General features: G+C 37.7%; 2 protein-coding genes across 3 annotated transcripts in view; both read left to right on the forward strand.

The window, feature by feature from the left end:
* Window positions 1–5,748: 5,748 nt before the first annotated feature.
* Window positions 5,749–37,542, forward strand: retreg2 (reticulophagy regulator family member 2). Its single transcript, XM_039756455.1, has 9 exons — window positions 5,749–6,099; window positions 22,669–22,775; window positions 23,585–23,615; window positions 24,550–24,679; window positions 27,272–27,356; window positions 30,303–30,440; window positions 31,316–31,404; window positions 33,918–34,053; window positions 36,776–37,542. The coding sequence occupies exons 1-9, from the start codon at window positions 5,837–5,839 to the stop codon at window positions 37,462–37,464; spliced, it is 1,668 nt and encodes a 555-aa protein (XP_039612389.1). The 5' UTR covers window positions 5,749–5,836; the 3' UTR covers window positions 37,465–37,542.
* Window positions 37,543–55,065: 17,523 nt separating this feature from the next.
* Window positions 55,066–72,089, forward strand: part of abcb6a (ATP-binding cassette, sub-family B (MDR/TAP), member 6a) — a 48,491-nt gene continuing 31,467 nt past the window's right edge. The window contains exons 1-5 of one of the 2 annotated variants that reach the window (XM_039756457.1): window positions 55,066–55,320; window positions 57,596–58,127; window positions 65,777–65,908; window positions 67,451–67,640; window positions 67,962–68,054. In XM_039756457.1, coding sequence (XP_039612391.1) covers window positions 57,612–58,127; window positions 65,777–65,908; window positions 67,451–67,640; window positions 67,962–68,054 — 931 coding nt within the window. In that variant the 5' untranslated portion in view covers window positions 55,066–55,320; window positions 57,596–57,611. Of the gene's footprint in view, window positions 55,321–55,520; window positions 55,736–57,595; window positions 58,128–65,776; window positions 65,909–67,450; window positions 67,641–67,961; window positions 68,055–72,089 lie in introns of those variants that run through there. The other variant, XM_039756456.1, reaches the window with a different exon arrangement.

A 72,089-nucleotide genomic window follows, 5' to 3' on the forward strand; every position in this document is an offset into this window, starting at 1 on the left:
ACTTACCTTCCCTGCCACGTCCATCCGGCTGAAGACTCCAGCGTCGCACCGATCCGCCCCATTGTCACAGCGTCATCACAGATGCAACCGCCTTCACCTTCAGCTCCTTAAATCCTTTACGGAGGACGCGTATCACCTGTAATAGCGACTCCTCCAGCTCAGGCAGAGCCGCCGGCAAGCACAAAGGTTCAGGCGACGATTGCCTTACCTGGCAGTCAGGCACATCCGTCAGAAGCCCTCTGAGGGGCCTTTCCTCCAGCCCAATCGGGTCCTTCCTTGGCACGAGATGGACATTCCTTGGTCCCGCATCCATCCAATCATCGCCGGGCACACAAGACACACCATCCAATCCCGTGCCTGTCACGGGGAGAGACTTCCGGTCCACGGCCATTTTGGCTCTTTTCCTCCTGGTGCGGTGGCATGCTGGCTCTTTCAGTTGAAGCGTCTCCTCCTCGGTAGTTCCCGCCTCTGTGCCGACGAACGCCCGCGGATCAGCATGCCGTTTCCACTGACGCGGATCCGGGTAGCCCCTGCCTGCAAGACAAAACGTAAGTCCGACCACGCAGGGCCGACCGTCATTGGGCAGGGCACTCACCTGCCGGGTCCTGTCTCTCTGAGACACCTGCCTCGGCGCGGCCTTCCTTGCTGAGATGCCGTCCCGGACGTCCTCAGCGACAGCGAGCCTGCTGGAGCCCGCTGCAGCCCGGCAATGTCCATTATTATTTCCCCGCACCAGGGGGATATGGCCCTTTTGTGGACCGGTAGCGATCCGTGAGGTGAATCGCTCTTGCGGGGTTGTGCGTGTGCCACTACCGCATCGCTTGTGTGGGCTTACCTGCTGTTCCGGACTACCCACAAAATTATTTTTTTGGGGTCCCTGCCTTGAACCAGGCAGAGAGTCCCATCTGGGATGCCATTGTCGGGTACAGCCCGGACACAGACAGGTAGACATGATTTTTCACCACACACACGTTTATTGAACACTATAATATTTACAGTAAGTGCGCACAATCCCAGTGCCGCAGCACCAATCACCCCTTTAAGTCCAGGCCTTGACACTATGCCTCTTAGTCTCTGGTCTGCCTCCACTCTTCTCTTCCGATCTCTGTCCTCTTCCACCCAACTCCAGCCATCGAAGGGAGGGAGGCGGCCCCTTATATCCACACCAGGACAAGCTCCAGGTGCTCCCTGACACTCCTCCGCCGACACTCCCCTGTGTGGCAGAAGTGCTGGCTGCGCGCAAGGCAGCACTCCGGGTGTCCCCGTTCCTCTTCCCCCAGCACTTCCGGGTGTGGCGGAAGTGCTGAGGTCCAGGGTCTCCAAGGCACTGGGGCACCCCCCGGTGGTGACCACGGGCCCCTACAGGGTTGAGCTTCAAAGCTCTGTACCCGTGGTCCCCATAGCAACCAGGGTGGTCGCCCCAACGTGGTCCAAGGTGGGCGTACGCCCTCTTCCGGTCCTCCAAGGCATCCTGGCCGGGTCGTCGCCCCAGGCATCTGCCACAACTTCCTTATATGCAATCATGATTCTTGTCAATAAAAAATGGTTTAAAAATAAAGGAGTTTAAAAGCCTTGCTGCCACATTCTGAAGTAAAGACACTGATAATTGGGAGACTGACAAACAGCTCACTACTGGCAATCCTGCATGCATTATACCCAACAGAAATGGAAAACCAAGAGCTTTGTCCTCAGGCAAAGCAGACAACTTGCCAATTAATTAATGTCCGACTTCACTGACTGTATAATTTAACAGCACTGAGTAGAAACTGAAAGAATGTGATCATAGGTATCAGCAGCTAAAATTAGTTTTAGCCATAGTATTGTGAAGCTAACCTTCCTGAACAAGGTTAGATTTCATAAGAGCCACAGAGCAGCAACACTCACATACTGCATCCCAAGGATAAGCTAGTTGTTAGATTCATCTTTTGATTTTGGCTTTGACTTTTCTGTTTGTTTCCTGATTACAAGTTTAAATTACTCTTGTGTCTGTGTTGTTTGCCCGTTTAGTGTAAACACCTCCTGACTACTCTCCTCATTTGCCCTTTAAAAATATCCACCTCTTAAATTTTCATACATTGTTTGCTCTCGTATTTTTAAGAGAAAACAGTCCTTACAGCCTCTCAAGAAAAGTTTAATTCTCAACAAAACTCATTGTGCTTAACTATATGATCCTTTACACTAACACTAACATTACAATACATATAATGAAATTCTGTTATTAACATCACATACTTGTAATGTCAGTCAGTCATGTTCCAACCCGCTATACCCTAACACAGGGTCACGGAAGTCTGCTGGAGTCAGTCCCAGCCAACACAGGGCACAAAGCAGGAACAAACCCTGGGCAGGGTGCCAGCCCACCGCAGACTTGTAATGTCACTGTTGAATGAGGGTTGTTGAGTGAGAGATTTTTATGATTCTAACTACAGTGCATCGGGAAAGTATGCACAGCGCATCACTTTTTCCACATTTTGTTATGCCACAGCCTTATTCTAAAATGGATTAAATTTATTTTTTTCCTCAAAATTCTACACACAACACCCCATAATGACAACATGAAAAAAGTTTACTTGAGATTTTTACAAATGTATTAAAAATAAAAAAATTTAGAAAGCACATGTACATAAGTATTCACAGCCTTTACCATGAAGCTCAAAATTGAGCTTAGGTGCATCCTGTTTCCCCGATCATCCTTGAGATGTTTCTGCAGCTTAATTGGAGTCCACCTGTGGTAAATTCAGTTGATTGGATATGATTTGGAAAGGCACATACCTGTCTATATAAGGTCCCACAGTTGACAGTTCATGTCAGAGCACAAACCAAGCATGAAGTCAAAGGAATTGTCTGTAGACCTCTGAGACAGGATTGTCTCGAGGCACAAATCTGGGGAAGGTTACAGAAAAATTTCTGCTGCTTTGAAGGTCCCAATGAGCACAGTGGCCTCCATCATCTATAAGTGGAAGAAGTTCGAAACCACCAGGACTCTTCCAAGAGCTGGCCGGCCATCTAAACTGAGTGATCAGGGGAGAAGGGCCTTAGTCAGAGAGGTGACCAAGAACCCGATGGTCACTCTGTCAGAGCTCGAGAGGTCCTCTGTGGAGAGAGGAGAACCTTCCAGAAGGACAACCATCTCTGCAGCAATCCACCAATCAGGCCTGTATGATAGAGTGGCCAGACGGAGGCCACTCCTTAGTAAAAGGCACATGGCAGCCTGCCTGGAGTTTGCCAGAAAGCACCTGAAGGACTATCAGACCATGAGAAAAAAAATTCTCTGGTTTGATGAGACAAAGATTGAACTCTTTGGTGTGAATGCCAGGCGTCACGTTTGCAGGAAACCAGGCACCTCTCATCACCAGGCCAATACCATCCCTACAGTGAAGCATGGTGGTGGCAGCATCATGCTGTGGTGATGTTTTTCAGAGGCGGGAACTGGGAGACTAGTCAGGATAAGGGGAAAGATGACTGCAGCAATGTACAGAGACATCCTGGATGAAAACCTGCTCCATAGCGCTCTTGACCTCAGACTGGGGCGACAGTTCATTTTTCAGCAGGACAACGACCCTAAGCACACAGCCAAGATATCAAAGGAGTGGCTTCAGGACAACTCTGTGAATGTCCTTGAGTGGCCCAGCCAGAGCCCAGACTTGAATCCGATTAAACATCTCTGGAGAGATCTTAACACAGACGCTTCCCATCCAACATGTTTGACCTTGAGAGGTGCTGCAAAGAGGAATAGGCGAAACTGGCCAAGGATAGGTGTGCCAAGCTTGTGGCATCATACTCAAAATGACTTGTGACTGTAATTGCTGCCCAAGGTGCATCGACTAAGTATTAAGCAAAGGCTGTGAATATTTATGTACATGTGATTTCTCAGTTTTTTTTTTTTTAATAAATTTGCAAAAACCTCAAGTAAACTTTTTTCACGTCATTATGGGGTGTTGTGTGTAGAATTCTGAAGAAAAAAATTCATCTAATCCATTCTGGAATAAGGCTGTAACATAACAAAATGTGGAAAAAATGATGCGCTGTGAATACTTTCCGGATGCACTGTATATACCCATGCTTTGTTAGAAGTAATGCTTCAGTTTATTTTTAAGTCTTAAAAGACTTTTTAGACTTACAGTAATGATTTATATAAGCTTTGTTGTTCTGAGTGGATACAAAAATGTCTTGATGGTCAACAGAGTTATTATTAGACTTAGACAAACATGTGTAAGGGCCAGTAAGCAGTAACAAGCATATAGTGTACAGACAAAGCAATAAATAAAGTCAAAAAGGTAAATCAATAACAGTACAGGATATACTGAAAACAATTGTTCTTAGGTATAAATAAGTACTTCAGAAGTACTGATGATCAGAACAGAGAAGTGGTTTAGGTCAACAATACATTGCAACAGAAACTAATAACATGTATTGATTATGGAATGCAAATCGATAGCTACTTTGCATAATGCTACCTTATAATGGGCATTGAAGATACTGAAACAAATAGGCAGCAAGTGACCACTGACATGGAAGGGCCTCAGGACTGAGCTCAAAACAAGGTTGTGTGCGCTGATGGACTTGATACCAAAACAAAGTAAACAGATTACACCCTGTGGATCTTCATCAATGCCATATTATTGATAAAAGCTAAAATGGGCCACTAAAGGACATTACAGTTAAAAAAATAATTGATGGACATTTACATATAAACTAACCAATCAGGTTATTGATTAATATGTCGACATACAGTACTTAAAAAATGATGAATGTCATTAAAACTGGTACATTTTAACATGACTTGAGAAAATTTTATGAGATAGGGGATGACGCCCATTTACAGAGATATGCTGCAGCTACACAGACAAAGGCAGCTTTGAAAAGATAACAGCCATTAGCCTCCCAACAAGCTAACTTAGGAAGGAGAGGAAAGTGAGAAAGGGTTCAATGCATGTAAATGTTTATTTAACCCTTGAACTTTAAAAAGCTGTGAATATATTTAAGTGATCTTCTTGAGAAGTGTAATGTTTTATTAATGTTTATGAGGATGTGATGGCTACAATAGATTATCTCAATAAGAAACTTTATTAGTTTGGATAGATAGATAGATAGATAGATAGATAGATAGATAGATAGATAGATAGATAGATAGATAGATAGATAGATATTTGTCACTGTGATAATCTGCCTTTTTACAGAAGCTCCATAAATAAATAATTATTTTATAACAAACAACAAATAACCAAAATATACGTCATATTTTTATAACACGTGACATAAATTACATAGAACTGCTGAATAACAAAAACTCTTTTATGTTGTGGAGTTTTTACATTAAATGCCAGTGTGTTGGACGGTAAATTCTTAAAAGTGGTCCAACTCTTGCACGGACCTCTAAAACAGCTGTCGCAGATGCAAATGTTTTCCGTTTGTTCCTTATTTTTATGACAGTTGTATAACGTGATATTTCTCGATTTGACTTGCTTGATGTTTTTTGTATTTTTTGATCAGACGCTTGCCAATACTACGAATATATGAAGATATTTTTTCCAGACCTACACCTGTTGTAGCCTCAAGTACAAAACGTTATACTGTGCAACTCGCTATTTACTGCAAATGTATGTTCGTGTTTTTTTTTTTATTTCTTTCAGTGATTTCCCTACCTAAGCAAGTCCGAAAGCCCTCTTCCTCGTCAACGTTGCTGTGGCACAGAATGGCACGACGCACGGCTCGGCTCCTTTAAGCCCAGCACAAGCATATCACATGCCAGGGGTGGCCGGTCACACGGTGGGGGTGCCGCATCTTCCTTCCTGGCAGCGGAGCTCTCGCACAATAACAAGCGTGCCGTGGCAAGATGGCGAGTGAGGAGGAAGCAGGAGCTCCAGCCGAGGTCATCCCGCTTTCTTTCTCCTCCTCCGCTTCTCCCGGTGGTGTCAGTGGCTTGGATGCCTTGTTCCCAGCCGGTGAAGAGAGCCCGGAGTTGCAGCAGCTGCGCGAGAGTCTGCAGGCGCTGCTGGGCCGCTATGAGCCGCTGGTGCTATGGTTGCAGCGACTGCTGGTGTGGGAGAGGCCGCTGCACAGCATCCTCCTGGCTTGCGCTCTCAACGGCGTCTTCTGGTAAAGAACCGTCGATGTCTGATTTGAGTGCCGGGGCCGCAGCTTGGTACGAGTGTGAGTTTTGAAATGAGAGCGTGTGACAGCTGTGTCGTGGCACTGCAATAATAACAAGTAATCGTACCTCGAAGAACGGAAAACAAAAGCTTTGCGGGTGTCGTAATAAGATATAAATGCTGCGAAGTGCTTATTGTGGTTATGCCCATCTTAGCCACTTGTTGCTTTGGCTTGATCACCCATGGAGCGCGAGTCCGCCGTTGCCAGAAATAGCCCCCAGTTAAGTGTTCGGGCTTGGGGGTCCATCCGAAGTCGACTAGAAAAGTGATTTTTCAGGTTGTGCTTCTAGCACTCCTCACACTTAAGGCCAAGGTTGGCCAGATCCCCCTCTACCTGAGGTTTAAAGTGTCCTTGTGGAAAGACAAGCAGATGACAGTTTTTCTGAAGCACATAGTGTAGTGGTAGTAAATGATTTCAATAGTAATTCAGTTAGCAGTGAGGCCCATAAGCATGTTTGCCAAACTCATATACCTTTCACTTTCCATTGTTAAAAGAATTGATGTGACATATCATTGTCTGAGTTTATACCTTGTTTGGTATTATCAATCCATCTATCAGTGTACAGTATCTCCTTGATTCCCAGGCTGCTGTTCCAAAGTACATTAATAGCACACTTTCTGTGATCTCCTTCCTTGATCACAAAACCTAAGCAAGAATTTCTTCATATTCTTCATTTCATTTTGTGTTGCACACCATTAGGAAAACAACTGATGCAAATTGCTTCATTTTATTTTTCAAATTGGATTTGAAACACAATCATTGAGCAGATGCATGGAGTAGCAGAAAGTATAGGCAGCTTGCTATTTTGGTTCAGATGTAAAAGAAGATGCAATCCTTAATTTAAAAAAGAAGCCACTATTTGCATGTCTTCTTTGAATATGTCAACAATTGTAAATATCCATTCCGTGATAAGTATTTAATTCAGGGTTGCAAGAACTGTGATCTGTTACAACAAGAGCCAATTCTAGAAAGTGTGCCAGTATTTTGCAGGGCACACATCATCAGGTCATTTAAGAGTCAAGAGGCTCCAGCAGTGAGTACATCACTGGGTTTATAAGTACACCAGGGAGGCTGATTTGTATTTTCTGTTAAATAACATGATGTTCTTTATTTTTAATATATGTTTAGTATGTTACTGTTACATATTGATTAGACATACTTGAAATAATCAATGTAACACATACGCATCATTTTTAATGTGTGAGGAAAATGAAATGTGGACATAGGCAGAACATGCACATTCTACAAAGAAATCAGCATTCTAATTTAGTCTCCTGGTGCTGTAACGTCGTAGCACTAACCACTGTAAAGTATGCCTACTAATGCATTTCTTTTGGCTATGCCACTGTTACACCTTAAAATGAATTAGTGAAAGTTATTTCACAAAATGCCTTTTACTTCTTTATTTAGTATTTATAAGAGTAAACTAGGGTGTTGTACCGTGTTAGCCATTATGAATGTATAGAAAAGCCAAGCAAAATGACACCTTTTATTGGCTAACTAAAAAGATTACAATAGGCAAGCTTTCAAGGCAACTCATGTCCCTTCTTCAGGCAAGATGTAATACAGAAACTGAAGTTCCATGTATTTATATACACACACTAAGACAAGAAACAACATTGGTAAATCTTTAAATGAAAAATCTTAAATGTAAAAAATTAATAGGTTCATTCAGGCTAAGATTAATTTAACAAGTGGTAGAAGAACAATATACGGTCAAGATCTTTGGATAAGAATAAACTATAAAGTAGCAAGCAGCTTTGAGGGTGGACTAGACTTAACCAATACAAAATTATTGGGAAGCTTGTAAACAATTAATATAAAAACAATAATGCACAAAAGCAAATGTTTTAGAGTATATTTTTGTAACATTATACATGAAAACTTACATTGCCAAAAATCTACTGCGATTAATAGTAATACTTCTATGCACATTACAGAAATATCTGGCCTTTTCTGTTCAGATTGTGCAGTAATATGTGTTCATCTGAATTAGGCTACAGCAATCCTTGACAATCCTCAAATATTTTTTTGGGTTAAAAAACCAAGTAGGTTACAACCAGAGGGTTACAGAAATGACAAGTGATATTTTCTGTCTCCTTATTCACTTTATGGCAGTGTTACAGTGGTTAGTTAATTATTTTGCAGATCCAGCTTTCTGTCTTTCTGACTATGTGGAGGGTGTACATTTACTGAGTGCCTGTGTTGGATCTTCCATGTATACTTTGAATATCCTCTCACTTCCAAAAGACATATAGTGCATGCTACATTAACTGTCAATTCTAAATTGGCTCCATATGCATTAATGACTGAGTTGGACCAGTGAGTGTTGGTTTGGTCTTGTGCCCATTGCTGCTGGGACAGGCTCCAGCTCTTTGTGAGACAGAATTGGATCAGGTAGGATTGAAAATGTAATTTTATTTATAATGTCTAGTTAAATAATTGTAACTAAATAAGTTATTTGAAAGATCACTATAATTTCCACTTGTAGTATATTTTTTAAGTTTAAAGTTTTTTTTTAAGTTTAAAGAAAGTTGTTGCCTGCTGCCTGAACCTCTTTGTTTTGAAATCAGAAACACCTTTTCTTCTATGTAGGTATATTTAAGGATATAGTTCTTCAGTTTATAGATAATCATAACAGTAGCTTGCAGCTCTTGAATCATCTGATCCTTAATCCAGTTAATGTAGTTAAGGAGTATGGGGTCTAATTCTTGATGACTTTCCGTGAACCAAGGTAATGTGAACATTGTTATTATTAAAATGTTACAAACGTTAAAATAATACATTTTGTGAAATGCACTTTACACGCATTCAGAACCTCAAGTAAAGATTACAATGTCCACATGCATCTCTTACATCACAGGACAATCGTTAGGACAGAATTAAAATTAATTGAGTAATATACAAGACAATGATTATAATTTCTTGTGCATATGTGATTGATATTTGCTGGGAGGAGCTGGTCATGTTGTGTTTCACTTCAGAAAAGCATGAATAGGCCTAACAGGACAAGTATGTTGATGATGTTGAACTGAGAGAGAGTGTGTGTGTGCAAACAGGATCTTTGTATTAAATATAATGCACTCAGTCAACTCCTCTACACCAATGAGCTGTGGTGATCTGTCAAACTACCATTACATGTCCTAAAAATAGTAATTACTATACTGTTGGCTTTGAACTGTTACATAATTCAATAAAGTTTATCTTCAGTTGCCATGGTTCATAGCACTGTAATTAAACTATAAGTCAGTGAACCTCAAAAAAAATTACAGGGTCATTCTCATGCACTCTAAAAGCCTTTCTTTTATTTTTATTTATTTATTATTTTTATTGTTGTCCTCCACTTTTAGACGTTATTTATATTTTTTTTAGATAAGTGGATTTCAAATTGTAAGTGTTGGGGATATAGTCCTATTTACACCTATGGACTGATTTTTTTTTTTTTTTAGTATTTAGTTGTTTGGTATTTTATGTTTTTAGTATCTTTGTTTTACACACCTGTGTAAACTTAATTCATTTTCAAAATACCCTAGCAGGTAAATTTATCTGAATTGGTAGCAAAGTATTCTGACTGGATGGGAAAGAGTGGTTGTTTTAGACTGTTATATTATTGATTATGTATTACCAGTAATGGCACACTGCATGATAACATGCAGTGAATACACTTGACTTCAGCATTCATAGCTTTCATACTCTTTCTCTGTATGTTTAGCATTTGTTTGCTCAGAGGTTGATGAGCTAGCTGCTTCCTGAGCAGCTCTTCTTTTCTCCACCCTAGCAGCAGACTTCTTCTCTACTTTCATCGGCATCTTTTCACGTTAAAACTTACTAAGTCAGTGTTTGTGTTTCAATTACTTAGTACATTTTCTTTAATCTTTCACTTAAAATGGCATTTAAGTCTTCAATCTGCTTCAAGAATAATTTTAGATATGATGAGGTAGAGAAAGTGAATGGCGAAGGTGGTAGGGATGAGAATGGCACCCGTACACATGTGCCGCACGGCCGCCCTGATAGCCTCTGCCGCGAGTTGATTTTGCAATAAAATAAGATAAAAATAAAAAGAGGAATAACCTTGGAGGTCAATCATCATCCTGAAAGCGGATAGTAAACGTCAGGTAGTATATGTGTACCAAATTTCAGGTCAATAGGTCAAAAGGTTTGCGAGCTACAGGTGATTTAAAAGCCTGGGCAGACAAACAAACAGCCATGGTAGCATATTATATAAGAAGATACTGATTGGAATTTCTGTGGCTTTACATAACTAGGAATAATAATCAGTTTAAAAATCAGAAATAAATGAATCAATAAACACCCACACTTTTAGCAAACTTGCTGTTTGTTTCAGGACTAGAATATATGAAATAATAAAATCAGTCTCTGTATTTCTAGTATTTAATCTGCTTCCCTGTGAGCACTAAATGGAGTTTATTAGAATTATTTATTATTACTTCCAGAGAACTTAAAAAAAAATGCTAGTACTTACTGGTAGGGTAGTATTTCAGCAAGAGCTTGTCTGCTGGAATGAAATGCTAGTTAGTCTTCATCCATCTGCTTTTTACTTTAATTTTGTGTTGGGGAAAAATTCTGCATCTATGCAATTTTCACATATTCCATGAATGTCTGTCAGATTTCTTAGTCAATTCTGCCCAAATCATACCCACTTAAAGTGATATGATTTAATTCAGAATTAAAATGTCTGGCATCTCTTGTTCAAGTGGCTCCTTTTAATCTATTATATTATCAGATGCACACTGTTGATGTTCATTCCTGTTTAAGCTGATGTCTAAACTTGTCTTTCATTCAGACAAAAATTCACATCAAAGCTGCTTGAGGAAATAGTTTGTTACATTTTCGTATATTTTTCATTTACACACCGCATTTATTTTACAGGTTTAAATTGCTTCTATATTTTTAAATGGCATCACCCTTGAGCACAGTTTCCTATCTTTCTAGCCTCTTCTGTAAATACTAGCTCTAAGTGGCCCATTACTGTGTAGTTTCTGTGTTGTGTTTCAGAACATTTCTGAGCATCATCTGCTTGTTTTCCTACAGATAAGATTTTGTTTTGCGAAAATATTAATTATAAAACTTGTGTGAATAATATCAAAAGACACCTGATCATGGATTTGATTCTGAGCTTGAAATATAGAAACTCATGGATTGTTATGATTATTATTCACATATACTTAGCAAAAAAAGAAACGTCCCTTTTTCAGGACTGTGTATTTCAACAATAATGTTTTAAAAATCCAAATAACTTTACAGATCTTCATTGTAAAGGGTTTAAACAATGTTTTCCATGTATGTTCAATTAACCATAATCAATTAATTAACATGCACCTGTGGAATGGTCGTTAAGACCTTAACAGCTTACAGAAAGTAGGCATTTAAGGTCACAGTTCTAAAAACGCAGGACACTAAAGAGACTTGTCTACCGACTGTGAAAAACACCCAAAGAAAGATGCCCAGGGTCCCTGCTCATCTGTGTGAACGTGCATTAGGCATGCTGCAGGGAGGCATGAGGACTGCTGATGTGGCTAGGACAATAAATTGCCATGTCCGCACTGTGAGACGCCTAAGACAGCGCTACAGGGAGACAGGAAGGACAGCTGATCATCCTCGCAGTGGAAGAGCCCGGATCTCAATCCCATTGAGCACGTCTGGGACCTATTGGATCTCAGGGTGAGGGCTAGGGCCATTCCCCCCAGAAATGTCCAGGGACTTGCAGGTGCCTTGGTGGAAGAGTGGGGTAACATCTCACAGCAAGAACTGACAAATCTGGTCCAGTCCATGAGGAGGAGATGCACTGCAGTACTTCTAGCAGCTGGTGGCCACACCAGATACTGACTGGTACTTTTGATTTTGAGCCTCCCTTCATTCATGGACACATTGTGAAACATTTTTAGTTTATGTCTTATGGTGCTGACTCTTTTAGTGTTCATACAAATATTTACACATTAAGTTTACTGAAAGTAAAAACAGTTGAAAGTCAGAGGGCGTTTCTTTTTTTGCCGAGTATATATGTTTATGAAACAATCTTTAATGTCACATTTTAAATTCATAACATGTACAGTAAAATGCAATGGCAATGCATAACCCTTTATATCTGGGTGGCAGTACATGCAAAGCATGAATCAACCTTGGATTGGGGACTTGGATATTGCAGAATGTACACACTCACAACAGGCCAGCTTATAGCTATACAGTGTCCTAACCTGTATGATTTTGTGATATGGGAGGAAATCAGATCTTGCAGAAACCTACAGAGACATTCATTGAATATGCAAATACTATTCTCACCCACACCAGAACCCTTAATATAGGGTTAAATTGTAGTTTATATATCAGATTTATTCCTGTATGATGGGTGATAAAAAGTGTTCAGTCTGAACCTAAAAGGAATATTCTACAGTGCTAATTTTGAAACTACTCAAGGATTATCTTGTGTCAGAACCAAGTCAACAAAAACAAAAACCCACAAAAAATTAATTTTGTAACATTAGAAAATATGTAGTCTCTGAAGCCAGAAGTATAACATATACATTAGTGAATTTAGCTTAAAACTGGGTGGGAATATTTAGACAAATTATAGACAGTCACATTTCTAAACCAATCCAACCCTTCATGAAGTCGGTGCTCAAAGTAGAGGCAGAGATTTTAAACTGTAAGCAGCAATGATACTGACATTAACCTGGTCTGACAGAAAGCAAGCTTCTGATTATGATGAACTGCCTACAGTTGAAAAGTCTTCAAAAAAAAAAATAGAACTATTAAACTAATAAATGTGCAGAGCGCACATTGCACATTTTAAAAATAAACAAAACCTGTTGCCAGCGAAAAATCTTTCTGTATCATTATATTATTCATAGCATTTAAAGACATCAAAGCACGATTGTTAAACATGAATGATACATTTTAGCATGTGCTGTGCATGTTGTCTTATTCAGCATTATTGCAAGGAGTTGATGTAAGCTTGAAAGAATTAGCAGCTATGATCATAAAAATATGAACTGCAAAATATGCATTTGAAATAAATAGTGTGTCACACCCCATCAAAAGGACTACTGTTAAGACAGCAGACAACAAAGTGCCATGGGAGATGCAGATTTCAGTACTCAATAAACCTAATTCAATAAATCTGCCTAATGACAATAGTAGAAGCATGATAAGGCTACACAGCATTCCCCTTCTGACTGCACGTCTAAATGAGGAACTAAAGGAAGTTAACATTACTGCTTAATTGGAAATGCAGACGCGTCCTGCTAGAATATAGCCTAAGCATTTGTATTATCATGGAAATTTGGCTTAATATATTTGCTTTATGTAGCCTCATGTGTACAGTCTTAGCTGCACGTGGACAGCTGCTTTAAGCAAAGAGACTTACTAGCTTAGCATAAGCAGACCAAGCGGCTAAGCTACACCTGTGCCAATCACCAAAGCAGGTGCCCATTCACTGCGCTGCTACTATTGCAAAACATCTTTTCCTCAGCTGCTAACCCGTGTAGGAATATGGCAATCATATATACCAGATGCTTCTATCACTATACCGTAAATATATTATTATAAAGATTCCTGTGCTCGTTATTTTGGTTTGTTTATGCTACAGTTACTATTAACTATATTCTTTATATGAGTGTTAGGTATCTGTTTTATAGTGCCACATGTGTACAGCCTCACCTGTATGTGGACAGCTGCCTCAAGCAAAAAGTCTCACTAGCTCAGCACACACAGACCAAACATTTCTCTTCAGATCAGAGTTACACCTGTGCCAATCACCAGGTGCCCAAGCACCAGACAGCTTTGTATGGAAGACATCTCTTCTTTGCTGCTAACCCAAGTGGGATAATGGCAATCACCCACAGCAGGTGCTCTTACCAATATACCTTGACCCAGTCAAACAATTTTAAATTAATATTAATATTATAAAGCAACATTAATAAAACACAGTAAAACCAATGGTAGCAAAAGTAGGACATATATTTGAAAAGAGACAAAGGTTAAGCAATGTATTTGAAAAAGTCTTATTAAAAATATGATACAGAAAGTTAAGGTGATGGAAGATGAGTCTTTTAAAGACAAGATGCATAGTTGCTTCAGATTGGTGTTCAGCCCACAGTGGTCCGTGCCAGTTTCTTTGAGCTGTTCTCCTTCTCAGCTGTCCTTGCTTTTCTGTCCCCTGCTCTACCTGCCTTCCTTTCCTTCCTGTGCAGCATGCACCCAAACTTAAAGATATAACTTCACATCAAATTAACATTGATTAAAAGAATAATCATTCAGTGTTTGCTTTTCTCGGACTGTTTGTCCATTCCAATCTTAATTACTACAGGTCTGATAAATTAAATATCTGTTTAAGGTTCAAAAAGAATGATCTAAAAGATACAGAGTTCAGGTGAGTACAGATACATAATTTAAGATCAATCTATAGCAGTTGTTATAAACACTGTGTTTACATTTTTAAACATGGGATAAAAGAGTCCAGAGTTAAAAAGTCCAAGCGACTGCCCCTGCCAATCTTCAAATAAGGTGCCGGTTTTCTAATTGGTAGCTGTGTACTCAGGTTTATTTATGCTGGTAGGCTAATCTGTATTAGTTCCCACAGTTCACATTCTGTGTTTTTTTTTTTTTTTAGTCCTTTATGTATTGACTAAAGGACAGTTCAGTATTGTGAGTTTTGTAAATTTGAATGGCTTATTTGTATACCAATACAGCATTTTAACACATAGTATATCCATAGACTATAAACTCTTATTTGTTATGATGAAGTAGTCATAATGACTGAAACATGCTTTTGTTTGCTGTTATTTTTCTGAGGCATGGACCTAAGTAACTTTGGTGGTTCCCATGTGTGTGTTTGTGCGTGTATGTATGTGTCTGTCCTTCTTCTCTGTCGCTTCGCTCATTACAACGTACAAGTTAATTACTAAGCTTCAGTTACCTTGTGCGACTGAGCTTCTGAATAGGTAACAGTAGTTTTAGCTTTTTATTTTCTCTCAGCATTGAGTCTTCAGCTCATTTTTTTTTTTTTGCTGTCACCTTGAAACTCTAGCAGTTTAAAATGCATGTAGGACAGGAGTGTTTGGGGGCATGTTTGTAGGAAGAAGCCCCATGGATGTAGCCTTTGCAGCAGTAGATTTCGCCTCTGTTTACTGTCAACTTTTTAAAGGGTTGTCCCCAGACATGTATTCTCACTTGAGAGTCACGTCTGGCCCCGCAAGACTAGAGAATATTATGCCTTTGGAGATTAATTATCACCCAATCAACATATACTAGGATCAGTCCCCTTCACATGCAGCACTCAAGCTATGGTGTGCAGAATTCCATTGTGGCAGGATGTTTCTCAAGAATGATTGAAGGTCTGGTAAAAAAAATAGCACTGCATAAAGCATTTTAATGGAGAATTGAATTGTGACTACACCTGAGATAGTAGGCATTTTCATAATTAGTAATGGTTTATTTAATCTCGTTTTATATGAATAGCTGAAAGTTAATAGTCTCTGCAAATTGGGTGCCAAGAATGTTGACTTCTGACAGCACCTACTTTCAGTCTTTCTAGGAAAAAGTGTATAAACATTCCATAATCAGGGATGAGTCTTGGATACACCACTGTCTAAACAGCAGTCAGAACAATGAAAATATTATAATTTTTCTCACACCATAGAAGTTTCAGGTCGAAGCTAGTGTTGCCAAGATCATGTGCAAAATGTTTAATGATGTTCTGGGTGTTGCCTTAAAAGTCCTACGTAACCAGTTAGTACACTGCCAATTTCTGTTGTTATTTGTGGTAGTTAGGGTAAAACATCAAGGAAACAGTCAGTTCCCTCCCTTCTGATTTTAGATATTGCACCTGTTCACTTTACAGGTGGCAAAAGATGTTCTCAGACACTGTGTGTTCAAAGAGATGCCCCACCACCCTGTGTTCCAGATCAGGCTCCATATCATTATAATTTATTCCTGAAACTAAAGTACTACCTCCATGGGACATGCTGTGCCAATTATAAAGATGCCAATTCAACTACAGAAGAGAGGTTGTATAAGCACAGCAAAACATTTGTTCTGAGTGACATATAAAAGATTTGTGAATCTTATATGAAGTTTGGTAGTTTTCATTAGGAAGAACACAATTTGATGTTTTTTACCCATGTTTCAGAGAGCTGTACAAATGTGCAGATTTATATTTATGCAGTGAGAGCAATATGCAAACTGTTATGAAGTATATATAGTAATTGTAGCTGTACATCTTTGCATATCTAGAAATGTTTTAAGCTACTGCTGTTTCTGTTTCTTTACAATTCTAAAGTATTAATTAATTAACCTCTCTCTCTCCCTCTCCCTCTCTCTCTCTCTCATATATACTGTATATTGAAAGTGCTTTTCTTTTTCTCAACTATGGTGTCTTATCTTTTTCAGTTTCTGTTTGGATGTATTTACTTGCATTCGAAGTTAATTTATACCCAAAGTTAGACTGCCATCATGCCCAAGTTGGTTCCCTAGCTTGAACCAGTTTGGAAGATGGATGTGTTTTAAACCTACTTTAAGCCAACCATGAAAATGGAAGATTGTTGTGTTTTTAAATTTAGCATAAAAATGCAGTAGGAGTGCATGGTATGTGCAGTTTTTCATATCTCAACTGCTTTATACTAGATGTTATATTTGCCCCAATCTAATTTCACCATAAACTGTTAGCAGTTCAAATGCTTGTTTGCAGAGACGAATCTTACTAATGTAATGTATTTATCACTTGTGCCAAATAATAAGAGAATGCCATGCAGTGTGTTTATTGTCAAGCCTATAAGAAAAGTGAGGTTGTGTATGTAATTGGATCCAGCTGATATTCTTTGAGCTACAGTGCATCTGGAAAGTATTCACAGTGCATCACTTTTTCCACATTTTGTTATGTTACAGCCTTATTCCAAAATTGATTCAATTCATTTTTTTCCTCAGAATTCTACACATGACAATGTGAAAAAAGGTTACTTGAAGTTTTTTGCAAATTTATTAAAAATAAAAAAAACTGAGAAATCACATGTGCATAAGTATTCACAGCCTTTGCTCAATACTTTGTCGATGCACTTTTGGCAGCAATTACAGCCTCAAGTCTTTTTGAATATGATGCCACAAGCTTGGCACACCTATTCTTGGCCAGTTTCGCCCATTTCTCTTTGCAGTACCTCTCAAGCTCCATCAAGTTGAATAGGAAGCGTCGGTGCACAGCCATTTTAAGATCTCTCCAGAGATGTTCAATCGGATTCAAGTCTGGGCTCTGGCTGGGCCACTCAAGGACATTCACAGAGTTGTCCTGAAGCCACTCCTTTGATATCTTGGCTATGTGCTTAGGGTCGTTGTCCTGCTGAAAGATGAACCGTTGCCCCAGTCTGAGGTCAAGAGCGCTCTGGAGCAGGTTTTCATCCGGGATGTCTCTGTACATTGCTGCATTCATCTTTCCCTTTATCCTGACTAGTCTCCCAGTTCCTGCCGCTGAAAAACATCCCCACAACATGATGCTGCCACCACCATGCTTCACTGTAGGGTTGGTATTGGCATGGTGATGAGCGGTGCCTGGTTTTCTCCAAACGTGATGCCTGGCATTCACACCAAAGAGTTCAATCTTTGTCTCATCAGACCAGAAAAAAACATTTTTTCTCATGGTCTGTGAGTCTTTCAGGTGCCTTTTGGCAAACTCCAGGCGAGCTGCCATGTGCTTTTTACTAAGGAGAGGCTTCCGTCTGGCCACTCTACCATACAGGCCTGATTGGTAGATTGCTGCAGAGATGGTTGTCCTTCTGGAAGGTTCTCCTCTTTCTACAGAGGACCTCTCGAGCTCTCACAGAGTGATCATCGGTTTCTTGGTCACCTCCCTGACTACTGAATCAACTGAATTTACCACAGGTGGACTCCAATTAAGCTGCAGAAACATCTCAAGGATGATCAGGGGAAACAGGATGCACCTGAGCTCAATTTCGAGGTTCATGGCAAAGGCTGTAAATACTTATGTACATGTGCTTTCTCAATTTTTTTTATTTTTAATAAATTTGCAGAATTATTTGTAGAATTCTGAGGAAAAAAATGAACTTAATCCATTTTGTAATAAGGCTGTAACATAACAAAATGTGGAAAAAGTGATGTGCTGTGAATACTTTCTGGATGCACTGTACAGGTATTATGTTTTAGATTTAAATGTTTCTTTATTAGACATTGTTGTTCAATCTGTTCTGTTAGACAGGCTTGAAAACTATGTTGGGCTTTCCAACTCTGTCCTTGGGTTGTTTACATAATTATTCTTCTATTGCTGTTAGTTGTGCAGTGTGTATTATAAAAAAGTGTTTCTCAACCTTTTTGATGTAACAACCCACTTTTCCTATTTAAGTGTGTTTGTGACCCACTCTTTGTTGTAAATCATTAGAGTGGGAAGGGGACCAAGCACAATTGTCCAAGCTACAACCCACTACCAGTATAAACAGTAGCAACTACCACCAGCCACCAGTGGCCTAGTGGTTGAGAAACACTGTGTAAAACACAATACCATTATTTAACTAATAGAATTTTGACATATGCTGGTATTTTTAAATATGCTGAAAGTACAATGGTGAGGTGTTTATCTATGCCACATGAAAATAAGTTGCATTTTTTAGTCTGTGGTAAATTGCACAATATAGTTTTTATATAAAAAAACAAAATAAAAAGATTGGCATTTCAATGATTCCTACTGTATATGGGGGCTTTACTTAATCATTTTTATCATACACAAGCATTGCTAAAAGGCAGCATTGTTGTGAAGTGGTTAGTGATAGCTTTAAGAGACCGTGTTCAAATGGTGATGCTTGGTTTTTTTGTTTATGTTCCTTCCCATACCCTTAAACCATACATTTTAGGTAGTTTGTTGACCCTCAATTGACCTTGTGTGAATATTACAGACCCAGGATTAATGCTTGTTTGATGTTTGTTGGATATATTCAAACCCTCTGAATTTTAAAATGGAATGGACAAAGAAATGGAAATATAAAAATGAAATGATTTTTTTATTTACAATCTATACTAATAAAAGGCAAAGCCCTCACTCACTCACTCACTGACTCATCACTAATTCTCCAACTTCCCGTGTGGGTGGAAGGCTGAAATTTGGCAGGTTCATTCCTTACAGCTTCCTTACAAAAGTTGGGCAGGTTTTATATCGAAATTCTACGCGTAATGGTCATAACTGGAAGCAGTTTTTCTCCATTTACTGTAATGGAGATGAGCTTCAACGCCGTGGGGGCGGAGTTTCGTGTGACATCATCACGCCTCCCACGTAATCACGCAGTACATAGAAAACCAGGAAGACCTCAAAAAAGCGCTTAAGAAAACATGCATTATATAATTGAGAAGGCAGCGAAACAATAAGAAGCGAGCGAGTGACATATACAACCATATTCATGAGTTCTGCTACTTCGGAAACAAAGCACGATGTAAACCTACACTTTAAATTAAGTTCATAGACAGGCTGCCGCTGGCGTTTGTAATTTAGTGCTCACCCATATAAGGCCGTCCGTCAGCGGCAATCCAATAGCAAACTGCCACGGGTAAATATTCACGGGTGAAGGACTGTGCTTATGGAGAGGAAGATGAGATGGTCAGGGTGGTGTTTGACACAAACTCAGCGAAACTGCGAGAGAAAGTTTTAAGTGCCAGGACTAAGGTAACATTAAATACAGCCATGGACATAGCACGAGATGGCACCAGCACAGCTGGGAACCTTCGATGCATGTACACCGAGTGGCTCACGTGAACTGGCGCAGTGCACAGATAAAAGCAACAGTTCCAAAGGCTGAACAAAACCGAATTACACAATTGAAAAGGCAGCAAAAAATATGAAGCGTCTGCTAAGCATATTCATAAATCCAGCTACTGCGGAAACAAAGCACACGGTGGAAAAAGTCAATGTCCCGCTAAAGGAAGACAGTGTAAAAAACCCGTGCATGCAGTGTGTCAGGTCTCAGATAAAGAAGAAGACAAGCTGTTTATTGATGCAGTAAGAAGCGAATCGATGAATGAAACCTGTCATCTTTACAGCGATTGACAAACACGGAATGTAACTTGAACACAACACATCCTACAAATACGAACCTGATTGAAAGAAATAATGATAATCAAATCCTTGATGACAGCAACACTCAGTAACACTCACAAAACAAATACTGTATATTGACAGTCATGTTACGTTATTTTTAAAATGTTCCCTTTTTTTTCTACCTTTTTTAACACACTACTTCTCCGCTGTGATACGCGGGTATATATATATGTATATATATATATATATACCGATCTACATACTCGAATAATGGATACTTTATTAGCCATCAATGATTGTTTTGGTAAAGCCATACTCAGTGTATTCATTAGATGAGCGGTAAAAAGTAAGAGCGAGGGAGGATGACTCATTGAGGCATGCAGGCTGTAGTCTTGGCGTCAACTCTATCTGAATTGCGCGATCACATTTAAAAAAATATATCTTTTCAAGTTCTATTTAGTCCATATGTGTCAAACTCAAGGGCGCGGGCCACATCCGCCCGGTGTAATTATATCCGGCCCGAGATCATTTTATATACTGTATTATTGTTATTAATGGCCGGGTATATGAAGCGCTGGTAACACAATAAACTACAGATCCCATAATGCAGCGCTTCAGCTGCCTTGCCGAACACTTACGCGTTAATCAAGTCTACCTTATGATGCTGCAAGTTATTGCGAAGCTAGAGTTATTAGCGCACTGAGTTTGCACGGCGCTTTGGTGACTTTGAAGAACAAAAAAAGTCCATCTACATGCGGCTCGAACCTTGTGCATGTTTGGTAGCACATATCTGTGTGAGAAGCTCTTCTCAGTGATAAAGACTAACAAAACAGCACACAGTAGTCGCCTCACTGATGAGCACCTGCAATCCATCCTGAGAATCTCCACAACACAGAACCTCACACCAAACAGAAACGAACTTGTGGCCAAAAAAGATGCCAGGCGTCCAGCTCTAAAATGACATATGAGCAAAGACAACTGAATGATTTGATTTGTTATTGCGTAAGGCGGAGTCAACCGTTTTAACAAACAGCGTATTGCACTGATACTGAAATAGCTGTGTGTGTATATATGTAGATATGTATGTATATATATATATATATATATATATATGCATGTGTGTGTATGTATGTATGTGTGTGTATATATGTGTGTGTATATATGTAGATATATATATGTATGTATATATGTGTATATGTATAGATATGTATGTATATATATGTTTATGTGTGTGTGTGTGTAAATATATATGACAACAACACTCATCACTCACAACAGTAAATTGTATATATACAATTTAAAGAGATTGTTATTTTCGTGGGAATTGTTACATACTCATAAATATACACCTGACCAAATTATGGTTTCTTCAAAATTAAACTTGTTGTAGCTTTAATTGTTGCGTGAGCACAGATCTTCATAGCGTATGGTCCATTATTGTGTAAATCTATGTTTTGAGCATTGAATGATGCAATCGCGAAAAGTTTATTATAGACTGTGACATTTTGCCTATAGTGTTTGTGGATTTCACTTTCACCAAACAACAAATCTTTTAATTCTCGTGGATACACCTCTTCATTGGGAGGCAACACTACTTTTCCCTGATGGTAACATGAATTAGACGACCTACAAGTCTCCGACTTAAACTTTAAAGCTTTACAATATCTACTGTACATACTTCTGATATATGACCTATGTCCATATATTCAATCTCTTTTTGCTGTTCCATTATTTCACCAAGTAATATTTTCTGTTTGTTTGTGCTAATGTGATCTTTATTTTCTTTTTTTTGAAACTTTAGAATTTTACTACTTTCATAATCTCTAACCTGCTCTGTATGTGTATCGTGCCAACATTTTTGAACGTCTTTATGAAGTCTTTTATTTCTGACCCCGATTGACGTGCCACCTAGAACGTATAACATTTTTAAGAACTGGGAGCACATGAAGTGTGTCTGCCAAAAACATTCCAACAACTGAGAGGCTAAATGTCCGTGATCTTGTTTTAAATTGTTTGTAAGTAGGGCGTGACATGCAAAAGTCACCATCTCACGGGTCTTGCTTCCAAAGGTTGTAAAGTCTAGTCTTGCGGGGAGTCAAAGTGTCTTTCCGAGAAGATCACATCTCAACCCAAGATTTTTTTTATTGTAATAGTTCCATTTCTCTAGAGACTAATGCAGATACAAGTCTGAAATTGCATACTAGTTATTAGATACAATAACATTATTTTCAGCAAGTATGACGGAAATCAGAGATGGTCAGATGAAAATGTTTTGTAAAATCTGTTGATATGACATGGATAGATTCCTGTCTTAAACAGATAATGAGCATAGGCCTCAGATACATGTTGTTTTTATATTTCCTGCTTCTATAAATATTTTTTTTAATAAGATGATAAATATTTTGTTTATAGGCCTCTGTCATTTTATTTCAGACAGATGTAAATTGATCCCTCTATTTTTTTCATCTTAGGCTCCTCTCTTCCACTCCTCTCAGGCCTTTTTTCTTACTGAGTTTGTCCATGTTGGGAATAGTATTAATGGAGAGGTGGAAACACAATCTTCTCCCCATCATCATAGGTAAATAGAAATTAAAATGTTACATGAATTAGATATACATTAAAGGATGTCTAGTGGTATTATTTTCTCCTTTTTTTGTACCTTGAACATAGTATTCTAATGCCAGAGCAAGCCTTATAAGACAGCATGTCCATATTTTACCTTGGGGGAAAATAAACTCTGGTGAGGTCACCTGCATAAATATTGGAAAAAAATGTATCAGATTATAATTTTATTTTTGAAGCTGTGTCCTCTGTTCACAGTATGGTAATCATAGTATTGTTTTAAATTTCATCTACTTTTACAGAATGGATGAGCTTGTAAGGCTGAGTGGCCTGTTCCTGTCACAATTGTTTTAATGTTATAATAAGGACCCACCTAAAAAGGACATAAATTCTTGATTTTTAAAATATTACTGTCACTGTATTGTTTGACAGTTGAAATTTAAGGTTTGCCATACCAGGCAGATATTTTCTTGTTAATGTGCTATTTTCAATCCAAGATGTTGTTAGTTTTGATAATTGTTCATCAATTTTCATTGTCCACAATTAAGATTCAAAATCTCATAATGTTTCCCATACAGTCATCCTAAAAGTATTTTATTTCTACAAAAAATATTTGGTTTATTTAAATAGTTAGTTTATGAGCCATTATGTGTTTATTTTAAAAGTGTAACGGGTAAGGCATGGTAGTTTTTGCATAATTAAACTAATTGGTTCTTCTTTTAAACTAGTAATGCACATGAAGCAGCAATGATACCATGTAAATAATTAAAATATTGTGTGTTTCTTCTTATTTGTTTCAACATTGTTTTTCGTATTTCCCTTTAGCTCAACCTCAAGAAGATTCTGTTCAAGAAAGGTACATAGTTTATTTAAAAAGGGATTGTAATTTTGAGGCAATTAATATTAGTAAAGACCCTTTGTTATCTAAAATAGGTTTTGTTCCTTTTCATTTTCATTGAAAACCTCTAATTTCTATTAATGAAGGGTTGTTTTTAACCTGTGGAAATGAAACTCCAGATTTATGTAGGAGTTTTCTTGCTTTATTATGTGGCTTGTTAATGGTTTTGTAGGCATTGAAAAAGGTTTCAATTTATATAACGGGGATACACAGGATTCCCTTTTTATTGTTTACATTAGGATTTGCGTGTTTAAGCACATTCGGTTGGTTGTTATTATGTTACATTATGTTTTCATTTCTTTAGTGTCTAAAGGTTAATAATCAAAAGTGTGACAGAATATCATAGATAAAAATATATTAGGAACAGTATTAAATGTATAAGGCTTCCACATAAACTTTTATATTATAATTTACTAATGTAACAATAATTAACAGTTGTTTATTGCACAAGAAGACTGGATTCCATGCATCTTAGTGTCAGATTATTTTGATCAGCTTTGAAGTTGAACCTGAAACATTACAATTAAGTAAAGTAAAGTATTTTTGTAAACACTTCTAACAATTGTCTCTATGCAAGTGCGTAAAGAGACTATAATGTTCCAATTTGTCCTGATATACTTAACTGTATTTAGGCTAATGTGATGTTAATTGCACTGCTATATTATATTTGATGCAGATACTCATTAAAGAGTACAATTAGTATTTGTAATATTTCTTTACATTGAGCACTGCTGACTTTGGTGCACCTAATAATCAATTTTAGTACTAAGCGCTACAGGTTAATTTTGTTCTGGCTAGTTTGCAGATTTTCCCATGGATAAAAGTGTTTTGTGCTTTACCTGTATATGCTAAATGCTACATGTTTTTTTTTTTTTTTTTTACATGTTTCTAGGGAAAGTGTGGTTGACCATCCTCAGCTCCTTAGTGTACCTGAATTGTGCCACCATCTGGCTGAGAGTTATTTGACTTTTAATCTTTATGCTCAAGAGATGATCCAGTACAAGAGGCAGAACCCTGGAAAGGTAAGTGTTGTTATTCAAGCTTTATTGTATGTGAAAACCTCTTGTTTAAAGAGTGTAGAGGGTATATTTGAATAAAACTTGGTGTGGAGCAGTGGCACAGAGCTACGTAGATAGTTTGCATCTCAATGAGACCCTTCATTAGAATTAACAGATCTGGCAGTGCCATGCTAACAGTGTGTGTGCCCAAAAAAAGAAGTCTGACTACCATTGCTCGCGTACTGAAGTGTCAGCATGGCACTGCCAGATTTAAACACTAGCGTGGACAGTTGCTCACATACTGAAGTGTCTATAACTGCAGGTGGAAGCTGCCATCGCACTTTTCATAACTAAATAAGGAGTAGCGTTACACATGTACTTGGTCAGCATGCCTATGGAGATCAATCACAGCACAGGAAGCTCTGCAGTCTACTTGTGTTTTTACACTGTGGGAAGATAAGGTAATAAATATAGGTAAAAACATTCTATCTGGCTTTTACATATGTAACATATAATTTTTTTTTTTATACAAAGACCATCACAAAACATAATCACAAACAGACTTTGCATGACACATTGACAAGCTCGGTATGCCCTGTTGTTTCATTGAAGGACATGCGTGTGTCTTGCTGCATCCAAACGGTGCCATCTTTTACCTTTATGCCTGATGCAGCTGCATTGTTCTTATGGGTGAGTGGAGGTTTCTTGCGGGGAGGGCTTCTGTTCTCTTTCTACTGATGCAGAGTCCTCATTCTCATCTGAGTTCACTTCTTTTATAGTATATCTTTATTTGAAAACAGCAGTGTCAGATCGGGGGAGCGTGAATGTGATTGAGAGAATAAAACTGAAAGGAAAAAAAAAATGCTAACCTTTACAAGTAACATAAATTTACACCGGCTGTTACAGACTCAAGTCAAATTATGTTTTTGTTCTATAATAATAACAATAAGAGCAGCTCACTACTCAAAACGGTAAATCTAGGAAGTACCCAAATTCGAACCAGCAACCTCTTGATTATGAGTCAGCATTTCTTACTGCTGCACCACCGAAGAGGTCTTGTCAGCGTCGTACCCTAACCCAATTTTGTTCTTTGGTTATATTCTTGAATACAAGCATGCTTGTTTTGTAATACTTGTACCATTTGTGAAAGTGTTTATTTGATATTTCGACTTCAGTCTTCACACATTATACTCTTCATGTCAAAATTTTGTCATTAGTACTATAACATGAAAAAAGTTTCTGTTTTGGCTATGTGTTCTACATTTCTTGCTTTGCATTTCCTGTCATCCTACATTTACACAGATCGTTGTAGACACAGAACACACATGAGTTCCAAATAACGATATATTACTTACCCTATATAATTTCACACACTTCACACCCAGATAAACAAACTTGAGCTGGGAGAACTTTTTTACTGACTTGAGTAGCGACGGTGGGGGGATGGGTTAGCAGGCAGCTTGCTGCTTGTGCTGATCAACATATTTGCAAAGCAAAAATGCTAACGGAGAGGTGCAAAGGAATTTAAGGTGGCCCAGAATTGCAAGTTTTTTCATCGGCTTCAGGGATTCTAGTATGAAGAGATGGGAGGCAGCTACATCTTTTACAATTATTTTTTTAAGACAAAAGTATAACACAAAAGATTTATTACCCCCAGATACTATGGTCAAATTGGTAGTCATGCACTAATGTTTTATTATTTCCTATGGTTCTAAATGTATGCAAAAATGTGACTTAAAATGTACACTGTTGAAATGATTAATGGAATTAAACTGTTCCGTTATCTGATTTACAAAGACTTATTTAATGGGTTTTGACTACACTAAAGGAGTTTATTTAGGGAACAAGGGTGAACTTTAAGAATTTACTCCACCCAAGTATATTGTATCCTAAACGTTTTGATCTTCAATCTCCATGAAAATATGAGATTAGAAATGGTTTTTAAACATTAAACAAACAATTTAAACAAACACAGGGCAAGTAATAGATTAAAAAATGTTATTTTTGGTTGGTACCCCTTTAAGTTTATTAAAGAATGCTGTTTTGTACAAGAAATAGAAATAAAATCAGCTTGGAATTTCAATAGTAGACTTGTTAAGATCTATAATGAGCCCATATATTCAAGTTCCCTTTTAGTGTGATGCTCTGAATAACAAAAACACATATTTTTAGTTTAATTTTTTAAGTTTCTTCATGATTGCAACACTGTATAATATGTATTTTCTAATTCCTGATAATGATGTTTCTCACTCTCTCAAGCTTTTATTTAGTTGCATGTCTGTGAGTGTGCTTACTTCATAAGATTCATAAGAATTTTCATGTTTGTCTTATGGTTTGTTCAGCTCCACAATAGCTAGGACTGATTCTTATCTGTGATAATGGAAACGCAAATTAAAGTACAATTTTGCTCTTCTGATGTCTAGCATAATCCCAAAACATCATTTAGTAATTTCTTATTTTTTGTTAAATGGACAAACCAACCAAGAAGTGTGACTGCTGTTTAAGTGTACACTGCACATTGATGTTTCTGAACTAGTTTAACTTTTTTTTTAATTTTCATTCCATGAAACAACTTATTAGTATCTGTGTTTTGCTTTATCAATGTGTCTTTTGCAGTTCTGTGCCTTTGTCTGTGCTGGATGTTCTTTATTTGCTGTAACTGGTCACTACATACCAGGAATCATGATCTCATACATAATATGTGAGTATACACCTTTTGGCTATATTTAATATAAAAAGCTATTTTTTTTCTGTTACATTTTGAAAAACAAACAAAAATCATGCTTGACTATAAAGATTTAAAATTGGCCTGTTATTAGAGCAGAATATAGGCTTATCCTATCTGTTTCTATTCTTGCTTCCCACAAAACTGTACTGTAAAAGGTTTATTTATAAAATGTGGATGTTTATCTGTTTTCAGGGGTAAATACAGTTTATGAAAACTATCTTGGATTTCTATGTCTGATAAGAAATTATAACTTTAAAATGTGTTTGTGTATAATGTGTACACATTTTAAGAAACTAATTATTTTGCTTGTGCAAATTGTATTTAGAATAAAAAATACATTTTTTTTTTTAAATAGACTATTACTCAAAAGAAGATTCTCAGGTGTCAAAGTGGATGGCATTCTGTATTGCAGTACTGATTACAAAGACTGTTTAAAACAGCTGTAATTTAGAATGGTCACAGGGAGTTAAATCAATGCTTCACATTTAATAAAACACACAAATTTCCAGTGAGCCAACATTTCATATCTTCACACAGGAACTTGTTTCTAACTTGAGAACCATATACTGGATTGTGCTTAGAAATAACCAGAATTGCACTGGCAGAGCACTTTGGCAAAGGGTGGTGACTCTGTATTTTTTAATCTGTAATGTTAACTTGTCTGATTTAATTACTAGAGTACTTGTAAGAGTTTAAACATAAAAGGCTGAAGAATGTCACCCTGTGTAAATGTACACTTCAGTAACAACTTTTTTTTTTGTTTTTGCTAAATATGTGTCTCTGTTTTACTGTGTACTTTATTGCATTGCATTATATCTTCTTTATAACAAAAAACAGATTTTAGATATAGAACTTTAAATTGTATACCCTGTTACCAGCCCCACCAAACACTTTTTCTTTCAATAGTAACTTTCACACATGCTGGATGTTACAAAAATTAACAGGAGAGTTTCTAAATCTAGAGCATTAGTGAGTCATAGGTGTGTGATGATTTAGAAAAACATTACAGACAATAAATATAACAATACCCTGCTTCAAAGTGTTTTGCATTATTTTGCTTCATGAATAGAGCAGCAGAAAACTTTTTAAATATGCCCTTAATCCCGGCAAAATGGCAGAAAAGAGACAAAGTTCTGTGCACAGTAAATTTAATACTGTACAAGGAGGAAACCTGAAACCTGTTGCTTATGTTTTGTGAAGCAATCTCTTATAAATGGTTTGACCACAAAGCTAGCTGGTCAGTGCAACAGTCTTGCAAGTGTCTTGTCAAAGTTAATTGTGATTAACCCATTCTAATGTTACTTTAATTTTAAGCTGTTTTGTTCTTTGTACTTTACTCAGTATTACGCCATAGGGCTATACCATTGTGACTGTGTAAATTGTGGCCATCAGGGGGCGCTCCAGCTCACCAAACACCTGACACACACACACAGGCTCGGATATATGTCACAGCAAACAAGAGGATTTTATTACTTGGGAGGCCCTTCCAATAAGTGTTTCCCATCATAGCCACTGTTACAATAAAACACAGCAAATACCACACAGCATTCTGCACCACTGACATCTTGGCCTTCTTCTCTCAGTCTGTCTTGGTCACTGCTTCCTCCACTCCTTCAGCAAGCTTTGCCACCTCCTCCCAACTCTGACCACTGGAGTTGTGCCATGCAGCTCCTTTTATGTTACACCCAGAATCACTTGCTATGTTCAGATGCTGTAGCTCGGAAGCAATTCTGAGTGAGGTGAGAGCTCAAGAAAGTAGGACTCCCCCGGCCCTCAAGAGGCACCCACAGAACCCAACAGGGATGAGTCAAAGTAATCCAGTTCCCGTGATGGTCTGTCAGAATCCGTGCCACTGCAGCAACCTAGGGGGGCTTCCATCTACCCACTGTATGCATATATATATATATATATATATATGCACTACACCCCCAAAATTCACGGGGGTTCTGTTCCTAGAATGCCCGCAAATTGTGAATAACCACAAATTTTGGATGTGGTTAAAAAAAATGCCTATTTTCATAGTTTAAACCCTAAATATGTCCCCAAAACAAACTCAGCGTAATACATTACCTAAAAATAAAGAATGGTAAACCTGTATATACTGTATTGCTATGTTTCCCATGGTGCTAGAATGTAAAATACCGATTTTACCACTACATGTACTGTAGTTTATGCAAGCGTGTTTTCATTGCCAGAAGCCTTAGAAGGTGCATCCCTGGACGCCAAATACTTTTTGCTGCACTTTAAGTAAACGTCACAATTAACAAAGAAAAAGTGAAATTTTAATGGAACACTTTTTTCATGCAAAGAGCATAACAATTACTGCAATACTAATCATTTTACAAACTGCTAGTGAACTGTAAAAACTATTTAAAAAACTACTAGAACAATATGTACAAAGTGCAGCTGACGCCATGGATGTAAATCACTGAGCCAACTGCGCTTGAACTGGCTGCACACAGAGGTAAGTGCTGATGCTTGCAGGCTAGTCTAGTGCAGCGGCTCAATCCCAGGGACAGTGAGGCTTAGTATTGCAGGGTGTCACGCTTGGGTCACAGAAACACAGATTGTAGAGACAGGAACTTTATTCAAGCACTTCAAACAAACATGTCTGTTTCAGAAGTAAAAGGAGCTCAGTATGCAGTTAGCTATCGATTAAAGAATAGACAAACATCATAGGGGAGCACGACCCCCAACAGGAACAGATAATGTCTTGGGGAGGAGAGATAAACAAAGCAATCATCCAAACAGGACAGGTGCTGTTCAGGCTTTTAAGTAAACGTAAAGCACAAGAACACTCAGCTAGAGATGTATCACAGTCAATCAGCAGCAAGTTTTGAATTTTTTTCAGTACTGTATATTATATGAAGTCGGTGATTTTGATTGTGAGTCTAAATTAACTGTATTTTCTCTTGGCAGTGCTAAGCGTGCTCCTGTGGCCTTTGGTTGTGTATCATGAGCTAATTCAGAAAATGTATACAGCTCTCGAGCCTGTGCTTATGAAGTTAGACTACAGTATGAAAGGTGGTGCACAGCATCGCAAACACGAAAAAAAAAGTAAGACTTTTCAGCATATAAAAATTTCACAGATTATCAAGGAGAGTAGCTATACCTATGTCAGTGCCATGTGATTGCTGTTTTAGCCTTAGATTTGTTGATATTGTACACAAAAGGCTTTTCCAAATGTTTGTAAATACAGTACCAAAAAGGTTTACAAAGTTATGCTTACAATAAATTATGTAAATAATTATTAGATATACAGTACTATAACATATTGTTCTTCATTGTATTTATTTTAACATAATTGTCCATTGCTGTTTTTTTTCCAAATCATACTAAACGTACTGACAAATTAAATATTTTTATTATATTTTCATTCTAATAGTTGGTAACAGTTGTTTCTCCAGTATTGTGTTTGTATTTAATATATCACATAAACTACTATACAAGCAATTCTTGGCAAGAAAAAAACCATAGTAAAACTTACTAGGACAGTAAAAGTTGAAATAAAACTATTTGGCTGCACAGTAGTATGTCACTGCTGCACACTGTTGGTTCCCAAGTCAAAATCCAAGATGAAAATGTTTTATATGTTTTAATGGAGTTTGCAATTTCTCACAAAGATCTCAGACATGGTTTCCCAATTCAGTCAAATTCACAGGTAAAGTTACTGTATATTATCTTAACGTTTTTCAACTGTTTGTGGATGCGTTAAAAGATATACTAGAGGTTAATGACCATTCACAGTCCTGCTAGATACACCATAAATACAAAAAAAAATTAATGGATAGTGGCAGAATATTTTCATTGCATTTACAGCAATAGAACAGAAATAGTGTTTAAAGTACCATTTGTTTGCCAAACTGTTTAATTTGTTTTCACAAATTACATGCTTGTATTCTGGTCTTCTTTTTTTTTTTTTTGACTGGCAGAAATAAAAAAAGAGCCTGAAGGAGAAGATGAACCAATGGCCGAAACAGAAAGTGATAGTGAAGAAGAGTTGTCCTGTTTCTCACCAACTGTTAGTTTTGTCATTTGGAATTATTTTTTCTTGCATTAATATATTTGAAAGATTAACAAATGTCATCATTTTGTAATATTTTCTAGGACACTTGCATTGGTAGCCATGACAAACCAAAAAAAAATCCTCTTTCTATAAATACTACTAGCCAACCTGCGGCGTACCATACGCCCATAATCAGGCCAGTTTTTTAATAATTTTTAAGCACAGGGAGAAAATTTAACATTTGCAAAATCGGTAATGTAATAAATCAGCAAGAAAAGCAACATTGTAACAATGCACGGAACGAACCAACACACAATCGTCCGTGCGGCGTAGCGAGGTGGGAGGGGGGTGTGTACAAAGTGCAGGAGCATCTTAAGAAGACGCATGTTTGTTGTGGATGCGAATTGCTGTATGTAGCGTGTACAACACTTTGCTATGCTGCACGCGGTCGCATCGTAACCGAAAACTCGTTTTTTAAAGACTGCTCACTTCATTGTGTTTTAACCTCAGTTGTAAAGGAATGTTTTAATGATCCCATGGGATACCCCTCGCAAACCATTTTACACGCTGCATATGGCGATTCACCTCCGCGAGAAACATGCCTCTATTAACAGTCAACGTGTGGGAGGGGTGTGTACAAAGGGTAGGGACGAAAACAGTGGGAGCGTATGAGTCGCACTTAGTGGCAATTCCACGGTTTGCAGCCCGAATGGGGTTCAATGGCTTACCCACGCCTAGAGACACGCTCAATCTCATGCATAATTATTTATTGAATGGTAAACACTTCTGGAAAGACACGTTGTCTAAAACAGGTTAGTGTGAGAATAAAACAGTAAGTGAATGAAAAGATGGAACTCTGGAGAGAGCAAAATACAACACAATAGTGAAACCGCGGCATAACAAACGCCGCATAATTATTTATTGATGGTTGAACACTTCTGGAAAGACACAGGGACACCCCTCGCAAACTGTTCAACGCCGCATACAGCGATTCACATCTGCGACAAACAAACTGTTTTACACACTGCATACAGCGAATCACATCCGCGACATGATTTTTCCTAGATGGTCCTGTCGCGTCCACCCTCACACTTGAAGCATACACATTGCCTGCTCATGTGCTCGGTCGCAAGCCACGTCCAGCCTCGTTCTTGAAGCATGCACACCGCCTGGTTGTGTGTCCGCTCGCAAGAGAAACTCACAGAGAGCCGCCCACCAGCTGCCTGTGTGTGTGCCTCTGTATGTCTCTGGCGCGGCTTTCTCTTGCGCTGCCTCTGTGTGAACCGGTCAGGCACAGAAAAGGTCAGCTGTTGACAGAGCGTCTCGACTGTTGCAGGGCCTGCATTGGTGAAGCAGGTGAGACGGTAATGAAACAGAGGCACAGGGCTTATTGGTTTTTAAAGACTGATTCCTTCATTGTGCTTTAACCTCAGTTTTAAAGGATTGTTTTAAGGATCCCATGGGATACCCCTCGCAAACCGTTTCACACGCTGCATATGGTGATTCACCTCCGCGAGAAACATGCCTCTATGAACAGTCAATGTAGCTCGGAGGTACATGACATTAACCTGACCTGCACTGCATGTGGCCTCTACGACAGATGAACATAAATGACGCCATTTTTTCTGTGTCGTCGCGTCCGAGTTGGTGGGCGTGGCCCTGCGAGTTGTCGTCGTATCCAATGGTCTTGGAGTTGGTGGGCGTGGCTCCTTCCTGTGTGCGCCATAGGTGTCTCACTTGGCAGCTTAGTGAATCCACGCCCCTTCCGGCGTGCTTTTCATGGTTGTCTTGCCTCAGTGAATTATATATATAGATATTTCCTTGTTTTTCTTACAAATACAGTATGAAAGAAAGAGAGCGAGAGAGAACTTTTTTTGTCCTTAGGTGCTTTTTACAGAAGCTCTTTAAATGAATAAAAACATAAATAGGTGGATAAGTAAGAAATTAAGCAAATAAATATACACACACAACTTGGTTTGAACACACACCTGAATGACTATAAAGCAAGAACATTTAAACGAAAGAGAGATTCTGACTTGGCTGTGACAGTCATAATGAGGTGTTATGCAGATGTATTGCTGTTGGGATAAACTAACCCCAGTAGTATTTCTTGACACACTTCTGCTGAATAATTTGTTAGCTAAAAGCCCTCAGTATTAGTGTGTCAGAGAAAGGATGTATAGTATTGTTTATAATGACAGTCAGTTTTGTTTTAACTTCTTCCTTTGCTACTACCTCAAGGGGTTCCTGAGTGCATCCAATAAACTACACTGTATGTTGACAGCATCCATACATATACAATATTTAAAACATAGGTATATGATTCTTGTCATGTATTATATCTATTTAGTGATGCAGCCTAACCAATTTGAAGCCCTAGAGCATTCCCTATTGCTGATGAATTCTGCAAGCACATTTCCAAATATGTTTTCATGGTTCTCATCGGGTTTGTCATGGTTCCATTTAACAATTTACTACTAATAACACAGTCACTTCAGCAGATTTCAAATATCTTTTGTTTTCTTTAGGTGGATGTGAAAACAACTGCCTTGGCCTTAGCCATTACTGATTCAGAATTATCTGATGAAGAGGCTTCTATTCTTGAAAGTGGAGGATTTTCAGTGTCTAGAGCAACAACTCCACAGCTTACTGATGTGTCTGAAGGTAATGAATTATTTTTTCTTTCTTACAGCTATGAAAAACCTTGGGACTTGACATAAAAAAATGAAGAGATGATTTTTTACTTTTAGTTCTTGTGACATGATTTAGTTCATTGTATCTACATCTATAAATGTTATATATATACAGTATGTTTCACATTTGTCTTCAGATGTAATTACTGGAGTTGCTCAATCATAATGCCTGTGACTAGAAATTACAGGGGTGACTAGTGACTTTTCATCATGGTTCCAGATTTCATATTGTACTACGAAAGGACCACAGTACCAGCTCATTCTGGCAGCACACAACCATCATTAAACAGGCATCTGTGCTGGCTGCAGAGTTCAACAACCCTTTTCTCCATGTGAAGAGTCCAGAACACTTGCTTTCATTCTCTCCTTGCAGCTTCCAGTGTTTTTCAGTTTGTGGACAATTTATGCTTGAAAACTCATTAGGGGTTAACTCTCTCGTGCGTAAGAGCTCACCTCTGCAACCTGCTATAATCACAATACATCAGAGAAGTTTGATTTTGTCATAGAAAGTTGCAGGGAGTTGTATTGTGGAGTGTATGATCACTATGTTCATTAATTATCTGTTTAACTTTTGGCAATGTCATTTCCTTTTCTAACCCACTTAATCTAGACTAGGATCAAGGGGGTGTGGGGTGGTTGTAGCCTGTCCCAGATAGCATAGGATGGGAAGAACAAACTTTGGACAGCGCAAAAACACCCACACACTAAACATACACTTCGGCCAGATGGGCATTGGAATTTCAGCTGTAATTTGGACAATGGGAGGAAACCAAAGAACCCAGTGGAAACCCACTCAGTCACATGGAGAAAATGCAAACTCTGGTCCCTTACTGTAAGGCAGCAGTGCTACTACTGCACCACCATGCAGTGCTTGTGATTATTTAAAATAATCAACAAGATGTCCCCCAAGGGACACCAAGGTAAAGGTAGCTTGAGTGAGGAATCTTTGTATTACGTCTCGGATACAGCTGGACCAGTAACTCAGTACATTAGCTAACTTTGTTCTAATTATTAAGTTAGAATAGTAGTTCTCTGAATAAAAGTGTGTGTACTTATGGTTCTGGTGTAAGCGATGTTTTGTTCCTTTCCAGGTGAGCTTTCTCAAGACATATGGGTAGGATCATTAGCATAGTTTATTTTGTTTATGATCTTGTGGTGCAGGTGGTACTGCAGTTTCTTTTGAGGTTCAAACTCACTGTTGTGGTTTTATTATTGCTATCAATGCATATCTTCTGACAAATGGTTGATCAGTCACTTGCCATTTTCACCAACACAAAGCACTTGGCTATGGTCTCTCTCTCTCCTTAAGTATTTTCTCAGCAAGATTTGGACTAATGACAGATTCATCCAACTCCACTGCATGCATGTCTTTTATCCTTTCAGTCCAGCACAATTGCAGTTTAGAGTAGTGGGATTGCTCCAACTTCTGTTATGGTCATAACCTGTAAGAACTGGGTCTCTACTGTACAGTAGAAGCTGTGGAGAGGATGTTTGCTATAAGCTTCATAAGAGAAGAGCAATGAATTTGGAAGTGTTTGTTTTTAAAGGAAGAAACGGAGGTCTTGCCATTGGTTTCTTGGTTCCATATAAGCACATCCTTTTGGTTGACCATTAGTGCATAGCTCTGTTCTTCAAGGTTGTCGTTCCTTAAGTTATTGGTCTTTTTTTCGAACTTGGGTGTTCTGCTTGTGACTCTGAGAGACATACCTGCAGTGTTTCACACTGTGGTATTGATCATTTTATCAGATAAGTCACAAATGCTGCACTGAAAATGAAGCAGATATTAAAATTGTTTGGGAGGGGCTTGCTAAGCCTGGACTTTTAGTTCCAGCTTGGCAAAATGAATAATGTTGGCCTACTCTGTAGTTTTAAAGGCTACAACTGAGTTGCTGGTAACATACATATACTGCAGTTGTCTGTAACGTTGATTTTCTAAAACTTTTATAAATGAAGGCTGTGGTTGAAAAATCATAGAAATAATTGTGTAGAGTGACACCTGCCCTTAGGTCTTTGTCTGTGGGCCTCCATTAACTCTTTTGAAGATGTTTTTTTTTTTCTTTTTAGAACTTTTTTTTTCAGATCAGCTTTTTGAGGAAAATGTCAACATACTTTTTTATTACTTAAATTCTGGAAAACTCACAACCAACATTATATGAACAATTTATAACCATGATCATTTTGATGCATATGATACAGTTCATGGCAACCAATTGCATGCAGTGCAGAGTTTAAGTAAGGTTTCAGTAAGTGCTACACTGCCGGTGCTGTTTTAAATTAATGGTTGAGATGAAAATTGACTGCTGGTACTTGATGATAAGCTATAAGAAAAATTTTTGACATTTAAATTTATATTATGGTCTCTGTTGCCACCTAGATGATAAAACTAAATACATTCTAGGTAAAGTTTCTTGACTTTTAGTTCTTATACCTTGATTGAGAATGTTCAAAAAATGGATGGACTGATATTCTGAATTTAAAGTGACCATAGAATTATTTGCTGCTTTTTGGTTACAGTGTAAAAGTATCCTATACTGATTAGTGGTATATGCACATGGTCCCTCTTTGGATGTGTTTGTTGACATTCTGTAACAGTGTTATTGCAGATAATTTCTTCCATTAATTTTAGACTTTAAATTTTTCTTTTATTCAAATATCTAGGTTAAAATATATATTTTTTTCTTATTTATGCACAGATCTTGATCAACAGAGCATAAATAGTGAACCTGAAGAAACATTTTCAAAAGACTTGCCAGAGTTCCCCTCAATGGATGAGTATGTGTCAAATGACCAAGGCTGTGTCCAGACAGTTTGTGGAAAGGAAGAGGAGGAAGACAGAACAGATGGAGGAATTGGGGTTCCTCAGCATCCTCATATTGATGAACCAAGTGACTCAGAGTCAACTGTTGCTAGCTTTCTTGTTCAGAGACTGGCTTCCCCGCTTCATTTTGTTAATACACATTTCAATGGACATAGTAGGCCTGTTGAAGGTGAATATCAGCAAGTAGGAGCAACAGGTCTTGGTCTAACTCTTGAAGCACTAAGCGAGGAAATTGTCAGTAATGCAATTTCTGCTGTGGTCCAAAACACATTGTCAGCTCTACTTCGTTCCTCTGAAGATAGTGAAGGACCATCTATAGCAGAGTTTTTGCCCCACGAGTCCCAGGAGAATCTCCTTTCTCATATGTCAGAGACTGAGTTAAAGAGGGAGAAAGAAGCAACATCCATTGAGGAAGAGGAAGAGGACTTTGAGCTTCTAGACCAGAAGGAGCTGGAGCAAATGGACACAGAGCTTGAATTGTATGTGCAAAACAATCCAGCAGAACACGAACTTTCCTTTGATAACAATGCACTTGACCAAGTGTCTAAAGGCAAAGAGTGTTAGCTAACTAGAGAACACTATAAACTGAAGCGTTTTTATTTAAATAAATGTGTGTGTGTGTGTATATATATATATATATATATATATATATATATATATATACACACACATATATAATATATATATTGTGTGTGTGTGTGTGTACATATATAATATATACACAGTGTGTGTGTATATATATATATATATATATATATATATATATATATATATATATATATATATATATATATATATATACACACACACACAAACACATACCATGTATGCTATATATCTATATCTATATCTATATATATATATATATATATATATATATATATATATATATAGGGGGGTAGTATGTTAGAAATGCATTTAAATTTAAAGTCACTCCCTGCTTTATCTTTTTAATTACTGGTTGTGATTTTGTTTTTGTAATTGAAGGTACATGTTTATAAGACTTCAGGATCCTTTTCACTGACTGAGCAGGGATTAGAATGTAATTATTACCCCTTAAATTGTTAACATGAATGTATTCATTCAAAATATTAGGTTAGATTTTCACTTTATTTATTGTTGCAATGTCTTATGTGCTTTACAGTTTAGAATTTCATTAATTGTAATTAAATGAATAGGCATATGGCACAATGTTTAGTGTGTGTGTGTGTGTGTGTATGGATGTATGTATGTATGTATGTATGTATACAGTGCATCTGGAAAGTATTCACAGCGCATCACTTTTTCCACAATTTATGTTACGTTACAGCCTTATTCCAAAATGGATTAAATTAACAGCCTTTGCTCAATACTTTGTCGATGCACCTTTGGCAGCAATTACAGTCTCAAGTCTTTTTGGATATGATGCCACAAGCTGGGTACACCTATCCTTGGCCAGTTTTGCCCATTCCTCTTTGCAGCACCTCTCAAGCTCCATCAGGTTGGATGGGAAGCGTCGGTGCACAGCCATTTTAAGATCTTTCCAGAGATGTTCAATCGGATTCAAGTCTGGGCTCTGGCTGGGCCACTCAAGAACATTCACAGAATTGTCCTGAAGCCACTCCTTTGATATGTTGGCTGTGTGCTTAGGGTCGTTGTCCTGCTGAAAGATGATCCGTCGCCCCAGTCTGAGGTCAAGAGCGCTCTGGAGCAGGTTTTCATTCAGGATGTCTCTGTACATTGCTGCAGTCATCTTTCCCTTTATCCTGACTATTCTCCCAGTTCCTGCTGCTGAAAAACATCTCCACAGCATGATGCTGCCACCACCATGCTTCACTGTGGGGATGGTATTGGCCTGGTGATGAGTGGTGCCTGGTTTCCTCCAAAAGTGACGCCTGGCATTCACACCAAAGAGTTCAATCTTTGTCTCATCGGACCAGAGAATTTTGTTTCTCATGGTCTGAGAATCCTTCAGGTGCCTTTTGGCAAACTCCAGGCGGGCTGCCATGTGCCTTTTACTAAGGAGTGGCTTCCGTTTGGCCACTCTACCATACAGGCCTGATAGGTGGATTGCTGCAGAGATGGTTGTCCTTCTGGAAGGTTCTCCTCTCTCCACAGAGGACCTCTGGAGCTCTGACAGAGTGACCATCGGGTTCTTGGCCACCTCCCTGTCTAAGGCCCTTCTCCCACGATCTTCCAGTTTAGATGGCCGTCCAGCTCTATGAAGAGTCCTGGTGGTTTTGAACTTCTTCCACTTACGGATGACGGAGGCCACTGTGCTCATTGGGACCTTCAAAGCAGCAGAAATTTTTCTGTAACCTTCCCCAGATTTGTGCCTCGAGACAATCCTGTCTCGGAGGTCTACAGACAGTTCCTTTGACTTCATGCTTGGTTTGTGCTCTGACATGAACTGTCAACTGTGGGACCTTATATAGACAGGTGTGTGCCTTTCCAAATCATGCCCAATCAACTGAATTTACCACAGGTGGACTCCAATTAAGCTGCAGAAACATCTCAAGGATGATCAGGGGAAACAGGATGCACCTCAATTCAATTCTGAGCTTCATGGCAAAGGCTGTGAATACTTATGTACATGTGCTTTCTCAATTTTTTTATTTTTAATAAATTTGCAAAAATCTCAAGTAAACTTTTTTCACGTTGTCATTATGGGGTGTTGTGTGTAGAATTCTGAGGTAAAAAATGAATTTAATCCATTTTGGAATTAGGCTGTAACATAACAAAATGTGGAAAAAGTGATGCGCTGTGAATACTTTCTGGATGCACTATAAAAAATACACACTCTTACTATATATACAGTATACATTCAACCTTTCATTCATTACAAAAAATATCTGGACAAGCCAATGATTACAATTTATAGCTACTTAATATATGCGTACCCACACAGATGCATTTTGCACTTTGAATATACTTTTAAGTATACCACCTGTTTATGTGAATGGGGTTTTGTTTTACTGCAGTTAGAAACAACATTATATAATAATTATATGAATCCAACTATGTAGTGAAACGCAGTTATATATCATACAGAGGGTGTCCATGTCAAATCTTTGTAAATATTTTTACAAATTCTACATGCGTATCTCAAGGCCAAAAAGGTGAGGAGTTTTGACAAAATTGTTATATATGCAGGTGTTATTGAAACTGTTTTGTGAAAAAAAGCAGTGGATCAGAAATGGATACTTGGACACTCCATATTGCTATCCATTAAAGCTAAATGCACAAAGTGTTCTGTGTATTGTTAGGTTTTGAGTAAAACCCTCATTTTGACAGCAAGGCATTACAGTTGGCATATAGTATATACAGATGTGTTTTACGCAATTTTTGTGTAGTGATATTGAAATTAAAGAATACAGACAGGTCCATTGGCACTGTAACTTTTAGCAGCTTATCTATGATAATACAGACATATTGGTGAAATTATAACGTTTTAGCATTATATTTGAATCAACCTTGGATCACCATTAGTGGTATACATAAAGCTTTGTGCTGACTAATATACGTATCTGACAGCAATAAATCCTCCATGCATTCAACTTAAATTGTAAAAATGTCACTGAAAATACTTGGTTTTGCTTGCCTAAATATAATGATTTAGCATGACAAATTTTCTGTTAATTTATTTTGCTAATGATTACAACACTATATTTTCTGCTAAGCTATACATCCAGACAACTTGTAAAATTCTATTTTTCCTTTGTTTTTAAATTGTTTACCTCAATATAACTGCTGTGTTGTAAGAAATGATTTGATTCTGCTCTTTGAGAATTATATGTGCTACATCAAATGGCCAATGGTAGTGCAGCGTTTGTATGGCTATTTAGTTCAGTTTGGGGTGTAAAAACAAATACTATGAAATAGTTAATGGATTAGGTCTATGCAGACTCATCTTGTGTACAGCTAAATTTTAAACTGGTTTATTTTATAAGCTATATATTACTAATTGGTGTACAAGAAGCACCATAAGAGAAATCAATCAAAGCACTAATAGAAAAGCTCCCTGCAGAATAAGAGGTTCCTTTCAAAGTACTGAGACAGTAACTTGGGTATGCAAGCAGTATGTATGCAAAAGAACAACCCTCTCATGGCAATGACAGTGGTTTTACTAGTGAAGTAAAACCACCCATTGCCTTACTCAGGTTTAAGAGTATGTTTTTCACTTTATTTACACTTTCTTGATCATTTCAGTTTATTTGCACATATATATATATATATAGATAGATAGCTGGGAATCCACAAAGGGAGCAAATGAATCACATATCTTAAAATAGTTTTTCATTCCCAAGTTTTTGATTCCTACCAGGAATTATCATCATCATCAGAGGAAAATGATTGGACTTGCAGGAACCTAAGACATTTGAACATGAACCCAGCATATACAGGCTTGAAAAGAAGAACATGCAAATAATAAATAAGACTTTATGACCAACGTCCTCTGAACCCCACCTCATCAATCCCCACTCCCCCCACATCCACCTGTCGTCCCCACCTTATTTGCTGTGTATTGCCTCAGCTTCCCGTATGTCTAATCATTTTTCTCTGATGATGATTCCTGATAGGAATCAAAAGCTTAGAAATAAAAAACTATTGTAAGTTACGTGTCTCATTTGCTTCCTTTGTGGATTTCCAGCTACAAATATGCAAACCATATCACAGACCTTCGCCTCCATTCATTTATATTTATATAATGCATTTATTTATATTCAACTTATATCACTTGATTGTAGTGAATATCCCCGCAGTAATCCATTCATTAATTTAGCATGGTGTTCATATCAATCTTTATTTCTGTTTGCTTGAAGACACATTTAATGCATACAGCGTTCCTAGTTTTCCCTCTTTAGTGCTGTGTATGATATCCATGCATGAGTCCACTTCCACTGATATTGCTTTACAACTTTCGCTGTCCTTGTGATCTGACATTGCGTTATTTCTTCCACCAAAATGTATTGTGTAAAATTGTGTTTAAACCTTTTGCATTTGTTAAAAAAGTGTTAAACTGCTTATCTTAGTCTTTTTTTACATTTATTATTCATTTATGGCATTCGCCATTCATTGCTCTGCTTATTGTAAGTCTGCCCTCAGTACTTGGTCAGCTGTAAATTGCGTGTCATACCTCAGTACTTTCTCTCTGCTTTGTTTCTTCTACTGCCCTGATCATTACTCCTTCTTTGGCTGTAAATATTAGTAGTGGTGAATCTCATTCTTCTTAACAACCTTCTATCTGCTTTATGTACTGTTTAACTTGGACATGGGTCTTCTGTGCATTCAGCATGTTTTTGCATCGTTTTTGTTTTACCTTCTATGGCTTTAAAGCAATGCATGACAGATATAAGCACAAATGCACATTAGACTTCTGTTGCAAAGTATTCCTATTGCTAGTCTTGTTCAACCACCTTTTCTGACTCACCATGTGAGTCCCTTCACCATGTGAAATCAAACAGTGGTGTCATTACATTTTCTTTCTTTGCAGACATGCATGTGGTGAAGTTTTCTGACTACTCTCATTTTGTTACATTTAACTTCATAATTTTACTAAATCTCTTTTTGGCCCATTACTCCAAGCACATTCTTGAGTTCCACCAAGATACCCTTTCCACCTTCCTTTTTATTCCTTTTTTTGCTGTCTCCACCATAGCTTTGCTCCGTTTCTAGTTAGTGCTTGTCCATTTTATGCTTTTTATTCCTGTTGTATAGAGCCTTTTGATTTATTTATCCTTTTTTAGATAAAGTAGTAGTACTCTGTCATTAAAATGCCTGCAGAGTTTTTTGATCTTTTCTGGATGCATGTATTAGTTTTTTTTTCTGTCATAACCTGTGTAATAATTACTTATCTTTTAAATTCATAAGGTACTTCTGCGAAGATTCCACTGATTCTTATTTGTTTTCTTTACTTCCACTATCTTTGTCCTTTTTTATTTCAGATGTTCTCATTTAGATTTGTTTCTTGTATCTAAAACACTGGATTGTTGCCTGCCATCCTTATTGTCATTTTTTTACAGCAGTGGTAACTATTTTTTAAATTTTATTAGTCATATTTAAATGAATTAGATATACAGCAAACAAAAATTTAATTAATACTGATTTTGTACTGTATTTATGTTGTATGCCAAGTCAATAGCAGCACTTGTCCCCTACGCAATTTGTAGAGTTGTGTGAACAAAAAGACTAGTATACTTTAATCCCTCCTATATGTTGAGACATTAAAAAAGATTGTCCAGTTTTTTTTTTTTATTACATAATACATTCTTGCCAAATTCGAAAAAATGTCCTGGCCGTTGCTTACAGAAAAAATTGAATCATTTCTAATATTAAGTAAAATAAGGAATGTTCTTAGAAAGCAGAATATTACTATTCAAATTGAGTCAAATGTCAAGCAAGCAGTGAGATGTCCAAATTGATTTTATGACAGTGCTGTCACATCTGGTGTTAGTCCAAATTACAGTACCTGGATTATTTGTTAAATCTAGCCCATAAGCAAATGGTAAATATAAAAATTTTCTCAAAGAACGAAAGCACTTTTCAATAAAGAACAATATAGTTTAAGTGACTTTTTAAATCTTGGTTTAAATTCTGATAAGCAGCTGTTGGCAGCAGATGACAGTCAGTTACATCTTAAGAGAAAGATTGGCTTCTTTACTGTCTGCTCAGAAATTCCTTCCACTGTGGAAGTCCCTGTGTCACAGATGGGCTTTGGCTGGCTTGGACAAACAAAATGATGTAATCACAGAGAAAACAGTTCACTATACACATTTTGTCTTGGGATTGTTTAGTGTGTAAATATACCTCCTAGCTGGACATGTGGTCCTTAGTAATTGGCCGTTTGTGTTTCATGTCTTTATAAGTACAGTATGGTATTCGCAGCTAGGATGTAATCTATTCTAGAGCCTTGGATCGTGAAAAAATCCATAAAATATGCTCACGTTTATATGAAAGAATAAACCTCACATGATTTAAACCAAATGTATTTTTTTATTTTATACAAATATATTAAAATACTTTAGTTAATTTGTAATTCATTTAGGTTTCGTACTCCCCATACATTTCATATTATGCTTTTTAATCTAAAATTCAGCTGTTTTGCATGATGATATGTGCAGTTTATAAAATGTTAATGTGGGTCAACTTATATATGCAAACTATTCCACGTTTGATTATTCAATATAATAACAGCTGAAGTTAATATGTGAGCCCTCCGAAGAAATGTTCATAAAGTATACATTTTCATTGCTACATACTCTTATTCAGGTTTGTCTAGACCAGCCACAAGAAATGCAAAATGAACAAATGTTGTCAAAAATGTTTGATAATCTGTTCAGTATTTCAGTAATCTGTTCAGTATTTCAGTGTAAACACTTACAGGGTGTGTAGGGAATGGCAGTATTTCATAGTTGTGGAGAGAACTATGCCCATGTGGCTTTTAGTTTCCTCTGTTTATTCCGGAAGTGGCTTTTTAACAATATTTTAGCAAAGAAGCATGCATTATGCAAATTCTGATCAAACAACTGGATAACTGACAAATGGATTATACAACATAAGTAACACACATTGTTTACCATTGTCCATTGGTGGTCACTATTGGGTCTCGTTCTGTCAGAAACATTGCTGTATCCTTTCCTCCCCAAAGACATGAGATTAACATTTTTTCCTTGATCATCACAACAAATTACATGGGGTAGGTAATGTAGAAAAATATTTTTGGGTATGGCATTCCTTTAAGTAAGATGTTTGGGTTGGAATATTGTGGTACTGTGCTTCACTGGGTTCTCTCAGTACAATCGTGTCAACCTAATAGTGAAAACTGGTACTGTTTCTCAGAATATAATCAAGCATGTTTAATGAACAAATAAAAACTTCCAGCATATAGTCCATGATTCATATTGTTTGTTAAACCTGTTGCCCTAATGCATAAATGTGACAGGTAGAATTTGAACAACAAAAGCACATATACAGCATGGTCAAAAAATTTGAAGGCCTTAGCACTAGAATATGATGATAAATGTTACATTTATAGAAGTTAGGTGTTTAGGATTCTGCAACATCCCTGTGGATGTGAAGGGAGAGTTGCTAAAGATGTGGAGAAAAATGCAAGGCATAGAGTATTAGTTTTCCAATTGCTTTCTTCAGGAAAAATTTGTATTTTTGGAGTTTGGTCCAGCTATACGTGATTTGAACTTTGACACTTCCTGTGGAATTTAAAGGATGCACAACAGTCTTCAGGTTTTTCCCTTCTTGTAACGTCATTACAGTGTAGCTGTGAAAAGAAGTACCAGTCAGACAGGTGAAAAAGTTTAGCCATATATCCAATATTTTAATATTTAACATGTGCACCAAACCCACATACAGTAAATGCACCACTTCTTACAGGAAACACCCCAATGTATCCTGAGAATGGTCAAGAGGTACCCTCAACCTGCATCATTACTACATTGTCTGGAGTGCAGAGTCACAACCACTTTAAAGTAGAAATGTTCAACTAGATTCACCCCCATCTAATGGACTCCTTCACTCAAAATCCATCTAACAGTAATAAAATGTGATTTAAAACTATACCAACAACTTACAATCCCATCAACTTAAATAAGTTTTAAATAAAAATAAACTGGAAGGATCCTTCAGGTGCTGCCCCCTAGTGATAACAGTCTTAAAGCACTTTTCTTGCAGACTGAAAGGTTTTATGGGTGTTTATCATTGGCCCAAATGTTTTCTAGATTCATTAATCAAAAAAAGGTTGCATCTAACAAAGAAGACATAGTTTTGTAGACAATAATTAAAGCATAAATATTATTTAAGTTTATTTGTAGTAAATGATTCCAAGCATACATACAATTCTGCTGTATAACATGGATAAATAAAATAGTTTGGCAAAAATATACAGTACAATCTATTTCTGATGCCTAGAACTTGTTTTTCAAATTAGATCTTTATAACATGAACAAGGTAGATGTGAACCAGCTATTCAGTCCGTTACAGTTTGTCCGTCGCATTCACCTAATTTCTCCACAATTATATCAAGCTTAGAATGTCTCCAAAATACTACTGTCTAGCATTTTAGTTCTTGTACAAGCCCAATTCCAAACAAACATTGGGAGAGTATAAAAAATGCTCATAACAGCAAAACTGAATGATTTGTAAATTATACACATCCTGTAGTATTCTGACTGTAACACGGTCCAAAAGTTGTGACAGTCGAGTGTTTACCAATATGGAACATCCCCATTTTTTTTAATAACATTTATTAAACCTTTGGGCGCAGAAGGCATACGTTGGTTAAGTTTAGTGAATAGAATTTCCTCCCATTCATTGAATATGGTTGTCTTCAGCTGTGCTATTGTACAGTGCCTTTATTGCCATATATTTCACTTGAATGTGCACCACATATTCTCAAACAGAAACAGGTCCTGACTGCTTTAGGCAAGCCAATCTGTACCCACACTTTGTGCTCATGCAGCCATATGCTTGTGATCCGGGCAAAATGTGTTTTGGTGTTCTGCTGGAGCATACAGGGATATTGCTGGAAAAGACAGCGTCTGGGTGGCAGCATGTGCTGCTCCAAAATTTGTGCATACCTTTCTGCATAAATGGTGCCCTCGCAGATGTGCAAGTCACCAATGCCATGGGCACTGACACATCCTCATATCATGACAGATTCTGTTAACAGCTTGTATAGTCCATTTCGTCTTTGGCCTGCTGAACATAATGGCTGTTTATTTTTTCCAAAAACCATTTGAAATGTTGTTTATTCAGACCATTAAACATGATTCCACTATGCTACTGTTCGAGCCAAGAAAACTTGGAGGCATTTCTGGACAGTGCTCATGTATGGCTTCTGCTTTGCATAGTAAAGCCTTAGCTTGCATCTGTAGATGCAATGGTGAATTGTGTTGAATGACAAGGGTTTAACAAAGCATTCCCAAGTCCATGTTGTAATATCCATTACAGATGCATGATGGTTTTTAAAACGGTGACATCTGAGGTGTTGGAGATCACACACATTCAGAAATTACTTTTGGCTTTCCCCATTACACACTGAAAATTGACCAGAGTCATTGACTGTTATAATTATATTGTGCACTGTAGAGGGTGAAAAACCCAAAATCCTACCATTTTTTGGAGACATTGTTCTAGAAGTGCTGGAATATTGCCTGCCAAATGTGTTGGCAAATTGACAAGCCTCTACCCATCCTTACTCTTGAAGGACTAGACTCATTTTGGAAGCACCTTACATATTATAACACAATTGCTTCACCTGTTTAACTTCATCTGTTTTACATCACCTTATGGTCTCAACTTTTCACTTCCTTACTAGTCCTAAACTACCTCCATTCCAGATTTTTTAAACATGTTGCAGGCATCAATCTACCTTCATTAAAGGAGAAGTGCCTCTGCATGTGTCCGTGTGTGGTTGTATTGTCTCTATAATATGCTATATTTGGTATGGGATTTGTAAAAGCAGTAATAATGTTTGTAATGCACCACCAGTTGGAATGAAAATGCTTTTTATTACTACATGCATTACAAAACACATTGTAATAGATGGTGCACTGCTAACGTTAACACTGAATATATTTAATAGAAAGCAACTGCTGGAGAGACAGAAGCAGGATATTAGATTTCAACCCATCTTAGGCAGGTAGCACAGTCAGTTTTTGAATAAACGTACATCTTCAAAAAATAATACATCTGATTAGGTAAAACATGAAATAACTTGTCATTATATTGGTATACAAGTCAAAGTAAATTTACAAATCACTCCATTTTGGTTTTATTAGCAATTTCCATACTTTACAACTTTTTTTTAATTAGGGTTATATCAGTGATTTTTTTTTTTTTTGTGTACAGAAAAACTTGGCAACATTTGTGCTAAATCTACCCTCAGCCTGTTTTCACCTGAGCCCCCATGTTCTTTTTGATATTGAAAGTTACAGTTGGGATCTACTGCACTATTTCTCTTCATGATGACATTAAAGTTTCTAGAAGGAACTGATGCCTCATCCAGGGCTGGATCCAGTCTCCCCACAAATCTGAGCTGAACTAAGCAGGTTTGTGAATTTCAGGTTACTTTGTTTTATTGAAGTTTTTGTAATTACAAGAAAAAACAGACATCAATTATTAACCGATTAAAATTTTAGAGCTTAAAATGCCCAAAGAAAGCTATGGAAGTGTAGGGGTAAAATCATCCATTCATTTCCCAACCCTACCCTATCCTAATTACAGGTTCACAGGGGTCTGCTGGAGCCAATCCCAGCCAACACAGGGCGCAAGGCAGGAAACAAACCCCGGGCAGGGCACCAGCCCACCGCAGGGCATGCAAACACACACTCGCACACACCAAGCACATACTAGGGACAATTTCGGATTGCCAATGCACCTAGCCTGCATGTCTTTGGACTGTGGGAGGAAACCCACGCAGACACGGGGAGAACATGCAAACTCCACGCAGAGCGGACCTGGGAAGCTCATATCTGCGAGGCAGCAGCGCTACCATTGCGCCACCATGCCACCCCATTAAAATCATCATTAGTGTATATGAAAGTTTTAAAATACATTTAATCAGAAAAATACATTTCTCATTTGTTCATACTTTGACCGCTCCTTAACACTAGACTGTGTAAACATTGTAATAAAACCTAATAATAATAATAATCCTAATAATAATGGATTCAGGAGGAACAATGTGGTCTTCGTCCTGGTCGCGGAACAGTGGACCAGCTCTACACCCTTAGCAGAGTCTTGGAGAGTGCATGGGAGTTTGCCCAACCAGTCTACATGCGTTTTGTGGACTTGGAAAAGGTGTCCCTCGGGGAATCCTGTGGGTGTGCTCCAGGAGTATGGGGTACCAGACCCCCTGATAGGGGCTGTTCGGTCCCTGTACAACCGGTGTCAGAGCTTGGTCCACATTGCCAGCAGTAAGTGAGAGTTGACTCCGCCAGGGCTGCCCTTTGTCACCGATTCTGTTCCTAACTTTTATGGACAGAATTTCTATGCGCAGCCAGGGTGTTGAGGGGGTCCGGTTTGGTGGACTCAGGATTGGGTCACTGCTTTTTGCAGATGATGTTGTCCTGTTTGCTTCATCAGGCCGTGATCTTCAGCTCTCTTTGGATCAATTCGCAGCTGAGTGTGAAGCGGCTGGGATGGGAATCAGCACCTCCAAATCCGAGACCATGGTCTTCAGCCGGAAAAGGGTGGAGTGCCCTCTCAGGGTTGGTGGCGAGATCCTGCCCCAAGTGGAGGAGTTCAAGTATCTCGGGGTCTTGTTCACGAGTGAGGGAAGAATGGAGCGTGAGATCGACAGGCAGATCGGTGCGGCGTCCGCAGCGATGCGGGCTCTGCATCGCTCTGTCATGGTGAAAAAGGAGCTGAGCCGTAAGGCAAAGTATTCAATTTACCAATCGATCTATGTTCCTACCCTCCCCTATGGGTAGTGACCAAAAGAACGAGATCACGAATACAAGCGGCTGAAATGAGTTTCCTCTGCAGGGTGTCTGGGCTTTCCCTTAAAGATAGAGTGAGAAGCTCAGTCATCCAGGAGGGGCTCAGAGTAGAGCCACTGCTCCTTCGCATCAAGAGGAGTCAGATGAGGTGGCTCTGGCATCTGATCAGGATGCCTCCTGGACGCCTCCCTGGTGTGGTGTTCCGGGCACGTCCAACCCTTGATGAGGCCCCGGGGTAAGACCCAGGACACGCTGGAGGGACTATGTCTCCCGGCTGGCCTGGGAACACCTTGGGATTCTCCCGGAAGAGCTGGAAGAAGTGGCCGGGGAGAGGGAAGTCTGGGCCTCTCTGCTCAAGCTGATGCCCCCACGACCCGACCTCGGATAAGCAGAAGAAGATGGATGGATGGATAATAATAATAACATTAATGACATCACATACTCAAACCCATTTAATCCAATTTCAGGAGTGTTGCAGGGGGCAGAGCCTGTCCTGGCATCGCTGGGTCCAAGGAAGGAAACGGCCCTGAAGAGAGTATAAATCAAATATTTATTAATTTATTTATTGTCATATCATAACATACAGAGGGCAACTAAGTAAAAAACATGTGCATCGAGCTCCACAACAATGCAGTGTTGAGATTGTGTAAAATAGACATGCACAGAAAAAGCATTCATTACAGGAGGTCTGGCAGCTTAATGGTGTGCTACTGTAGTGCTATCAGCTGAATATTAACAGAATGAATAATTTTAAATCACAAATTAACCTAATATAGTACTATTTGGAAATGTGGGAATATATGCTATGCAGGCAAAGGGAGAATGTTAAAACTCCCCACAGAAAACAACCATTTTGAACCCAGGATGATGGACCGATGAGGCAGTGGACCACTGAACCATTAGTCTGCCTGCAGCATAATAATAATAATAATAATAATAGAAGGGTATTCTTATATGTTGATTGTACTTATAACTTGATCAAACAAGTAGTATTTTTTCAGACCGTTTTCCCACCCAGGTGCTTTTGCATCCAAGGATCCTGTGATAGATAAAACAATTATTCTTTTATAGTTTAAACAAGTAAAATGTATGCATAACATGACATTCAGAAGTATTCCAAGATATAATTATCTGTTTTGAAAGTTGGAGAATTTTAAAATCTTCAAAGAGTTAGCACATTTCACTTATTATGGTAAATACTTTGTAACAATTGGTTACCTGTGTAGTTTAGAATTGACTTTAAAATACTGCTAACCTTATATACAGTATAAACATATACGCGTGGAAGTTTCTGTGTCTGTCTGTCCGTCCTGGAAGTGAGAGGTGGAGTTGGGGTAAGGGCTTCACCTCCGAGGAAACAGAAAACATGCCTAGTCGCTAATAACACAAGCGGGGCCAGCATGTCAGCAAAACAAAACCTCAGAAGAAAGACTAAGTCGCTAAGCCGTTAACATTGGCAAAACGGTATCTCTTTTACTTTTCCTCCCGCCTCTAATGCACAAGTGATGCGAGCACGTCGGCAAAACGAATCCTCCTAGGAGAGAGATGCCCAGAGTAGTTCCTTTCAATTGCCTGACATCTCTACATTTCAGCTTTTTTTCTGACGATTTAAATAGTTTATTGGACCTCCGACTTTTTACAGCACAGACTTACATGGCTAGTGGTATATTAAGCCTTAAATAATCTTGCTGCTTCTTATATTTTGGAATGCCGACCCTTCCATGCTACAAGTGTTAACTTTAAATCTTCTAATGGTAGTCTGCTTATGATTCCAGGAGCTAAGCTTGAAACAAATGTTGAGGTTACCTTTTACTGTTATGCACCAAAAATCTGGAATACTTTACAACTTTACCACAGATTTATGCCAGGCTAAGATATTGGAACATTTAAAATAAAACCTCCTAAAACACCCTTTTTAATTTAGCTTTTTCATAACTACATTTTAGTTCGACTCCTAATAGATTCCTAATACTCCTCATACTTTTCATGCATTTGCAGTTTTTACCATTCTCTTCTTTACTCTGTTTTCCTTTCCATTTTTTCTGTGGTGGCATTTTGCACCACCACACCCTGATCTTGGCACCATGCAGCCAGCCGTGATGCTGGAATGAAGGTTGATGCCCCCAGCTGTTCACAACACCCTCTGCTTCGAATCCTCTCAAATGAACCCTACAAAACAATAAGGAACAATTATGTTAGGTCTTCAAAGCCCTGTAGATTTTTTTTTTTTTTTCTCCAGCTTCTCACCTCTGGATTTTTGTATCTGTTTACTCTGTCCGCCTCATCTACCTGACCTTATCATTGGACTTAACTATAGAGACTTAAAAAACACAATACTATATAACAGTCTACTTTTCTACTATATACAGTATCTATTTTATGGAAGTGTGTATTTATTTCTTTTTGTATTCTACTATGCTTGTTACTTTTCTTTATTTGTAACTATTTCTTTGACACTTGTAAAGCACTTTAAATTATATTATGTGTATGAAAATGTGCTATATAAATAAATGGTGTGTTTAGGGTACATTGCTTAGATTGAGGTCCTATCGTTAGTTGTTGGTTTGGGGTCTATTGCTAATTGCAGCTGAGATTTCTTAAACAGCAGAAATGTGATCATTGGAGCCACATGGAAGGACGCATGGCAGATGAGAACCACAGCTTTGAAAGGTGGCTGAAAAAAGAGATGGTCTCCAGTACACCTTGTATGGGGGGAAAATGGAATGATACCACATTTCTGCACCAGTGATGATAAAATGTTAGACAAATAATGCCATAAAAACATGCAAAGTAAAAAACTATTACATATAGTCAAATGTTAGAACCACCAATTGACAGTATTAAAAGATATATCAGCATCAAAAGCATAAAAACTAATGAATATTTATACATTTCATTTTTTTTAATAGGTAAAATGCTAACTTGCATGGTATGTACTGTAAGCAATCAACATGATCCATGATAATGATGGTGACTACTCCAAAACAGCAAAATGAATAAGTTCAGTGATGTTTGAAATTGAGTGTAAGAAAAAAAAATCATCCAATATGTCATTGGAAGGGCGCTATAACTTTAAAATCCCAAGGCAGTACTGAAAAGGTCAGGCTGCACATATTTACACTTTAGTAAAAGTATGCCTGGAACATCACTGGGTCAAATGATCTGTCCCAGCATCCTGAAAACAAGCTAATGGCAAGGAAAATTTCACTTACTCTAAAAATAAATATTTTTCTAGCCCCCTGCCCGCTTTGCTCGTCCACCCCCTAACCCTGCCCCAAAGGGCGAGCGAAGAGCCAGCACTTAGCGTTTCTGCTGTTCGCATTGTGAAGAGGGGGGCTGAACGCACCCTAAGGAGATGCTGTCACTCCTCTGAAACACTCTATTAAATGGTGATACAATGGAAAAAAAATCATTTTTTTTACCTCCGCTTTGCTCGATCAGCTGGCTTGCTGCTGCTGTGCTGCGTGGTTTGTACAGTTGTGCTTGAAAGTTTGTGAACCCTTTAGAATTTTCTATATTTCTGAATAAATATGAAATACAACATCATCAGATTTTCACTCAAGTCCTAAAAGCAGATAAAGAGAAACCAGTTAAACAAATGAGACAAAAATATTATACTTGGTCATTTATTTATTAAGGAAAATGATTGAATATTACATATTTGTGAGTGGCAAAAGTATGTGAACCTTTGTATCTAGTATCTGCCGTGACCCCCCTTTGCAGCAATAACTGCAACTAAACGTTTCCTGTAACGTTTGATCGTTCCTGAACACTAGCTTGGAGGAATTTTAGCCCATTCCTCCATACAGAATAGCTTCAACTCTGGGATGTTGGTGGGTTTCCTCACATTAACTGCTCGCTTCAGATCCTTCCACAACATTTCGATTAGATTAAGGTCAGGACTTTGACTTGGCCATTCCAAAACATTAACTTTATTCTTCTTTAACCATTCTTTGGTAGAACGACTTTTGTGCTTAGGGTCGTTGTCTTGCTGATACAATGGAATACAATACCTACCTTCTCTTGATATTCAGTTATTCTCTTGATATTCAGTTATTCAGTTCATGGACATCTGTCCTGACATTTTCATTTAGAATTCTCCGATATAATTCAGAATTCATTGTTCCATCAATGAAGGCAAGCCGTCCTGGCCCAGATGCAGCAAAACAGGCCCAAACTATGATACAACCACCACCACATTTCACAGATGGGAAAAGGTTCTTATGCTGGACTGCAGTGTTTTCCTTTCTCCAAACATAACGCTTTTCATTTACACCAAAAAGTTTTATTTTGGTCTCATCTGTCCACAAAACATTCTTCCAATAGCCTTCTGGTTTGTCCACGTGATCTTTAGCAAACTGCAGACGAGCAGCAATTTTTTTTGGAGAGCAGTGGCTTTCTCCTTGCAACCCTCCCATGCACACCATTGTTGCTCATTGCCCTCCTAATGGTGGACTCATGAACATGAACATTAGCCAATGTGAGAGAGGCCTTCAGTTGCTTAGAAGTTACCCTGGGGTCCTTTGTGACCTCGCCGACTATTACACGCCGTGCTCTTGGAGTGATCTTTGTTGGTCGACCACTCCTGGGATGGGTAACAATGATCTTGAATTTCCTCAATTTGTACACAATCTGTCTGAATGTGGATTGGTGGAGTCCAAACCTCTAGGATTAGAGATGGTTTTGTAACATTTTCCAGCCTGATGAGCATCAACAACTCTTTTTCTGAGGTCCTCAGAAATCTCCTTTGTTCGTGCCATGATACACTTCCACAAACGTGTTGTGAAGAGCAGACTTTGATAGATCCCAGTTCTTTAAAAAACACAGGGTGCCCACTCACACCTGATTGTCATCCCATTGATTGAAAACACCTGACTCTAATTTCACCTTCAAACTAACTGCTAATCCTAGAGGTTCACATACTTTTGTCAATCACAAATATATAATATTTGATCTTTTTCCTTAATAAATAAATGACCAAGTATAATATTTTTGTCTCATTTGTTTAAATGGTTTCTCTTTATCTACTTTTAGGACATGAGTGAAAATCTGATGATGTTTTAGGTCATATTTATGTAGAAATATAGAAAATTATAAAGGGTTTACAAAACTTTCAAGCACAACTGTATGTCGCGCAGCGCTTCGAAAATTTAAAAGCATGTACAGCAGCTTTCGTTTGGTCTCACTGCCCGGTCTCGTGAGACGTCTCCTAGAAAAGCGCGTCTTCTCTCCTTCCAAGCCTTCCAATATTTTTTTTATAATATAAAAGAGAGAGATAAGAAATTACATTGACCATATGGGAAAATTGTAAAAAAAATATATAACTAAGTTAATTTTGCTATCGACATTTTAACAAAACATTAAATTACCGAAGTGTGTTTAAGAATTGTTTAATTTTTAAATAACAGCACTAGCTGGGGGAGGATGCCACATTTTGTCCTTATTGTACTGGAGCCACTGGTGCTAAAGTAGACCTAGTGACAAAGCCAGCGGGGTAGCCAAAAATGTTGCACATCTGATCACAACGATGTCAATCTCCAAGAGGGACTCCCTCCTCATTCGTAGATTTCATATGCGATCTTCAAGGGGTAAACCCGCTCCTTTGTCCTCCTCTGTCGATTATAGTTAGAGATCTGAACGTGCAGAAATAATTTTGGAAATTTTGGATATCTCTTTTTGGGTGCTTGTAACCGAGTCTTCCTATGGACATAATGTTAAGCCGGCTCTACGTCAACGCCAAGCCAGCCCTGCAACCAATCAGGGAAAGCATCCACGGCAACCGATCGTTCCCTTGGAAAGCGGAAACCATCTACAGCAATCGATCACTTCCCTAAAAAGATCCACCACAAGTGATCACCCCTCCTGAAAATTATTCGCTGCAACCGACCTGATAAAGCATCATCTGTAAATCACCACCCAAACTATCCACCTCAACCAATCAATCAACCACTCCACTGAAAACATTCATCGCAACTGAGCACGTCTGGTAAGGAACCATACTCTGCCATCAACTATCCCAACACATTAAGGATAGCGGGTTTGGGTTTGAGCGGGACACTAAGGAGCTTCCTCCTCCCAGTTCAAAACCCTTGTTTCGTCAATGATTGAATTGAACCCTGAATACGATGTAGAAACACCTGGCGTTAACGATTGTCACGATGACGTTCGATACTTATGCGCGTATGCAACTGTACGCAGAATGTACGTGAGATCGGCACACGTTAGGACCCAGAGCAGTATCTGAAGCACCAGTGCAGATTGCCGAGTCATGGACGATCCAAAACACTGAGCTCCCGGCGAGAGGTCACAGTTGTTACTATCACACAGTAGAGTTTTTGTAGCTATCTTTTAGATTTTTTTAACCCCGAAAGCAAAAAATCCTTTTTTGTTGTTGTAAAAAGGTGAGTATCCGCCGACCTGTAAATGTGTAGCTTTTTATCACTTAAATTAGCGTAACAAACTATAAAGGACAAACTTGTATGGGTGTAAGCGGGTTGGACGAAGCGGCGCACGAAGCGACGGGTTCGGACCCAGGCAGGCTCCAATGTGATCTGGCGCTGGGTTCGGCGTGTGTCGGCGCATATCTTTTCACAGTTCGGTCGAAAAATCGTGTCTTTTTACTGTCGTTACGTAACTTGCATTTGCCTTATAATGAATTTGGATACATTGAAAACCTTCGTGCTTCAATATGGTTCTGGAATCAGTTCTGTTGTTTTAGATTCTTGTTTTCCACTGCCACGTGCTCCTCCAGTCCTGCGTTATACTGTACCATTAATATACTATATGTGTGTGCGCAAGTAATACATATCGTGGTAATACTGATGAATGATTTGTAGGTTTTAAGCTTATGAGGAGGCTATACGTTATATCTATAATTCTGATATTAATGTAACATTATTAATACACTATTTTTTGTATATGAACTTTAATTTCCTAACTCGATAATTTTAATTCAGTCCTCCTGGAAACCGGAAATCATTCCAGCAGTCGACCACCCTTGTTCCCACACACCGGTCTGTTTTGAATTCGCCAGTGTTCATAACGCAGACGTCTTCCGACTGTAGATGAAAACCTAAGAACTTGGAGGACAAAACGCACAAAAAAATGCTGAGAATATACAGACAGCAAGTGGGCTGCGATTTGAACCCAGTTACATGAATTATCGGTAAATTCTTAATGCCAGCATAAAGGTATTATTAAAAAAAAAAATCTAAGTGTTTGCCATAGTCGTTATTCTGACATACCATTCTTAAATCCACTTAATGACAGGGTTACAGGGGGCTCCAAGCCCATTTGAGTGATATAAAAGTCAGGGTTTAGCACATAGCCTATACACACACACACACACACACACACACCTCTTGAAATCACAGATCAGCCAGACCAGTACATCAGCCTGATTACCTAGAGGAGAACCTATGCAGACACTGGGGAGGACATGCAGAGTCCACACAAACAGACAAGGAATTTGAACAGAGAACTCTGGAGTGCGGAGATGGCAGGTGTATTCACTGCATCTCCTTTGGTACAGTATTTGAACATAAAATACATACCTGCTCTAGTACAGTATATAACTTTTGAGGTAATTCATGATAGGGTTACTTGGGGTTCAGAGCCTATCCAAGTAACAAAAGGCAGGGTTAAGCAAAGAACCCACACTCACACACACACACACAACCCACTTGAAATCACCAATCAGTGTAACCAGCACATCTCTGGGGATGTGTGGGGGGAACCGGATTACCTGGAGGGGAACCAACGCAGTCATTGGGAGGACAAATAGAGGTTCAGAGTGCTTCGAAGATGCTCTGTGTATTGTGGCATTATAAAACTCGGCTACTTGCAAATTTAGTATGTGAGTCCGGAAAAAAAGATGATTTAGAATATGCATAATGGTACAGCAGTTATAAATACTGTTCTAAAACAACTGTTTCCTGTCCAGTCACTAAGTGGTTCTTGCACGGTTCCTCCATGTTCATGTTGGGGTTTCTTCAACTACTGTGGTTTCATATTTTATCTAGTAGATGTTTAGATTAGGTTGATTGGTCTTTGACTTTACTTATGTATCTTTTTCTCTAAAACCTCATTCTCTTCGACAGAATCCAAACAGTTTTGTCTATGTAATGTACAGCAGGGTCTTAAATACTGTAGGTCATTCAGGTGGTCCGTGACCTTTCCAGATTGTAATTGTGATTTTTTTTTTTTTTTTTCCCTCCCTTTATTCTTTATATTCACAGTTTGCTTCTTTGTTTCTTTTTCAGCCTAAAGTCCTGTGTGATGGCTGTGCTTGGAAGCTATTGTGAGGCCAATGTCTCTATTTCTGAGGTGTGGATCCAGTCTGGCCTGTCTCCCTGCTTCTTCTTTACTCTGTTGCCTGTCCTCCTCTTGACTGTTTCCCTCCTTTTTGGTACTTTCCACTGCATTTGCTATAGAAAGTATGGAACTGCAATGGAGCCCAAGTACATCCCTCGCTCACAGTTATATAAATTACAGCTTGGGCTGTCTGCCATTTTACAGGCTCAGTTTGTTGGAGGTTTGTTGTGGCAGATTATAAGCCCTGGTGTGCTTCCTGGATTTGTCATCTTGTATGGCTGCCTTTCAGTTGTTGGATGGACTTGTGCAATCATCTTGCTTCAAGTGGAGAGGAATCGAGTCATGATGCTGGATCGAACTAGAGGCCACAGTGTTATACTCTTGCTGTTTTGGAGCTTGGCATTTGCTGGGGAGAACCTGAGTTTTATATCTTGGAGTAGCCCACTGTGGTGGTGGAGTTTGGAAACTACAGTAAAAAAGGTATGTATTTTATTTCACATTGTATCCATATTCCATTCCTGACCATTAGGCGCACACACATGGAAGTCCTTTTCACTTGCTATATTGCCTGCTTATTTCTTGAGCAATAGCTAATGACTTTTAGTTTCACATTTGTATACAGATTACTTTCAGTTTCTATGTTTATTATACATGTGGAGGTCCATTTTTTTGTATTTGCATCTTCTGGTGCATGTCATTATTTACATCTGAGTACTGGCACAAGACATTCATACCTTTTTGGTTTATAAGCACGTGCAGAATATCACTACCGGGAACAAACAATTGGCATGTTGTGTAAAGTACAGTAAACTTTGAACTATGCATTGTTTTTGTATAAGAAGTGCATATGGCAATTGTTATGGTAATTTGGTATAGTAACGATGTGCTAAATAACTTATGTTCCCTTTTCATACTATACTTTTTGGAAACCTTCAAAAAATGCTATTAATGTGTATAAAACTGAGTGCAAGTAAATGGGAGTAACAATGGAAGCTAACCATTGCGAAGTGTATTTAAGGCTGAAGCCACAGACTGCTTATTTATGCAGAGACTTGGGGAAGACGGAAGAAACTAACAACTTATATAGTTGAAGCAGAAACTTTGTCTGTCAGGGATTAACAGCAGGATGTAGGTTTGACCTCTCGTAGTTCATGTACCGAGGATGGGCCAGTGACGAAGAGACACAACGATAAGATTTAAGATGACAAAAAGAGTGAGGTGCATGTTTGTTCTAATCTAGAAACGCCCAAGTGCAGATTAGATGTTTCCAATCAAAAAATAATTCCATAAAACTGGAGCATGTCCTTCAGTCAATAAATAAATAACATCAATAAAAAGCAATCGAAAGGATATCAGTACCATTCATAGAGCAGGAGTCCCTAAGCTTTTAATTGCATTCCATCCACTGACGTGCCTTGTTGGATACTTCGCCCTTTTACTATCAAGCCTTTCAAATGACTCTGTGCTTGCACCGTCAACTCTGTCCATCTGGACTTACTTACTTGCACCTGTCTACAGTCCTTACTCTGACGATCGCTGCGTCCAGCCTGTTCCCAATCAGCAGGCATGGTCTTTGTCCAGAAACTTCAACTCTGCACTGTCCGTGTGCCAACTCATGTTGGTACCCACAGGATGATACCCTGTCCAAAATATCTCCCCTGTCCCCTAGCTTCAGCAGGGAAGGATCAGCCTTACTCTCTACAAGGATTAAATCTTCAGTCAGGAGACCACTGCACACACCACACAGCTTTGCCTTTCATTTCTCTGTCTGTCTAGCCTTAATTCAACCTCTCTTTGTAATCCCAATTTCCTCAGCTGGAGCTCCCAGTCTCTTGTCATCTGTATCACGTTCAAACTCCAAAAACTGACCAAACTTTAACTAACTTTCCCCTTCTCTATGCCTTTACTGTACACAGCCCACTTATCTTGGGTAAATCAGGTGCGGCATTAACTCACATGTTTAGCAACTAATGAGGAAAAGCAGCCTGGATCACTAATCCTCAAGTGAACAGTTAACTACCAATCTCCCCTTTAGTGTCCAATCAACCTTCCTGCTTCCCTGCACTGTCAAAGCAAAGCGCCACAGTTCTAAAACCAAAATGAAATTACCTTTTCTCAATCTGTCATGGATGCCTAGACAATCCATGTCCCAGTGATACCTGGATGAGATCTTGTGATATCTTTGCTATTGGCTAAACTAACAAGTTTGACTGACTGAATAGTCCCCTCTGATTATTCAAATTTCTTATTGTCTTATGCTCTCAAAGGTGGGGGGTTCAAAGGGGGTTTTTGCAAGGTAACATGTAAGTCTGCGGAATCATTTTCATGTTTATTATTTTGACCAGTTGTTTAACATATTGTATCTTCATGAGAGAAGCCAAATCCTGTCATTCCTTCTAATGCCCTCTAATAAATGTACACTGCTGCTGTGAAAAGCTCAGTTTCTGTATCATTTTATTTTTTCATAGTAAGCTTGATTAAATGTTTTTGTAGGTTGCCCTGGTATATACAGGAGACTGTTAACAGAAAAAAGGTATTGTTTGGAGCTTTTCTTTCATTTGTTTAGTGCGTGAATTGCAAAGTGAGAAAGCACAATCTTCAAATGTGAAGAAAGTTATTGTCAACTTCTTGAACTCGGACCAATTAAAAGATCTGAAGTCAACTGTTTGAATACTTTGGTTAACAGTTTGGCCACTGGCCCTGTTAGTGTACAGTTTTTAGAGACCCATTGTGCCACAATCAATAGTACTGGAACACTTCTAGAAAAATATTCTTGAATATGTTCATTAGTGTGGAAAGTCATATTTTTAAGTCTCTGAAGGTCGACCAGATAATATTACCTAAATAGAAGAAATTTGGTGCTGTAGTCAGTCTTCCCAGCAGAGGATTACCTTCCAACATTTTTCCATGGGCAACTTGTTTTGTCATAAAGAGTCTATGTACAAGAATCTTCAGTTCGGGTTTGGTTTAGTTCAGGTTAGCGTTCATAACTTGACCATTATAAAGGCACTAGGCAAAAATGTGAGCCATTTCATACAAGCATGGAGTTTCCTCCCTGAACAGAGCATCGCTGGTTTCCTATGTATCTGGCCCATGCTGAGGAATTGCAGAACAATATTCTTTAGACAAAAGTAGAAACCTTTTTTTCGTAATGTAGGTCTAGTTTTGGTTGTAGAGATGCTTGTAATCTTTGTGGCTCTGCAATGCAAGCACCACACAACATCACTAAGGGGTGATACCATCCTGGTTTAGGGATGTTTGCCAACTTAGCAACTTGCCAATTATTGTTGGAACCATGAATACTGCAGTGCTTTGGAGAGTTCTTTGGGAGAATGAGAGACCATCCGTTTGTAATCTAAAGGTAGAGTGCAGTAATGATTTGAATCATACAAGTGAGTTTACATTGAAATGGTTAAAGAAAAAAGTAATTTACAGTTTTTGAATGCCCTAGTCAAAGCCCCACAGAAATGCCATAATGTGAAAATACTATAGCTATTAATGTTCAAAAATCCCAAAATTATTTGAAACTTTTTTTTTTTTTTTAAATAGGAGTAATACAAAACTCCTTCACTGTATAGAAGGAAGTAGCCAGACAAGTCCGCTTGTATCTGTTGGTGTAAGTTAAAGATGCACAACACAGAGCTCTAATGTTAGTCTAGTTGAAGTAAAGTTCAAATGAACATGGATGCTCTACTGTGGGGTTTTCACCACTGTTGAACAACACAGCGTAATGAGATTTCTTTGGGCAGAGGGAGTGAAACCTGCTGAAATTCCCTAAATTATGCTGGCTCAGTACAAAAGTGGAAACCGCATGACTCAAGGAAATGTTTAGGAATGGGTTAGAATTTTAAAGTGGGAAGAACAAGTGTAACTGACAGAGCTCAAACAGGCTGACCATCAACATCACACGCACAAGCCCACATGGACATGGCAAATGCCTTCGTCATAGAAAACCGATGAATTACGTTGTCCGCTGTTGGTACACATTTGGATATAAGCTATGGATCTGTACATGCCATAGTGCATGATGACTTGGGATACTGTAAAGTTTGCACTAGATGGCAACCCAAACAGCTTACTGATATGCACAAGGCAGCATTATTCAGTGAATTTCTGGAGGTTCACTCCCTTCATCAGTTATTACATTTTTTTTTTCAACAGTGAGTCATATGCACTGTATATAAATAGCAGTGATAATAGTTCAGTTACATTAATTGGTAGCCTATGGTATGCTTTTTAACAAAACTTATCGCTACCATGTATCTAAACATTGACGTAACAGGCTTATTGTGGCTCAGCAGTTTTCATAGGCAGCAGAGTCCAATTCAAGTGATTAAAAACTGTTGTAGGCAGTAATTGTGTAATTGTAGTTCTGATTTCTGAAAAATAACATTTAATAGAAGTACACAGTGAAGAGTTAAAATCTCTATTGAAGTCTCAAGATAAACGTTTAACTACTTCAGACCATGATGGAGAGCAGGTCTGCCCATAAATTATAGTGTGAGCAAAATATTTTCATTTTCTAAACCGCTTTATCATAAACAGGGTTTCTTAGCTTATCCCAGCCAGCACAGGGCTCAATGCAGGAATAAACCCTTGACAGGGCGCAAGTCCATTGTAGGGTGAACACACATACGCACACCAGGGCCAGTTTAGCATTGCAAATCCATCTAAGTTGCATATCTTTGGACACAGGGAGAACATGCAAACTACATGCAGGGAGGATCCAAGATGTGAACCCTGGTGTCCTTCTTGTGAGGCAGCAATGGTAGCACTGCACCACCATGCCATCCTAAGCAAAATATTGTGTTGTTTAAATGTGCAGATGATGCAGCTGTGAGTGTGTTAGTGTAACATTAATGCAGAGTACACATTTGTTAACTCTGTGCTGTGCTTACCAATCCAAGGTGACACAATTCCTTTCCTTTTACATTAATTTCTAGTTAAGTGACTTTCTATTACCTCAAGCAGTAAGAGAAGTGAGCTTGTGTACCAGTGTTTTGTGAGTGTACGCCTCTCCCGTGTGACTAACCTGTATTGGGGATTTGTTTTGTCATCAAAAGCAGTTTTCAGACAAGTAAAAGAGGATAACCTATAAAGTATACAGGTTGAAGTGACCTGTTCTATTCGATTCAGTAGACTAATCCATAATTAAAGTCACACAGAACATATCTTAGCTTTTGACAGTTTTTTGGATAATTTTTTGAAATTGTAAGTGCTTTTCAGTTGGAAATTTTGAAATTTCAAAAATATGTACAGTGTACTCTAAGAGATTTCAACAAAAATTAAATTTTCTTAAATAACAATTGTGTAAAATTTTAACAAAATTATTGTCATGTAGACAGACAAACATGGCAACTGCTGTAGATGCTTTTTGCATTATTTATTTATAATGCACCTAAAAAAAAATGGTAAGAAGATGAATGGAAATACATTAACTTTTGATTTTTTTTTTTTCCAAAAGATAGCTTTTTAAAAATTGTGAATCTATAGCTGTTTCAGCTTTTTTTGAAAGATATAAAAAATTCTATCTACATTATCGCCATGTAAAGATGTAGTGTGTTGTAAAAGGATTAACACAAGAAAAGCATGTTTCCATTGGCATGCCATATCAATAAACCTTACGATTGTAAGGAAATAAAGTTGTACAGTGTCCATTGTATTTCAGAACAGCAATTCACTTGAAGCCTTTCCATTGACAGTTTTTTAAACATGTACAAACTTCCTTTTTATTTTATAATTATAATGTTATGAAAATGTATTACAAAAATGTTAAGCTGTACATCACACATGTTTCCTCACTAATTTCCGGTTCTCATGCAGGTTATAGGTAGAAACTGAGGCTTTTGCAGAAATAAGGATAGTCTGGAGAATTCAAATTGTTAATAAATATTTTTTCTATGGAACAAGATATTTGAAATGGCACATTTGTATTCAGGTGTAAGTCTTTGTCATAGTGTACTTTTTCAAAAGCATCAAAAATGTCATTATTCAAGCTAAAATAAGTTAGATCTTTAAAAATATCATAGTTGTAAACAGTTATAAGACATCGAATACTGAAAAATGTTCTTTAGTAAACAAACTTTTTAGTATAGAAATCGTAAAGATTTAAATATTTAACTAGGGTAGATAGGAATTGTAGTGTAACAATGAGTAATGCAGTATTAGTGTGGAAACATTTTTTACACTGCACGTGCAGAGTAATATGTATGTATGTATTAAATATATCTGCATGGTAAATTATGAAAAGTTTAACAATATTTATCTTAAATATCAGTATTTTTGTAATAAGAAACAACTTCTAAACGTCTCAAATAGGTATAGTATTAAAAATGAAGAATGTTGGTTTTAAATTTATTCCCAAGCTTTGGTTTCTTCCTGTGAATCCTAATTATTTAAAAAAAAAAATATTTGTAATACAAACTATAATAATGTTAATAAAACTGATTGGTTTCTATTGTGTGTAAGGAGACCTAGCTGGTTCAGGACACAAATAAAGTTTTAAGAAAAGCAAACCTTCCACAACAAATTTTGGCTTATTGTCTTTCTAAAACATTTTTTTTGTAAATAGCTTTTACAAAAAAGAATTAAAATAATAGCCATCAATTGAAATACATGTACTTGGAAAACATGAAAGGCATTCTCTTGTTTTGCAAATTGACACATCTAAAATCTTTCTTTATTGAGTACATTTATGAAAGTTAATATTTTGATGAAAACGCTGTGTGATTTATTGCTTTATTTAATTTTTTTTTGTGTGGTAGTTCCTATTTGTTATGTCGTGTTGCATGGATTTTAGTTTTTTCCATTTTTTTTTTCTTGTTTTTCTAAATTTTTGATATGCAGATGGTAAGCAACTTTTCTTGCATTAAAAATATTCCTAAAGGCAGGCCAAGGGGAACAGAAAAGCAGCAATACTAACCCTAGCTCTGGGAGGTCCAGTAAAGTAGGAGCCTTACTTAGCATGACTCGGCAAAACAGTATCGGTTTGAAAAAGACGGTGCCTGTGAGAAAATGTACACTAGTAAATAACACTTTTCATAGCATTAGCCTATCAGCTTTTTAGCATGAAACATTTTCCATGTAGTTTGTCATTTTTTTTTTTGCTCCCTACTGTACAACTGATTGATTTTTCACAGTTAATTTTAAACTCTGTGATGTACATAGGATAGTAGGATTTTTTTTTTTTTGCCCTAAGGCAGAGATCTGTTCTGCTGTGTGACTTGTACTTTCATTTTTGTTTCTTATGGGTGTTCATGTAGAACTCAAATGTACCCAGTCGTCTTCAAAATAAAGAAAATTGTTAACCTAGTCGACCAAACTTAAGCAATTCTGATTCTATCAAATATGTCTTGTATTTACTAATAAAATAGTAATTGGTAAGTTTGGATTACAAATAGTATAAGATTATGGAAAAAGTTAACTACTAAGACTACTGAAGTTGAAAACAATGCATTGAGTAGCATAGTCTTCCTCACCAAAGATGCTAAAACTGCTTTACAAGTAAATCCATATGTTCCACATAAAACAGCGTGTTTACTTAAATTTGGTGTTCTGGTACCACATATAAGATGTGCTTCATTATTGCTCTCATTGTAGACTAAGTACTGGCTGCTCTCCAGCTTGTTCTGTTAACTGGTGATTCTTAATTGAACCCATTTGAATTAATATGCATGGAAAATACCGATTGAGGAAATGGAGAAATTTATATAGGGAATATGGCAAACTACAAAACATTTAGAAAATCATGAAGGCAATAGCATAGCCTCAGAGGTCACTTTTATCTTCAACACTCAAAGTATACTAACTTAAGCCTTAAAGAGAGATGCTCATAATCTTGAGTAGGAGGTGCACCACTCTGAGATCCCTCTCTCTGCATTGCAAAGAGCGAGGTCATCAATACAGGGAAGGAACTTCATTTGGACTTGTTGTTCTCCCATGAATTTAGTCATACACCTTTTGAATTACAGTTTGTCATTCCACTACATAAAGGATACTCTTACCCAGGCACCTGGGTTGCAGACAAGAAAACTCAACAGGTTCCTGGAGCACCTAAGTAAGCTCTTCCACCATACAAGGGTCACAGTCCAAGGACAGAATGTTATTTTGTAATTATTTTTCCTTTTTAGATCCAGTTTGGTCTATGGGTGCTGCGCTACATCTGTACGGCATTGTTATTTGTTCTTGGCCTCTGGGCACCTGGATTGCCACAAAGGCCTTATATGTTGCTGATCAATGAAGATGAACAAGATATAGAACAGGTAAGCTTGGTAGCCATTATCTTGGTACCAAACTAAGTTAGACTTAATATCTTTGAAAAAACTATTGTTTAAAGCACAATTTAAAATGTAAATATGATTTAAAATTGTATTTTGACCTTTGTAGCTGTTCTTTAAAATGACCTTTTAAAGACATCCACAGTCAGAATAATTTCTGACCATTTTTGTGTTGCCTAATACTGTTTCAAGTTTTGTTTTACTGTTACGCCTTATACTAATTTATTCTTTTTGTGAAATGGTACCTCTACTGTCAGAAAACAACTTGCTTTGTTACAGAGCAAAGTGAAACTGCTGCAGGTATGAAGAGTATAACGCATGTAATAGGTGAACTAAATATGTAATGTGAAATCTACTGTATACTGTACTTTTTATGCAGTGACATCTGGTTTACCTGAATAAATCTTGCTTTCCCTTAAAGTGAACTTCTGTGTAGTAGTTATGAGTATCAGAACCCAGTTTATGTTGCACTCTTTTACACAAGATTGTTCAGAGTCAAGGTATTTAATATAAGTGGGCTTTGAATTTTAAAACATTTTTTTTACTAATATCTGTTATATGAAGGACTTTACTTTCTTATTCACGGAGAGCCAACAAGGTTGGGGCTGTCTGATTGAATAAAAAACCCACACAAAGTTGATTAACTCTTTCTAACATTTTTCAAAGAGTATGAAATCAACTGTTTCAGATTGCTCCTATTCACTATAATTTGTGCTTTATAACTTTTAATTCCACCTCCATGTAAACTATAAAATCACTGCAGAATGAAAAACACTTTACAACGTTGTAATAGAGTAAAAGTTGTATTGGTAATCACTTGTCAAGTTTTGGCACTGCAGATTTTTGGAAGCCACCATATAAATCTGTGATATACAGTATATTTATGAGGTGATGCATTTACACAATATTATCTACAGATAGAAATACTTAAAACAACAAAAAAAAAAAGCTCTAGCAGTAGTTTTGGTGACCAGTAAACTAGATGATGGAGGTGGTTTGGGCTCATTGGAATTGATTGAGACTAATCTGCTTAAGTTTATGTCCTATCATAAATTATAGTTTCAGTTCAATGCTGAGTGAAATTGTTTTTGCTGTTTGCTAAAGTTCAATTAATCATTTATTTATAAAGCACATATTCATAAAAAAATGTAGCTCAAAGTGCTTTACAAAATTAATAGAAAAATAGACACAATAAAAAATAAACATAAGTCAACATTAATTAACATAGAATATGTAAGGTCCGATGGCCAGGGTGGACAGAAAAAAAAACCCAAAAACCTCAAAGCTGGAGAAAAAAAAATAAAATCTGTAGGGGTTCCAGACCACGAGACCGCCCAGTCCCCTCTGGGCAATCTACCTAACATAAGTCAAACAGTCCTCTTTGTATTTAGGGTTGGACAGCAGCATATAGTAACTCTAAAACTTGTGTCCAACTCATTACTTATCAAAAATATCAAGTGTCTTTGTTAACAAGTGTAATATCCAGCAATAACACATCAGGAATGTTTTAAACTTTTGTATTTGCAGCCCCTTCTTCCTGGCACAGAAAGCAATCGATCCACATGGCAGGATTTTGGAAAGAAAGTGAAGTTATTAGTGCCCTACATGTGGCCAAAGGGTAACATGTTGCTGCAGGGTCTGGTCATCCTGTGCTTGTTGTTGTTAGGTGCAGAGAGGGCAATCAATATTTTTGTGCCAGTTTTCTACAAGAATATTGGTAAGTATGTCTCACTTACAGGCTTCTTTCAAATGTTAGAATTTGAATTTGGAATTGCTTTAAACCAACAAGAATACTGTAATTGTAATGTATACTGCAGAAAAAATAAAAAGAGCAGGTTTTTCCTTTAACTCCCATATCTGTTTAGTCTGTTAAGTCGGGTAGCAGTATTCCCAAAGAAAAATGCCATACACAGACTGTGATTCACAAAAAGACCCAATGATTGTTTTCCAGTTTTCTGACTGTTGACAGTATCAAGTAATTGACTTGTGAATACATTTTGAACATTTTAAAAAATTCATTCTAAGTAATTTTTTTCAGTTAATGAGTTGGCAGCTGGAGAAAGTTGGAAGACACTGGCTGTTACAGTCTGCATCTATGTGCTTCTGAAATTTCTCCAAGGAGGAGGAGCAGGTAAATACTACTTTCAGATGGGTAATTTTAATATCAGTCTAGCTGCTAAAGTTATTTTTTTATTAATGAGGTCAAATCTACCTGCACCACTAAGGAATGATATGTGGTATTTTCTATTAGACCAAATTTCTGTGTATTGTATATAATAGTTTTATTTTCACACATTGAAAAGACAGAGTAGGTAAATTGTCGTCAAATGCCTAAAATAGTAACAGGAATTAAACATGCAAAATTGTAACCACTTATTCTCAGTAAATACATTGATTTTTCAGCCTTTTTGTGCCACAGAATTATTTTAATCTTTAATGTCAGATTAAGGTAACATAATTGTTTGGAGGGAGTTTTCTTATTTGCATTTATCGGAAAAGGTGTGGTTACCATATTGTCTCATTTCTAAGATGTTATTTGTTGTAAGATTTATGTTTTGAATTAGTAATGCATTTTTTCCTAAAAATACAATATGAAATGAGAGTTTTTATATTAAAAGAAATAATTTATTATTGTCACCTTTTTTCTGAGAAACATTTTTTAGTATGTGGTTCAGCTAAAAAGAGCTGCTTTCTCCTGGTGCTTGTCTATACAGATTGTAGGTTGAGAATTCTTGTTTTATTACTTTCTAAAGATATGTTCTTTAATTGATAGGCAAATCTAAATCTCAGTATGAATAATTGCATTTTTTTCTTTAGTGAGATGAGTTTATGATAGTATCAGTAACAGTAGTAGATGAGATTATAACATCTAGTCTTGTGTCCTGGATTTTATAGTTTACAACAACCACCAATGGAGTAACATTTGTCAAGAGTTTATAAAGTGGGGATTTAACCTCTGGAGTCCCTATGACCTCAGAAATAACATGATCAGAAAATTTCCACATGGATTTTTAAATTATTAACTTGCCTTGTTTTTACGTTAAAATGATTTCTTCACAAGCATAGTACCAGTATATATGCATTTGCCATACAAAATTGTGTTCTAAGGTTAAGCATTTTCTATAAATTGAAGAAAAAAAATGCCCTCTCTGGCACTGTACAATGGAAGCTAAAGGGACATGGGGCATCCCTGGGAAATAAAAGCCTAAAAACTTACCAATGCAGTGTTGAAAGATTACTGCAGAAGAAGACAAACGCTGAAATGGTTGTGCACAGCTGTACTTCTTATGAAATAACTGCATCTCATAATATTGTTTTTTTTTTTGTTTTGTTCAAAAAAGACATAAGCTATTTTGGACATATTTGGTAAATATTTAAGCTTTTTCTGTGCCCCATTAGCCTCCATTGTAAAACACTATTGAGTGCAAGGTTTTATATATATTTAATATACAGTAATCCCTCCTCGATCGTGGGGGTTGCGTTCCAGAACCCCCTGCGATAGATGAAAATCCGCGAAGTAGAAACCATATGTTTGTATGGTTATTTTTATATATTTTAAGCCGTTATAAACTCTCCCACACTTTTAACATTAGAGCCATCTAGACATGAAATAACACCCTTTATTCAAAAGTTTAAACTGTGCTCCATGACAAGACAGAGATGACAGTTCTTTCTCACAATTAAAAGAATGCATACATATCTTCTCTTCAAAGGAGCGCCATCAGGAGCAGAGAATGTCCGAGAGAGAGCGAGATAAAAGCAAACAATCAAAAAATCAATACGTGCTTTTAAGTATGCCGAAGCACCGCGATAAAGCGGCATATTGTAGAGGAGCGTCCGTATCCTCAAGGCAAACGGCCTCTGTGCAAACAGACCCTCTGCTCACCCCCTCCGTCAGGCAGAGAGAGTGAGAGAGACAGAAAAGCAAACAATCAAGCACTGTGTGGGAAGCATATCTTATATCATTGAGGAGTTTTAGTTAATATGTAATACATGCTCTGATTGGGTAGCTTCTAAGCCATCTGCCAATAGCGTCCCTTGTATGAAATCAACTGGGCAAACAAACTGAGGAAGCATGTACCATAAATTAAAAGACCCATTGTCCACAGAAATCGGCGAACCAGCGAAAAATCCATGATATATATTTAGATATGCTTACATTTAAAATCCGCGATAGAGTGAAGCCGCGAAAGTTGAAGCGCGATATAGCGAGTAATTACTGTATCTCTATATATAATCTTCATTTGGGTCTTGGTCTTTGTCCGCGAATGAATTGGAAGAAGCACTAGATGGCAGTAGAGAGACAGCTAAAACATAGGCATTGCATTAAGAATCTCCTCCAGGCTTATACTACTGAAGACTGTAGTACTCCAGTCACACACCAAAACGCAGACATTCCAACTAAACAAATTGTTGTGCTTTAAATTAACTAAAGAGATCTTTATTTAGATCTTTATCTTTGTCCGCAAATTCCATGCATGCGTAGACCACCTTCCAGTTTAGTACATTGTTGTTAGTCACGGATGTCAACAATGTGCTGGAATAATGAAAGGGGTGGTGGACAGTGTTACGCTGATTAGTTCTCGAGGCCTGGTTAGAGAATAAGATTGCCGAAGATAAAAGGTACGTGCCTACGTAACATATGAATGAAAGACGGTGGGTAAAATGAATGACAACGTAACCGCACGTTCCGGAAATTATTATTGTTACGTTGTAGCCGGCGTTGTATCTTTGTCCCCCTTTAATAACCATTGCTCCGTGTATATTGCCTTACTCTTTGGATTGCCACAAAGCAACCTGCGAGATTGGAGAAAGGTTAAGAAGACATCGTGAGAGGAAACGACGGCGTCCTGAAAACGAGACGGACTGTGAATGGACAGAAACAGAAATGCTCCTACACCACCACATAATTACGATTTGGATAGTGATTCCGAGTGGGCCATTCCTATCGAATCAATATCCAAGGGTTTTCTTTTTTTAATTTTGTTTCCCTTATAAAAAAATCATAATGCTGTGCGACGAAGGGCCCAGTTCACAACTGGCAGCTGTGTTTAAACAGGTAGCTCTTCACAGACAACTTTAACACGCGCAACGTAGTTGGTCGCACATGGCTTATATATATGTATGACAACCCATAATTTTAGAGCACAATTTCGCATGGCAAATACATATTTACCATGTCTGTGATGAAATAACTTTGATTTGATAAATACCAAACTTCCCCTTTAATGAATGACAAATTTTGTTTGTTATAAAGAAGACTAAAAGTACAACATGAATAATTTTTGCTTAACATTGTAGTCTTCTATATAAAACTGCAATGTTCCATGCATTGTGTATATTGTGACATTTTAATATTTTTGCATATTGGAAAGGAATTGCAACAAATTCATTCAGAATGTCCTTAATTATGGTTTATTACCTTCAGTTACATCATTTTCATCAGTGCATTTAAGACTGTGGTCTTATTTTTTGGGATCAAATTAATGTTTGTTTAAGGGTTGGGAGCAATAAACAATAGTAGGTAATAGAATAAAAACAGAATGAGACACTAACCCTTTACTCTCCAGCTGGTCTCTAATGGTTTCACTGCGGCATTGACTTAATAATGGGAACGTACCCTGTTTAACTGAAGCCAATCTCAACACAAGTGCTAGAGCTCAGTTTCACTTTAATCACTTAAAACTTTTTTTTTTTTTTTTTTATATAATTGTTTGGGAAGCACTTGGGGTCACACTTGTTGTAAACCAAGCTCAGATATTTGCTTTTGCTTCATGCTTTATTATAAAAACAGCTATCAAGTTGTTTTTAATATTTTTGTAGATCAACCATGAGAAGTCAAGCAAAATGACACCTTTTTTAGCTAATTAAAAATATTACAATGTTCAAACTTTCTAGGCAGCTCAAGACCCTTCTTCAAGCAAGAATCGTGATTATTATTACTTCTCATTGCACCCGTAATGGCTAACACAATACAACACCCTAACACATGAAGTAAATGTGTTTAACACAAACTGAGTGAAATAAATTACTCCAAATTGGCATTAAAACTAGATTTAAAATTGCTTATTTAGTGAGGTTATGTTAAATTTCCATTTAGAAAATCAATGACAGAGTTGAAAAGTCAGATTTAATTACATTGTATTTATTAACAGAATTTGACATT

Source organism: Polypterus senegalus, chromosome 6, assembly GCF_016835505.1.
Source record: "Polypterus senegalus isolate Bchr_013 chromosome 6, ASM1683550v1, whole genome shotgun sequence".
In the NCBI taxonomy this organism is placed as follows: Eukaryota; Metazoa; Chordata; class Cladistia; order Polypteriformes; family Polypteridae; genus Polypterus; species Polypterus senegalus.

Coding starts and splice junctions, on each gene's coding strand:
- retreg2 (XM_039756455.1), top strand. CDS start 5,837: ATGGCGAGTGAGGAGGAAGCAGGAGCTCCAGCCGAGGTCATCCCGCTT. Junction 23,616..24,549: donor GAAGATTCTGTTCAAGAAAG/GTACATAGTTTA, acceptor ACATGTTTCTAG/GGAAAGTGTGGTTGACCATC. Junction 24,680..27,271: donor AGAGGCAGAACCCTGGAAAG/GTAAGTGTTGTT, acceptor TGTCTTTTGCAG/TTCTGTGCCTTTGTCTGTGC.